This window comes from Ornithorhynchus anatinus, chromosome 7 (assembly GCF_004115215.2).
Source record: "Ornithorhynchus anatinus isolate Pmale09 chromosome 7, mOrnAna1.pri.v4, whole genome shotgun sequence".
NCBI classification, from domain to species: Eukaryota; Metazoa; Chordata; class Mammalia; order Monotremata; family Ornithorhynchidae; genus Ornithorhynchus; species Ornithorhynchus anatinus.
The window spans coordinates 70,030,896-70,101,140 of record NC_041734.1 but is presented as its reverse complement, the minus strand read 5'-3'; the positions used below and the strand labels follow the sequence as shown (position 1 = coordinate 70,101,140).

Below are 70,245 nucleotides of genomic sequence, written 5' to 3'. Positions count from 1 at the left end.
CAGAGAATTGAAGTGACTTGCCCAAGGTCACACAGCAGACAGGTGTCGGAGTCGGGATTAGAACCCAAGGCCTTCTGACTCCCAGGCTCGTGCTCTAGCCACTACGCAGTAGACCGCCTTGACATTAATTTCAGTCAGTGGTATTTTTTGAGTGCTCACTGTGGGCAGAGCCCTGCACCGAACTCTTGGGCAAGTACAATTCAGTCCGGTAAACACTCAGTGGGCCTCAAATTTAATCATGAAAAATACAGCCAACTATGTAATTGGTCCTTAGGGATCCTAGATTTGCCTTTATTAATCTGAAACTTTCCTATACCGAAATTGACTCAGATCTGTGTAGGAACCCACATATTTTGCTGCTTTCACCCAACAGCTTGTTATAGGGTTATCGAAATGAGTTGTCAGAGAATTATTGAAGTGAGTTGAATGTAAGGATGCATTTTCTTCAGTGAGCCACATAGAAAAACTCCACCTTGTTCTGATTGTCATAATGAAGCAAAGTAGTTTTTCTTAGGGCAAACAGAAAATTAAGTCATCCGTTCAGGTTCTCTGAAGGAAATGAACATATCCTTTCCCAGAGGCTGCTAGCATAGACTCTGGCATAATAGAGATGGCATTCATCACTAGAACTGCAGTAAAGTTGTTGGTCAAAATGAGGCTGAAAAGAAGCAAACCTTGCCCCCCACTCCCCCCACACACATACACACACCCTCCTCCCACCATTGCCTTGTCTGTCTCCATCTCACTCTGCCACCTGCTTATTTCACTCAGCACCCTGCTGGACTGTGATCTTTGTCTGTAATGATCTGCAACCGTCTGTCTAAAGGACAATACTGTGACTTCCTACTTCTCATTCCTCCTCCCCCAAAGTTTTTTGAAAATTTATCTTGCTGTAAATTCAGGTTTTCAAGTTCAGGAAGACATTTCAGATGAGATCGAAACAATTAGGCTTGTTTCTTGACAGGCCATTTTCTCTCATCCGATTGCAAATGGTGAAAGGCTTCTCCCCCTGCCCCCAATTTTGGTTTAAACACATTTATTGCGGTGGAAGCGGACTGTTATAATCCTAGATTAGAATGATAGCATTTTCATTGCTTTCAAAAGAAATGTTCTCCACCCAATCTGGGATTGATGCAAATTCTAGGAATTAGGAGGAAACGTTACCAAAGGGCACATGGTCTAGGAGTTTCTTGAAAGACAGGGTTCAAGGCAGAGCATGAGTAAGTGCGAATTCTAACCCAGGCCCAGGACTGCTAAAGGGACCGTGTACAAAGTTAACCCAGCCCCTGTTAGAAATCACGATGGAGGGGTGCGGACGAGGAATACCGGACATCATCTTTTCATCTTTCCTGCCCCCACCACCCTGATCCTGACTTATAGGTTTCCTCCTCTGAAAAGGAAAGTTAACCACCTGCCCATAGTGATAGTCATAAAATGTGGTGGGGCTGAACTGAAACTAATTCAGAGTACTATCTCTAGTAGATTGCTTTGTGACCTTTGGCAAGTCAGTGTTTCCTAATAGGTAAAATGGGAGTACTACAGACCCTCTGTGTTTGTTTTTTTTTTAAAAAAGAAAAGAGTAATTATGTCTAAAAGACAGGGGAAAACTGCATTTTCAAATCTCAAGGTTAACGGGTCCTGATCAAGATGATGAGGTTCGCACCTAGTCTGTTCAGAGATTGTAGGGAATGGGCAGTTCAGTCAATAAGTAGTATTTATTGAGCGCTTACTGTGTTCAGAGAGCACCGTACTAAACACTTGGGAGAGTGTAATCCAACAGATTTGGTAGATGTATCCGCTGCCCACAACGAGAGGGAGGTGGACGTTAATATGAGTAATTTATAATAAGTAACCAACTGTCATCAAGGTGGGCTGGTGCTTTAGAACGAGTTTTAGACTGTCAAGATGGAGACATGGGGGAACTCTGCCTAATCTCCTCGTTTGTCTGAGGAGAGAATCTGGGGCCAAAGGGTAAGACTAACTAATGAGGACTAATCTGTGTGTTTAACACAAAGTTATAGTTGGGGAGAAGTGAGTATTAGGGAAGCAGGGTGGCCTAGCGGATAGAACTCGGGTCTGGGAGTCAGAAGGACCTGGGTTCTAACCCCGGCTCTGCCACTCGTCTGCTGGGTGACCTTGGGCAAGTCACTTCACTTCTCTGGGGCTCAGTTCCCTCATCTGTGAAATGGGGATTAAGATCCGTGAGCCCTGTGTGGGACAGGAACTGTGTCCAACCCCATTAGCGTGTATGTACTCCAGCGCTTAGAACAGTGCTTGACACATAGTAAGCGCTTGACAGATACCACCATTACCATTGTTATTTTGTGGGAGTGAAGCAATTAGTAGTATTGAGCATTTCCAGTGTGCAGAACACTGTGCTAACTGCTTGAGAAAGTACCGTACAACAGAATTAGCAGGGACATTCCCCGCCCATAAGTTTACAGTCTATAGGGGGAGACCAACATTAATATAAATAAATAATTTGTGATATGTAATAGAAAGGTTTGTACAGAAGTGCTCTGGAGTTGGGGGTGGGGCAAATATCGAATGTCCAAGGGTCACAGAATCAAGTGCGGAGTCGTCACAGAAGGGAGAATGAGTGGGGAAAAGAGGGCTTAACTGGGGAAGGCCCCTTGGAGGAGATGTGACCTTAATAATGCTTTGAAGGTGAAGAGAGCGGTGGTCCGGCGTATACGGAAGGGGAGGGAGTTCCAGGCTAGGGGAGGGGCATGAGAAAGGGGTCGTTGGCGAGATAGACAAGATCGGGGCACTGCGAGTAATCCGCTGGTAGAGGAGTGGAGTGTGCGGGCTGGGCTGTAGTAGGGGAGGTCAGCGAGGTAAGGTAGCGTGGTGCGAGCTGGTCGCTTTAAAGCTGGTGGTAAGGAGTTTCGATGCGAGGTAGTTGGGCAGTTGGTAGCCAAGTGTTCTTTATTGCCACCACAGTTGACCTGAGATCGGGATAAATACGAATGCCACTGTGCCCCCACACAAAAGTGTAAACCAAGTCCATTCCTGATGAGCAGTTGAGGAATGCCCCGAGCTCAGCCGGGCTAGGACTGGTACCAAGACTTACTAATATTAAAAGCCTAATAACAAAAATTATGGTATTAAATGCTTACTATTTGCCAGGCACTGTACAAGCAAGTCAGGTTGGACGCAGTCCCTGGCCCATATTTTACAGACGAGGTAGCTGAGTCCCAGAGAAGTGAAGTGACTTGCCCAAGGTCACACAGCAGATAAGTGCTGGAGCTGGGATTAAAACCCATGACCTTCTGACTCCCAGGCCCATGCTGAATCCACTAGGCCGTGTGTTGTTCACCATGTCGAGTGGAAGTTGCTATTGTGCAACTAATAGACCGTGGCCGTTTGGACCCTAAGGAGTGGAAAGGTACACCCTGAACTGGGGCTTGGTTCCACCTAGTTCCGTATCTCCTTTTTAAAGTTGTTAAATATCAATCAATGGAATTGACTGAGTGCTTATTCACTAGTATCTATTGAGCACTTAAAATGTGCAGAGCACTGACTAAGGGCTTGGGAGAGTAAATTTCAACAGACTTGGTAGACATCTGCCCTGCCCACAGCGAGCTTAAAATTTAGAGGAGTCAGGAATTAATCGAAATAAATGATTTATAGGTATGTGTATAAGAGCTGTGGGGGTGAGGATGGGGTGACCACCAAGTGTCCCAGAGGTGCAGATCCAGAAGCAGAGGGAGCTGGGGGTGGAAGAAAGGGCTTCTCTTGAAGTTTTGTTCCTTGAGAGAAGAGGAGAAATTGATTCTGCAGCAAGGACAGCCACATTGGACGGTGCACCTTCTGTTTATCTTTGTGTTTAGGTCTGATCTGCATGTCTCCCGAACTCACAGGGGAAATCTTTAGCCCCTCTCGATGAATGAGGCCGACACTTAAGATTTGGAAGCGAATCAAGAACTAGAAGCCCCTTCGACAAAAGCACCCTTGAAGCTTCCAGCTTTGGTGGTGGGGGAGACTAGGACCTAGCTTAGTCGAACCGCGAAGCCCTCTCCCATTTACCAGTGACTCCAGAGACGGAAAATGTTAGGACTCTTCTTTGCGCTTTGTGTCCCGCAGAGCTGAAATCTCTGAATTAGGTTACGCTTATTTAAAATACCGATTGTGGGTATTTCGGGTGGGTTTTGAACGAAAAGAATGAAGCCCAACTCTCTGAATAACCTGTTAAACGGTCTCTCCTCCTGGGTTTTTTTAGGCGCACCGACAATACAAAACCTGTAGCTGACTGGAATCTGGCTCTATTACTCAGCTGCTAAAAGATGAGCTCTTATTGGCTGGCTTCTGGCACTAGCATTTGCCCTCCCGTTTCTGTAGAAACTGGGCTGGAAGTCAGTGCCGCGCGGAGGGAAAGGGTAAGTTCCTTTGGAATTCCATATTTAAAAACCTTTCCCTTAATTGGCTGAGGCTGAAGGTCAGTTTCCACTCAAGCGGGAAAGCCATTTAGTACATCAGAACCCTCGTTTATCTGTTCCGTTAAAATTCTCATTTCTGAGGAAACTGACATTTAGCCCTTCGGTGCAATAGGGGGAGTTTAAATATGGACATGCGTGTATGTGTGTGCATTAACCGACGCTGGCCTCACACTTCTCGAGGAATGGGGTTGGAAGAGTTCACCGCGAGAACCCTATACTTCCAATTATAAGTGTTTCCGGAGCTGTAAAAGAGGCTTGATCTTTCGGAGCCTCTCTTTAATCTTTTTTTATCGCGACAAGCCTAGTTTCCATTTAAACGTGGAATATGCAAAAACGGATATAGGGTCTGAGCAACTCGGCTAAATCAGTCGCTTCTTTCCCTCCTGATGCAAAAGAAGGGAAACCAGTGGTCTCGGTCGGGATCTTCTCCGGGACACGGCAGTCGATGTCCTTTAGCCAGCCACCCCTTATTTTCCTGCAGTGAGCGAGTCCCCCCTGCCAGCTGATGAGTCATCTCATGGCTATATCATCAGAGGACTGTGCACCGCAGCTGGAAAAAGTTAGCCCTGAAGCTGCTCTGGAAAGCGTGAGAAAAAGCAGAATCCTCTTCCCCGCTTCTCCACGTTAATGGATGTAAATGAACCCCACTGTCCACCCTGCCCAGATGTATGATCTGACGTCTCGTTTGCCCATTTGCTCCTGGATCGGTGCTTCCTTTCAAAAGTGTCAGGTTTCACTTTCCCCGCCTTGGACGCGAGTCTCTCTGGCTCTGAAGAATGAACTGGCAAAGGGTGTCTACTTTGCAATTCTTAGAAAAAGAGTAACGGGAAGCTCTCCCGCTGTGGTAGGATGAACCCTTTGCCTGGCCTAGTGGCCAGAGCGTGGGCTCGGGAGTCAGAGGTCGTGGGTTCTTATCCTGGCTCCGCCACTTGTCTGCCGTGCGACCTTGGCAAGTCACTTAGCTTCCCTGTGCCTCAGTCATCTCATCGGTAAAATGGGGATTGAGACTTTGAGCCCCGTGTGGGACGGGACTGTGTCCAACCTGAATACCTTGTATCTGTCCCAGGGCTTAGAACAGTGTTTGGCACATAGTAAGTGCTTAACAGATACCATTATTATTATTCTCTCCATGGGGCACAATTAAGATGACTGTAGCGTTTCTTTTGAAAACAAGGATGCTTGCTATCTCTTTCCATCTCGGCAAGAGGTCGTGGAGGGGAAGGGCCCTGTGGGGTGGGAAGGGGGCTAGGCTGGGATTGATTCCCTCCAGGATTCGGGAACGTCTGTATTCCAGACCCTGAGCGTGTCCTGAGCATGCTGAGACAGCCATCCCTGGAGCCAGCCTTCAGTGAGCGAGAGTGGATGGAAGGGGGTGGTTATTTCCAGGTAGGCCCAGCTGTTCCTTCGGGACAGTGTCAGTTTGTATTTTTTTTTAAATTGTATTTAAGTGCTTTCCTTTGTGCCGAGCCCTGAGTGAAGCACTGGGATAGATATACGATAATCAGGTTGGAAAGAGGCCCTGTCCCATATGGGGTTCACCATCTAAGTAGGAGGGAGCAGGATTTAATCCCCATTTTACAGAAAGGGAAAATGAAACGTAGTGAAGTGACCTGCCCAAGGTCACTCTGACTTCCAGGCCTGTGCTGTTTCCACTAGATCATACCACTTCAGTTAACAGGATAACAGTTAAACTGAGCAATACGTTGCCGTAGACAGGCCGACTTCTTTCCGACCGATCGGTGAAATTCTGGAACCTCTTTCACATGCTATGTAATCGTCATAGCAAAGGTCCGATATCGGTCCGTGGGTGGAGTATGACTCCTCTCTGATGAAAATAATTTAGTTGGCTCACTTGAATTCTCAGAAGATTATTGTCTTCTCTTTTGCCCCACCCTTCTAGTCTCCTCTACGTCTCTCGACCTCATCTTTCACTCAGGAGCATTAATGGAGCGTCAGCTAAGTGCCTGGGGAGCCTTGAGGAGAAATACATGAGTCCCAGCTCTTGAGGAGTTTATTATCTATTGTAGAGTTTGCTATCTATTGTAAATCCAAGGATACAAGAGAAGAGAAGCAACCAAACACAAACGTGTTTCTGAAATGCTGTTGAAGAGGGAGTTTTAACCTTCTCCTTGCTCACTAAATCTAGTATGTTCTCTTGTGTATAGTTCCCAGGGCAATAGCCAGCAGAACGGGGGAAACCTTATGATTGAAGAAATTGTTAGCGTCCTGAATTAGAGCCACCTTGTTATGTTCAGAAGTGGATTTCAGCAGCGGTCCAAAACGGGTGCCCTACTAGCCACCAGAGAAGCAGCGTGGAGTAGTGGATAGAACACGGGCCTGGGAGTCAGAAGGTCACGGGTTCTAAATCCCGACTCCACCACCCGTCTGCTCTTTGACCTTGGGAAAGTCACTTCACTTCTCGGGGCCTTAGCTATCTCTTCTTTATAATGGGGGTTTATTCATTCGTATTTATTGAGCGCTTACTGTGTGCACAGCACTGTACTAAGTGCTTGGGAAGTACAATTCAGCAACAAATAGAGACAGTCCCTGCCCACAACGGTCTCACGGTCTAGAAGGACATCAAAACAAGTAAACAGGCATCAGTAGCATCATTATAAATAAATAGAATTATAGATCTATACACATCGCGAATAAAAATAAATAGAATTATGATTCTAAATATGTACATTTATACACAACTGCTGTGGGGCAGGGAGGCAGGTAGAGCAAAGGAATCGAGTGGGGAGCGGTGGGGAGTGATGGGGAGGGGGAACTGAGGAAAAGGGGCTTAGTCTGGGAAGGCCTCCTGGAGGAGGTGAAGTTTCAGTAGGGCTTTGAAGGGGTTGAGAGACTGTGAGCCCCATATGGGGCAGGAACTGTGTCCATCTCGATTTGCTTGTATCTACCCCAGCACTTAGTACAGTGCCTAGCACATAGTAAGTGCTTAACAAATACCAATGTTGTTATTATGAGGACAAGTTAAGGCAATCTGATGGCTGTTTTCACAAACCAGCAATCATAAGGCAGGAAGACTATGATAGGGCTCACAGTTCGTGGTCAAGATAAGAAGTAGAGTGGCTTAGTGGATAGAGCACGGGTCTGAGAATCAGAGGACCTGGGTTCTGATCCCAGCTCTGCCACGTGTGTCCTTGCGTGACCTTGGGCAAGTCACTTAACTTCTCTGTGCCTCCAGTTTCCTCAGCTGTAAAGTGGCAATTCAATTCCTGTCCTCCCTCCTATTTGACTGCGAACCCCATGTGGGATCCATCTACAGTATTTATTGAGCACTTATTGTGTGCAGAGCACTGTACGGAGCATTTGGGAGGGTACAATACAATAGTTGGTAGACACGTTTCCCGCCCACAACGAGCTTACAGTCTACAGGGGGAGGTAGACATTAATATAAATACATTACGGATACGAACATATGTATCTGGCCTGATTAGCTTGTATTTACCCCAGCGCTTAGACCAGCGCTTGACTCATAGTGAGCACTTAGTGGATACCATTTTTTTTAAAAAAGGGGTTATTTTGTGTGTGCTGTTTGTAGAAAAATGAATGTTTACCGTCACAAAAAGGCTGGCAAAACCTCTCCCCGAACATAGGAGACAAGTTTCTACCAACACCTCTGGGAGAAAGTGTCTCTGGCTGCCAGCGATGCATGTCCAAGCGGATGCCTGTGGCAGATGAGTCAGGAAGAAGCCATCAGGAGGAGAATAGGAGCTCCTTGCTCTTGTTGTGGTTTCTCTTCTCCACCCAGAACACAGTCCATGGGCTGTACGGTATCGTCCAGCTGCCTAGCGAGGAAAAAAAAAAATACTGGCTCCAGACCCTGGCCAGAGGAATTTTGGACTTAAGGAAAGCAGGCAAGTTTCCTTTCTTCACTCTTTTAAATCCCTACTAAGTCTTCAACAGTAGATGGGCAAGCTGATGAAATGGAGCTAGTTAGCTCTTGCCGGTCCTCGTCTTGTAACTTAGAGATCCGAGACTGTTGAGCCCCATGTGGGACAGGGACTGTGTCCAATCGGATTTGCTGGTATCCACCCTGGTGCCTGGCACGCAGTAAGCGCTTAAATATCACAATTTTTATCATCTGCAGGTTCCAGGATAATAGGAATAATAATGATAATAGTTGTGCTGTTGGTTTAACGCCTACTCTGGGCCAAGTGCTATGCTAAGTGCTGGGGTAGATGCAGGATGGTCAGGTTGGATCCAGTCCCTGACCCCATGGCTCTCTCTTAGGCTGTATGAGCAAATATTTAATTTGCATTTTACAAACAGGGCCAGAGTAGTTAAGTGACTCGCCTGAGGTCACATGGCCGGAAGTTCCAGGCCGGAGGGAGGACCCGGGAAAGGGGTCGCCGGTGAGATGGATGAGGTGGAGGTACAGTGACCAAGCAGGTGCTATAAAAGAGCAAAGTGTGCGGGCTGGGCTGTAGTAGAAGAAGAGAGAATATAGGTGGGCCCGGGACCTTAACATTTCCCAAAAAAGCAGCTCTTGGTTCACATTTGGATAGGCAGAACGTCTGCCAGACTTTTATTTACTTTTAACAAGAAGTGCCGTCGTCATAAATGTAGTTCATCTCTTGAAAGCGTGACCTTTAAGCATCTCTGACCTAAAACGTTCCAGGACAAAAGAACTCTATATTTTTACTTATCAAGTACCTTCTTGGATAATCTAAGCGCCCAGAACGGTGCTCTGCATATAGTAAGCGCTCAATAAATACGATTGAATGAATAACCTTAATGAGCCCCTGTAGATGGTAAGCCCCTCAAAGGGTGAGATTGCATCTCTTATTTGTTCCCCAAGCACCTCGTGCAATGGTCTGGACACAGCATAAGCTCGATCGACGCTGTCGATGGCGATGTGTTATTGGATTCCGGCGTTCGAAGCCCTTCCAAATATCGCCCGTCCAGCACTCTCCGAAAGCCCTAATTTTTCAGGGGTCGTGTTGACTCGCAGGGGAGACAGCTTTTGAACCCCACAAACGATTTTGCAAGCAGGGTGTTCTGCCCTTCCGGCTGCACGTTTGCCTCTCGTGTCTAGAGTAAATCTTATTTGCATTGGCAAGCGACAGCGGCCTGGTCCAAGAGATAGCTGTTTTCAACTCTACCTTTAACCGAGTCGACGATAACCCCTCGCGGTAGACAATAGAATATCCACCCCTCGAGAATGTCGAACACTAGCTAGAGCTCTCTATAAGAAATGATGGTAAATACAGCACTCGGAAGACGTGAACGGTAATATCGAAACCGTCTGCTTTCCAGATAGAACCCACTATCGGCAACCCTTCCTGGTTGTCAGTGTGGAGTCCAGGCTGTACGAACAGCAGCGCTCATTCGTTCAATCCTATTTATTGAGCGTTTACTCTGTGCGGAGCACTGTGCTAAGCGCTTACCAGGTCGACCAGCGTGGCTGTAGATGTGAAATTGGCTGATGACCCTTTTTCACAGGCTGTACTAAGAACAAGGACTTGTAATTTGCCTGAACCAAGCTGAGAACCGAGTCGTTGGCGGGCATCCCTTCCTGGACCACATAGAGAGGCAGAAACCTGGTTGCTCTGGGCAACCTAACTCTTTGATGGCGTGCTGGGTGGATAACCCCCTTAAAGTGGCCCTGCTGTGCAAGTGAAAAGGAAAGGGCAAGAGCAAGAAAAGCATGATGGATCATTTGCCGCTCTCTCTTCTGTACCCATAGTTACTCCCCCCCCCCCGACTCACGCTGCCTGTTTTAGAATAAAGAGACAGCAGCCTGGCGTAGTGGAAAGAGCACGGGCCTGGGAGTCGGAGGACGTGGGTTTTAATCCTAGCTCTGCCACTCGTCCGCTGTGTGCACTTGGGCAAGTACTTCTCTGTGCCTCGGTTACTTCTGTAAAATGGAGATTAAACATCTTCCTTCTGATTTAAACCATGAGCCCTAAGTGAGACGGGAACTTTGTCCAGCCTGATTATCTTGTATCTATATCAGCACGGAGAACAGTGCTTGACACAGAGCAGGTACTTAACAAATGCCATAAAATAAAGGATTGGGGTGGGTGGGGGTGGGGGCGAATTTTATATCCTCACAAAGCCGGCACTTTTTTCTTGCTAGTCAGAGCAGCCCTTCCATCGCAAGAGTGTCTTTCCAAATGCAGTTTCACGCTTCCTGTTCTCCCCCCTATTTAGACTTTGAGGCCCGTGTGCGACAGGGACTGTGTCCGAACTGATTAATTTAGATCTGCTCCAGTATTTCTAACGGTACTTGATACATCATAAGAACTTAACAGATACCGTAATTATTAGTTTATGGGGAATGATAGTGAGCTTCCAGGCAACCTTTTGTCGAGAGAGTATGTAATTAAGAGAGATGAAGCTGTTCATGTCATATACAGGGAAAGTGTCTATTATATTGTACACTACCATGCGCTTAGTATAGTTCTCTGCACCCGATAAGCACTCAGTAAACACGATTGATTGATACACAAACCAGATTCTAAAGAGGCACCTAGTTCTCAAGCTAGAGTGATAGCAGATAAGATGTAAAAGAAAGTGCTTGTGAGACTGGAAAGGTCTTTTCGATATTCTTGAAACTTTTTTTTCGTTTTAAAGTTGTAATCCAGGTGCTCCGAGAAGGTCCGTCTCGTTTGCTGCCCATACTCAGGTCTCGAAAGGGCAATTGTTTTCTGTCCCCTTTACCAAAGCTCACTGGAACAATGAGTTTAGTGGACTATTCCCGCAGTTCTAATTGTCTTAATTTCTACCAGCGGCTTCTGTTGTTCGCAGCCGATAAGTTGTCGTTGGTTGGTTGGTTGTTTTTTCAGGCCTCAGTTCTTGGTTGAAATCCTAGGGGAGCTCTCTTTCTCCCTGGGCAGCTTCTGTTTTTTTCTTCCATCTCAGGGCCAAAGGCACAAACCAAAAGGATATGGGTGAGAGGATGTAGCAGGCACCAGCGAAGAGAAAAGAGCAGGCATATGTCTGGGTGTGATCGTAGAGCCAACCTGAAGGGAAGAAAGGGTTTTCTGTCATAAGAACATCTACACTTCCCTGGAAAGGAGTACCTTAATTTTTTTTTAAATGGATCCCATTCCAAGTTGCAGATGTATGTAATAACTAGCCCACTTGGGAGCTAGTGGATAAACTCTGAATTGTAAAACACCACACTTCTGACTGGGGAGAGAAAGGGGAACAAGGGGAGGAAGTGTGTGTACTTTTCCTAAACCTGAAGGCCAAATCATTTTCTGACAGAAGAGGCTCGCCTTCTCCACTCAGGAGCACTTTGTCTCAAACTCCTCTAGTATGTTCAGTGGTATTTATTGAGCACTTACTATGAGCAGAGCACTGTGCTAAGCGCTTGGGAGAGTACAGTTCAACAGGATTAGTGGATGTGTTCCCAGCCCATAACAAGCTTACAGCCTAGAGCGGGGGATGGTCACGAATATGCATACATAATAATATGAATTAAATGTTTCTCTTTGGGCCATTGTACTTTGACGTTCAAGGATGGAACCATAGTAGGAATTCACAGATATGCTGAGCGTTTCAAATGATTGAACACGAAGAACTCCATTTTCAGGTAGACCTGGTTATCAGATGAGGGAGGATATGGTTAGGATCAGAAAAAAAGTTCATATGACCAAATGTGACTGAGCATTAACCTGTCCAGACTAGTCACACCAAGTATTGCTCAATCCAGTGACTTGGGGTAATCATTGCTTTCCTGACAGAGGCTGATATTAGGTAGCCAGGGAAGGGCAAGACGTACCGCACGTCTGGGCCTTCTCCATGGAGCAGAGACCCTCTAGTCTCAGTGAACTCAACAGGGAACCCTCGAAGCCTCGGTGAACAGCTTCCCTCTTAGAAATGAAAGAGAAGCAGCGTGGTTTAGTGGACAGACCCTGGGCCTGGGAGTCAGAAGGACCTGGGTTCTAGTGCCGGTTCTGCTGCTTGTCTGCTGTGTGTGACACTTCACTTCTCTGGGCCTCAGTTACTTCATCTGTAAAATGGGAATTAAGACTTTGAGCCCCTTGTGGGGCAGGGACTGTGTCCAACCTGATGAGTTTGTATCTACCCCAGTGCTTTTAGAACGGTGCTTGGCAGAGAACATTGTAAGCACTTAACAAGTACCATGATTAATGTTGTTATTAGGAATAGGCAATCATTTCACTTTCAGCCCACTTGGAAATCATAATGTTTCCAGAACCACCAGACAACCCCAGAAGGTAACAAGTTCAAACACCGTTATCTTTAAAAATAGTTTTTTTAAAAAAGGGCCCAAGTCAGCAAAGTTCTGTACACGAAAAAAATCAAAGCCACCCGCTCCCACTGTGGACACTAATTCTGGTCAGCACTTCTAGTTTGACTCTGCTCCCAGCAACCAAAGGGACTGCCTTATTGTAACCTGCTTCTTGCCAGACTGCGAGTCTAGCACAGGCAGCTGGTGTTTCCCCACATTTCTCTAACTGTCCTGGCAAAAGTTCCCAAATAGAGCTCCATAGGAGGGTCTCCGTTCCCTAAAATTCCCTCCCTTTGGGCTCCCAACCAAGGGCGACAGAGCATCAGATGAGAGCTGACTTACTCTTCTTTGAGCAGGCCATCCCTCGGGACAGGGGTGTGGAGGGATGTGTAAAAGCAAGGGTCTGGCCACGGTCAGCCTCCAAACAAGTCCTGACCAGAAAACCCACACCTACAAGTAACATTCCAGCTCTTCGGCCCCGGGGCACTGCGGGGCAGCCTGACAGCACGAGGTAGAGTTGATTTGGGCAGCTGCTTCACCTTTTGAATATTTGTCAGGGAGCAAGAGTCCACTCTTTCCCAACTTTGGTGGGGGAGGCCCGGAGGGTGCGCATGGAAAGCTAGGTCTCGGTGGATCGTTTTCTCAAATTCCTTCTAGGGAATTCCTGGTCTCAACTGTACTTTGGAGCTTTTGGAGGTATTCCTCTACATAAATAATAATAATAATGATGGTATTTGTGAAGCGCTTACTATGCGCCAAGCACTGTTCTACGTGCCGGAGTAGATACAGGGTAATCAGATTGTTCCTCATGGGGCTCACGGTCTTAATCTCCATTTTACAAATGAGGTACCTGAGGCACAGAGAAGTTTAGTGGCTTGCCCAAGGTCACACAGAAGACAAGTGGTGGAGCTGAGATTAGAACCAACATCCCCTGATGCCCAAGCCCGTGCTCTTTCTACTAAGCCACGCTGCTTCTCATAGCCACAGTGCTATTGATCGGCTCAGGTTTAGCCATCTGCTTAACATCAAGGAGTTGACAGGAACGCCCTGGAGGTGACAGATGTTTTGGGGGAATGGGGAAGGAGAGCAGGGAAGCCCCCCTCCTTTGTACTGTCAGCGGGTCCCTAAATTTCCCTCCTTTTGGGCTTCCAACCAAAGGGTACAGCCCAGGGAGGGGTGTGCTATCGTTAAAACCCCAATTTATTGTTGGTCTTGACAGGCTTGTTGAGGGCAGGGAACGCGTCTGCCGACTCTGTTGTATTGTACTCTCCCAAGAACCTATTACAGTGTTGTGCACACGGTAAGCATTCAGTAAATCAATCAGTGGGATTTATTGAGCGCTTACTAGGTGCAGAGCATTGTACTAAGCACTTGGGAGAGTACAATACAAAAAAATTAGCAGGCTTGTTCCCTGCCTATGCTGAGTTTACAATCTAGAGGGGGAGATGTAACGAACTTACAGGCTTGAAGGGGAGACAATACCATTCATTGATCTTGTGCAGAGGGAACCTGTCCGCCAACTCTTTTATATTGTGTTCTCTGTCGTTCAGTGGTATTGAGCACTTACTGTTTGCAGAGCACTGTAGTAAGTGCTTGGGAGAGTACAAACCAAAACAAGCTTACAGTCTAGAGGGACGAGCTCCCAAGCGCTTACTACAGTGCTCTGCAGACAGTAAGCACTCGTGAATACCGTCGACTGATCTTGACTGGACTCAGAGTCCAGTAGGGAAGGTGTAGGCTTTATATCAGAGGGTAAAGGAGAAAATAGAGCTTTCTATTTCTTGTTATGCCAGTTTTCAAACTACCTGTGGTAACAGAGAAAAAAGGAGGGCGTGGGTAATGGAAACTCACCAGTAGTTTAAAAACCACCTTGGCTGGCAGCATTTATCAGGGCTAGGACATTTTTATGCCCTTGACAGAACTGCCTTCTCAGGCATGACCTCTCAGAGCTCCCTTCCTCACCCCATTCCAACCTCTTCAGCCCCAACTTTTCCGTTTTGCCTCTGAGCGGTCCGGACGTTAACAAGAATGCTGCGTGTGACCAGTCAGCCCATCTCAGTTGAGGCTTTGGGGTGACTGCTCTGAGAGGAGGGGGGGTAAGGAGAGGAGGCAGGGCAGCACCTTCTCTCCCCAAACCCCCACCCCTATCCCCTGGCTTCGAGACTGCCTATGGTAGGCCCAATCGGTGCCTTCTTTGGCCACATCCCTGATTTTTTTTTCCCCTCATCTCCCCCTCTCCAAAACTAAGCTGCGACCTCATTTGTCCATTTCTTCTAGAATACCTGTTTTAGTTATGCATTTTGGAGGGTGTGCTTTTTGGTTAACCATGTGCCAGGCAAGGTATGGTGCCCTGGGATAGATTCAAACTCATCAGGTAGGGCATAGTCCATATGCCTCATGGGCTTTCAGTCTTCATCCCCATTTTTCAGATGAGGTAATTAAGGCACAGAGAAGTGAAGTGACTTTCCCAAAGTCACACAGCATACAAGTGGGGAGCTGGGATTAGAATCCAGATCCTGCTGACTCCAGCCCCGTGCTGTATCTACTTGGCCGTGCTGTCGGAATTAGGGGACGTTCTTCCCACAACACGGAAAGATGCAGTGAATGTAGTGTCGGAAGAATGGTTTTGTGTGTGGGTCTAAGTGTGTACTACAGTGTGAGTTTTCAATAATGCAGAGTTCTTCAGGAACACAACTCTCACTTTGTGGAAGAAGTGACTGTAGCAGTGTCGACTGGGGTGTTCCGTCTCCATCTTTTTCGGCAAAACAGCTCCTGGTGGTCTCTGATCAGCAGTGAGATTACCAAAGTCTGGCAGCAAGAGGGAGGGTGAGGAAGAGGTGTAAAGAAATGGATAATGCATAGGTCAGTTGGAAGTTGGGCTCCCGAATAAGCAAAAGTTGCCAGGGTAGTCAGAGCCAAAACTAGAATTAGGAACCTGGATTCTAGTCCAGTTTACACCTCTGATCCCATTATGTAGCTGCAGACAACAATTTTTTTAAAAGTATAACTGTTTTGCTTTTACAAGACATTATTCTTTCTCATTGCAGCCTCATCTGTTACCCCTGCTTTTCCTCATTTTACAGAGAAGAAAAGGAAAGGTTGAGGTCCTGCAACTCTTTTTTATGATATTTGTTAAGTGCTTACTATGGCACAGTTCTAAGCACCAAGGTAGACACAAAGTAATCAGGTTGGACGCAGTCCAGATCCCACAGAGATACCATGGTTCTTAATCCCCGGTATAAAGATGAGATAACTGAGGCTCAGGGAAGTGACTTGCCCAAGGTCTCACAACAGACAAGCGGTGGAATAGGGATTAGAACCCAGGTCCTTCTGACTCCCAGGCCCGTGCTCTATTCCCTGGGCCACGTTACTTCTCCGACTTGTCCAAGTTCACAGAGTGTGGCGAATACAAAGTAAAGAAGTATAATACAGTTCTAGTCCGTTGCGGAGCGACCGTATCTGGATTCCCCAAGAGTGTTTGGCGTCCCCAGAGCTGTCCGTAAGACTGGAAAGTGCAATAATATCCAATGTGCTTTCTGTTTCTACACAGGATTTTCCCTTTGAAGAGAGGAGACGAGTAACTTGTTTTTGGAAGATAGGATGGGTGGAGAAGATGGTGTCGTGTCATCGTAGTGACTTCTGTGTAGAATAACAACTGGTAGGAGAAACTTCCTATTGAACTCTGTTGACAGGTAAGCTTGTGGCCGTCCCTGACAGGTGAGTGACTTTGCACTTTAGCTCCGTGGCAGACAGGCTTACCGAGACCACAAATCCAGCTATTTTGCATTTCCTGCCCTGCGTTCAGAATTGAATCATTTGGCTGCACGCTCAATTGCAAGCCCAACACCCTGTGTACTTGTATATTGGCCTCTATTTCCAATGGGGATTATCCAGCAGTAGCCGTTGGGTCGGTATTTTCAGAATGTGTGTTTGTCCTCCCCATCCCCTAGGGTCTATCCAGATTCTGGTCCAGTCGAAGGCAAACTGTCCCGGACTGAGGCGGAGGCTGTAATTCGGGGCCCAATCAACCCATCCATCATTCAGTTCTGAGATTGGTTTCAGCTGAAGCACCCACTGGGAGGCAGGTGGCAGCAATTCTGTCCTTCAGATGTAGTTAGGGAATGGCTTTGAGGAGCTGGCTAGAAAGAAGCCCACGCCAATGCAGTGTCAGGGTGGCCCCAGCCTCCGCCGAGTAGATAAAGCCTGGCTCTCTCGACTGTAAGCTTGTTGTGGGTAGTGAATGTGTCTGTTATATTGTTACTCTCCCAAGTGCTGAGAAAAGTGCTGTGCACATGGTAAGCCCTTTCCTCTCCATCCAAGTTGCTCCCTTGCTGGTACAATCTCTCATAATATCCCGACTGGATTACTGCATCAGCTTCCTTTCTGATCTCCCATCCTCCTGTCTCTCCCCGCTTCAATCTATACTTCACTCTGCTGCCCGGATTATCTTTCTACAGAAACGCTCTGGGCATGTCACTCCTCTCCTCAAAAATCTCCAGTAGTTGCCTATCAACGTTCGCATGAAGCAAAAACTCCACACTATTGGCTTCAGAGCTCTCCATCATCTTGCCTCACCTCCCTTCTCTCCTTCTGTAGCCTACCCTGCACACTCCACTCCTCTGCCGCTCACCTCCTCACTGTGCCTCCTTCTCGCCTGTCCCCCGTCAGTCCCCGGCCCGTGTTCTACCTCTGACCTGGAATGCCCTCCCTCCTCACATCTGGCAAACTAACTCTCTTCCCCTTTTCAAAGCCCTACTGAGGACTCACCTCCTTCAGGAGGCTTTCCCAGACTGAGCCCTCCCTTTTCCTCTGCGCCTCCTCCCCTCCCCATTCCCCCTTCTCCCTCCCTCTGCCCTACCTCCTTCCCCTCCCACAGCACTTGTGTATATTTGTACATATTTATTTCTCTTTTTTATTAATGATGTGTATATATCTGTGACTCTATTTTGATGGTATTGATGCCTACCTACTTGTTTTGTTTTGTCGGCTGTCTCCCCCTTCTAGACTGTGAGCCCATTGTTGGGTAGGGAATGTCTCTATCTGTTGTCGAATTGTACTTTCCAAGTGCTTAGTCCAGTGCTCTGCACACAGTAAATGCTCAATAAATACGATTGAATGAATGGACAGATACGATTGGCTGATTGGTGATGGCCGGAGGCTGTCTCTAGCCTCTCAGCCGTCTTCAGTCAGAACTTCATTCAGTATATTAATTGTGTGCAGAGCACTGTACTAAGTGTACTTGGGAGGGTACACTGCAACAATAAACAGACACATTCCCTGCCCACAACAAGCTTAAAGTTTAGAGGGGGAGACAGACATTAATATATATATATATATATAAAAGACAGATATTCATTCAATAGTATTTATTGAGCGCTTACTATGTGCAGAGCACTGTACTAAGCGCTTGGGATGAACAAGTCGGCAACAGATAGAGACAGTCCCTGTCATTTGACGGGCTTACGGTCTAATCGGGGGAGACGGACAGACAAGAACGATGGCACTAAACAGCGTCAAGGGGAAGAACATCTCGTAAAAACAATGGCGACTAAATAGAATCGAGGCGATGTACAATTCATTAACAAAATAAATAGGGTAACGAAAATATATACAGTTGAGCGGACAAGTACAGTGCTGTGGGGATGGGAAGGGAGAGGTGGAGGAGCAGAGGGAAAAGGGGAAAATGAGGCTTTAGCTGCGGAGACGTAAAGGGGGGATGGCAGAGGGAGTAGAGGGGGAAGAGGAGCTCAGTCTGGGAAGGCCTCTTGGAGGAGGTGATTTTTAAGTAAGGTTTTGAAGAGGGAAAGAGAATCAGTTTGGCGGAGGTGAGGAGGGAGGGCGTTCCGGGACCGCGGGAGGACGCGACCCAGGGGTCGACGGCGGGATAGGCGAGACCGAGGGACGGCGAGGAGGTGGGCGGCGGAGGAGCGGAGCGTGCGGGGTGGGCGGTAGAAAGAGAGAAGGGAGGAGAGGTAGGAAGGGGCAAGGTGATGGAGAGCCTCGAAGCCTAGAGTGAGGAGTTTTTGTTTGGAGCGGAGGTCGATAGGCAACCACTGGAGTTGTTTAAGAAGGGGAGTGACATGCCCAGATCGTTTCTGCAGGAAGATGAGCTGGGCAGCGGAGTGAAGAATAGACCGGAGCGGGGCGAGAGAGGAGGAAGGGAGGTCAGAGAGAAGGCTGACACAGTAGTCTAGCCGGGATATAACGATAGCCCGTAATAGTAAGGTAGCCGTTTGGGTGGAGAGGAAAGGGCGGATCTTGGCGATATTGTAGAGGTGAAACCGGCAGGTCTTGGTAACGGATAGGATGTGTGGGGTGAACGAGAGGGACGAGTCAAGGATGACACCGAGATTGCGGGCCTGCGGGACGGGAAGGATGGTCGTGCCATCCACGGTGATAGAGAAGTCTGGGAGCGGACCGGGTTTGGGAGGGAAGATGAGGAGCTCAGTCTCGCTCATGTTGAGTTTTAGGTGGCGGGCCGACATCCAAGTGGAGACGTCCCGGAGGCGGGAGGAGATGCGAGCCTGAAGGGAGGGGGAGAGGACAGGGGCGGAGATGTAGATCTGCGTGTCATCTGCGTAGAGATGGTAGTCAGAGCCGTGAGAGCGGATGAGTTCACCGAGGGAGTGAGTGTAAATGGAGAACAGAAGAGGGCCAAGAACTGACCCTTGAGGAACTCCAACAGTTAAAGGATGGGAGGGGGAGGAGGCTCCAGCGTAGGAGACCGAGAATGATCGGCCAGAGAGGTAAGAGGAGAACCGGGAGAGGACAGAGTCCGTGAAGCCAAGGTGAGATAAGGTATGGAGGAGGAGGGGATGGTCGACGGTGTCAAAGGCAGCAGAGAGGTCAAGGAGGATCAGAATGGAGTAGGAGCCATTGGATTTGGCAAGAAGGAGGTCATGGGTGACCTTAGAGAGAGCAGTCTCGGTAGAGCGGAGGGGACGGAAGCCAGATTGGAGGGGGTCTAGGAGAGAATGGGAGTTAAGGAATTCTAGGCATCGATTGTAGACGACTCGTTCTAGGATTTTGGAAAGGAAGGGTAGTAGGGAGATAGGACGATAACTGGAGGGGGTAGTGGGGAAGATATGTACATAAGTGCTGTGGGGCTGGGAGGAGAGGATGAATAAAGGGAGCAAGTCAGGACGACGCAGAAGGGAGTGGGAGAAGAGGAAAGGGAGCTTAGTCAAGGAAGGCCCCTGGAGGAGATGTTCCTTCAGTAAGGCTTTGAAAGGGGTGGGGGAGGTATTTGTCTGTTGGATTTTGAGGAGGACGGGTGTTCTGGGCCAGAGGGAGGATGTGGGAAAGGGGTGGCTCTAGGCTGGAACCAGACCCAGCCTGTAGTCTGGCTGGAGAGGCTGATCAGGAGGTGAATTCCCTCCCCACATCAGCTAGACTCTCAACTCGCGGGCTTTGTCTCATGTCCTTAAAGCTGTAATTTGGGCCTTGTTTTTCACTGGTTCCCACACTAGTCTAGTAAATGGTTCACATCATCGTTTCCTCACATATCCTGAAAGACTTTGTGAGCCTTCCTCTGTTTTCTGAGTGATTTATTTGGAAAGAGAACACAGGCTTAATATGCACTGTTTGGCTGGTCCCCTGGGAAAATACTGGCTTGCTGGTTTTTAATCGAAACAAGTTAAAATGAAATTAACTTTTTTCTTTCTTTTCCCCGTATAGGTCTGATAGGAAGGAGAAAAAGTACTCTTCTGCTGGAAGTAACGGTTCAGAGTAATAGGCGGGGTGAGGGGGTGAGGGAGGGGCCAATTACTCCGAAAAAAAACCAGTTAGGGCCCAATAATTAATCAGTCGATGGTATTTATTGATCATTAGCTATGTGCAGAGCACTGTACTAAATGCCTGGGAGAGTACAGTATAACAGAGTTGATATGTTCCCTGCTCACAAGGAGCTTAGAGTCTAGACGGGGAGACTGACATTAATATAAATAAATTGCACATTTGCGTAAGTGCTGTGTGGCGGAGGATGGAGTGAATAAAAGGTACAAATCCAAGGTTGCAGGGGGTTTTGGTGATTAGGTGCTTTAAAGCCAATGGTAAGGAATTTCTGTTGAATGCAGAGCTGGATGTACAACCACTGGAGGCTCTTGAGGAGAGGGGAAATGTGGACTTAACTGTTTCGTAGAAAAATGCTAACAAGTTATGTGACCCCCCAATATTTAACATGTCCAAAATAGAACTCCTCGTATTCCCACCCGAACCATGTCCTCCACCCACCATGACTTTGCCATCACTGTAGACAGTACCACTGTCCTTCCCGTCTCACAAGGCCTTAACCTCGGTGGTATCCTTAACTCATCTCTCTCATTCAACCCACATATTCAGTCTGTTACACCAAATATTGTTGGTTCAGCTTTCACGGCGTCACTAAAATCTGCCCTTTCCTCTCCATCCAAACTGCAACCATGGTAATCCAAGCACTTATCCTATCCCGCCTTACTGAATCAGCCTCCTTGCTGGTCTCCCCGCCTCCTGTCTCCCCTCACTCCAGTCCACACTTCACTCTGTTGCCCAGATCATTGTACTTCAACAGCCTTCAGTCCGTGGTTCTCCATTCCTCAAGAACCTTCCAATTGTCGTCCATCCACCTCTGTATCAAAGAGAAGCTCCTTACCGTAGGCTTTAGAGCACTCAATCACTTTGCCCCGTCACCTTGTCTTATCTTGTCTTACGCCGCCGAGTCCTCTAATGCCAACCTATTGACTGTACTTCAGTCTCGTCTGTCTCGTCACTGATCCCTTCCCACGTCCTGCCTCTGGTCTGGAACACCCTCCCTCTTCATATCTGACAGCAGATCATTCTCCTTACTTGGCATTTCCTCCAAGAGGCCTTCCTCAACTAAGCCCTCACTTCCTCCTATCCCACTCCCTTCTGTGTTGCTCTTGCACTTCAGCGCTCAGAACAGTGCTAGGCACATAGTGAGCGCTTCGTAAATACCATCGTTATTATCTGAATCCTTTATTCACCCCTTCCTGAGCCCCACAGCACTTCTGTACACATTATATATATATTAATGTCTGTCTCCCGTCGTAGACTGTAAGCTCATTATGGGCAGGGGAACCTGTCTACCAACTCTGTTATATTGTACTCTCCCAAGCACTTAGTAGAGTGCTTTGCACCCAGTAAGCATTCAATAGATGCAATCGATTGAAATGATCCAGGCAGCAGAGTGAAGTATGGACTGAAGTGGGGAGAGACAGGAGGTAGGGAGGTCAGCAAGGAGGCTGATGCAGTAATCAAGGTGGTGTAGGATAAGTGCTTGGATTAAGATTGGATGGAGGGGAAGGCGGATTTTAGCAGTGTTATGAAGATTGAACTGACAGGATTTGGTGAAGATTGAATATGTGGGTTGAGTGAGAGAGATGAGTTGTGGATGATGCTAGGGTTATGGGTTTCTGAGACCGGAAGGATGGTGGTGCTGTCTACAGTGATGGGAAAGTCAGGGAAAAGAAAAGATTTGGGTGGTAAATTGTAGACAATTTAAGGAGTTTGGAAAGGGGAGCAATGGTGGGACAGAGGAGGGAGAGAGTTGTGGGGTCAAGGGAGGGTTTTTTTTAGAATAGGAGGTATTTAAGCTGTTTGGAAACAGTGGGGAAGAAACTATTGGAGAGTGAGCAGTTGAAGATGATGGTCAGGGAGGGGAGAAGAGCAGGGGTAGGTATTTCGATAACGTGTGAAGGAGTGGGGTGGGAGACGGATTTTGAGAGGAGGCAGGGGATGGCCTCTTGAGATGCTGCTGGGAAAATGGGAGAGTAATAATAGGAAGTACGACACGTCTCTCCAGGCCGTGAGTCTGTAATTCAGATGTCTGTTACCTGCAGCCTGTAGGAGAGCTCTGAAGAAGTTCAAGGAGCATTTTAGTCCTTACCGTGTGAGTTGTTAAGGATTCTGGAAAAAGTGAAGGGTGACACCTTCCCTCTTCCCTGGGTCTTGGGTATTTTGGCACAGGTGAAAAACCACTTGATTTTAGTAAAAATAGAATTTACAAGAGCAGTATGTGAAGCAGCCCCTCATAGGAGGTCTACATGTGCCCTGGCTTGGCTGATTTGCTCTTTCTCTCCCTGGCATCACTTTATTTTATTTGTACTTTTTTAATGCTATTTAAGAGCGTACTCTGTGCCAGGCACTGTACGAAGTGCTGGGGTAAATACAAGCCAATTAAGCTGAACACAGTCCATGTCCCGTGTCCCACATGGGGCTCACAGTCTAAATCCCCATTTTACAGATGAGGGAATTGAGGCGCAGAGAAGCGAAGTGACTTGTGCAAGGTCACCCAGCAGACAAGTGGCGGAGGCAGGATTAGAACCCAGGTCCTGACTACCGGGCCAGTGCCTTCTCCATTAGGCTTCACTGAAAGCGAAGAGAATGAGGCTCATTGCCACCCTCTGGAAGCTTCGACTCTTCTTATGTGGAAGAATAGGGAAGGAGAGGAGAGAAAGTTCTCTCTTTGAGCTGTTACCTGGTCTACAGTTTAGACAGAAAGGGGGTACAGCCCAGGGACGGGTGCAATATCATTAAAAGCCCAGTTTTTTGTTGGTCTCCACTGGGTCCAAAGAGTCCATACTTTATTCATCTGGGAACCCCTTTGCTCTAGAACTTTCTGTATTTGCTCTGGAAACCATGCTTTAAAAACAGGCATAAACACACTCTAGTTCACTTCTACTGTGACCTCTGCTTTTTTCTGAGTGTTAGGTTTGCTGTGATGCAACCCTTGCTCCAGGGAAATCAGGAGCAAATGATTTGAGGACAAGGTAAGAGCCATTTTCCTTGACAGACTAAAGAAGGACCAGTATTGGTAAGTAGGCTTTTTTTGTTCTTTAATCGCCTGTGCGCTTATATCAGTATCCTTTAAGTCCTTGATTTTTCCCCATCCTCAGCCCCCTAGCACTTAGGTTCAGATCGTAGCTCGGTGGAACGAGCACGGGCTTGGGGGTCAGAGGTCATGGATTCGAATCCCGGCTCTGCCACTTGTCAGCTGTGTGACTGTGGGCAAGTCACTTAACTTCTCTGTGCCTCAGTTACCTCATCTGTAAAATGGGGATTGGGACGGTGAGCCTAACGTAGGACAACCTGATTACCGTCTATCTACCCTAGCGCTTAGAACAGTGCTCTGCACATAGTAAGCGCTTGACAAATACCAACATTATTATTATTATTATTTATATGGGTGTCTATCTCCCCCTCTAGACTGGAAACTCATTGTGGGCAGGGAATGTGTCTACCAGTTCTGCTGTACTTTACTCTCCCAAGTGCTTAGTACGGTGCTCTGCACACACTGTAAACTTGTTGTGAGCAGGGATTGTGTCTGTATTTTGTTATGTTGTGCTCTCTCAAGCGCTTATTACAGTACTTTATATACAATAATCACTCAATAAATATGATTGAATGAATGAGTGGAGGCTTCCTCCCCTCCTCCCCCCCCCCCCCCAACTGTGCCCCTTCCTTGTTGCCCCTTGGCTTGGGTCAGGAGCCCTCAACCCAGCTAGGCTGTAAGCTTGTTGTGGGCAGGGAATGTGTCTGTTTATTGTATAGTACTCTCCCAAGCACTTAGAACAGTGCTGTGCACGCAGTAAGCGCTCAAAAAGTACAACGGAATGAGCGAATGCGTTGCATACAGTAAGCACTGAAATACAATTTACTGACTGACAAGCACTGAATAAATACCATGGATTGGTTAATCAGATGTTTAATGATTGCTGAAATAGTGCAGTGCCAAATTGAATACATTTCTCTATCTAGTCTCCTATTCTGATTCAGAAGAAGATTAAGTTAAGGTAGGTTTTCCTCTTAAGATTTGTTCGCTAAAGGAGCTGATTCTTCTCACCAAGAAATGTTTCAGCTTAAGGAAAGGTTAAACAAACAAACAAAAAACCTGTTTCAGTCTCGCAAGTACTTGCAAAATCATTGGACTTGAGGGAATTGTATTTGCCATCCCAGATCCACATTGGGTTCTGCATTTCTTCACCCCTTTTGGCCAGCTTTTCCTTCCTCCCACTGCTCTCTGCACCTCCAGGCCAAGCGAACCCCAACAACAGTCTGTAGCAAGTGTGCAGACTTCCCCCAACAAACACTGTTTATTTTAAAATATAAGGCAAAAGAAGAGAAGAACAGGAAGGAGAAGCAGAGTGTGATGTATTTTGTTTAGAACCATCGTCTGGTTTGCATTAAGCCCTGGGCATGTGGAGTAGGTGTTAACCTTCGTGGGTCCTGTAGTTTAAAATATGACTGGGACATACCTGCTATTGGTGGTCCAGCAATGGCGGCCAGCCCCGCAAAGAAAGAGGCGAATCCCAAAGAACCTGGCAGCCTGGAAATTCCAACCATATCGACCTGTGTGTGGGACCGAGAATAAGACCTTACTGCTGCAAGTTATTTCCTTAGAAAACTTATCCAGCGGAGGATAAAACGTGCCCAGCTGTTATTAACACAGGACCCCTAAAACTTAAAAAACAAGAAACAAACCAAAAAAGTCACTGCTCAACCAAAAAAGTAGCAGGACCTTCCAGGGAAGTTTGGCTCTCTTCCCTCCTGGAGTTATGATGTCTGTATACTTCACCTCAGCAGATATGCTCCCAGCCAGAAAAATCAGTAATTTTAAGTTCCTTTAGAAAAGTAACTACAAATACAAAATACTAGAGTCCTTTTTCCCCCAGTTAGGATTCAGGAAGTGTGTAATTCCCCCTATTTTGGAAACCTGGGCATGAGCAACTCAGTGAAAATGTTGCTTTGATGGTTTCTCAAATCAGTAGATGTTTCTGTGAATAGAACAAACACCCCCTGACTCTCTGTTCTCGATTGCATCATCTAATCCCAGCCACTGATCTAGGCCACATGGAGTTCGCTGGTGGCAGGGTAGATTCCGGACAGTGGTCCCTTATCAAGCAGGGGAAGATGGGGAGGGGATGGGATTGATTTCCCTGGTAGAGAATGGGAGAATCTCTGCCTCAGACTGAAGGATTGGTGCCCCTTCCTGTTCTCTAGCTTACTCCCTCATCAGAACACCTATTCTCCTAAGAAAAATCCCTTCTGTCCCCCAAGGATGAGCCCAAAGGATTTTCCTGCAACTGGGAGCGAGAATCTGACTTTGACTCTCCAGTCAAAGTCTGGACTGGAGACTTTAGCGGAGCAGGGATCCGCTGCTCTTTGTTTCCCCCGCTCTCTGGGCTGCCTCCTTCACCCTCTGATCTTTTTTCTGGAACGGGCAGTTGGGCTCGGGGCTGGGATCTATTCTGTCTTCAAGGGGCTTTACGAGAGGAGTTTTTGAGTGAGATGTGTTGGGAGTTTGGCTCAATGATATTAATGAGTCCCTTTACTCACCAGCACAGGAAGGATCAACCCCAGATAGGCACCGGAGAAACTGGCAAAGAAGATGGTGTAGGTCATGAGGAGTGGGAACGTTGTGGCGAAAGGACAAAGCAGGTTAGTGATGCCGTTCAGGATGAGGTAAGCTATGTAATAATGATATTTCTTGGTCCAGTTCTGGTCAGCAACCCAGCCGGAGAGAACTTGGGCGACCGCTTCCAGGATACCTAAAGAGAAATGGAAAAGTTCTCGTGAAAGTCCAAATTGATTTTTCCTCACCCTTCTAAAGAATGGGAGTGAACCCAGTGTGAGTTCGGAAACAGTTTGAGGACAGATTTCGTGTTGGCGATATCCCCTGCCTGCAGCATCTGTCCAAGAACCACGTACATCTCAGGGGAACTTCCTTCTACAGGTTAGGATGTAAATAATAAAGCGTTCTCGGTAATGATGAAGATCGGCGCTCTTTCATTCTTGAGTGGCCAGAGGGAGAGCTGGGGCCCGTGACAGACAGACACTGCGCTTGCCTGGCAAGAACTTTTAGTGGCTCAGAGCAAAGTGGTCCTGATGGCGAGGCGGAGACCCAGAGGAAAAAGGAATGGCAGACATGACGCTGATGGCTTACTAGTGATCTGGATGTCGTTTGGAGTCCTGGAGCGCAAGTCACCCTTGTGCTCCTCCGGCGGGGTTGGTAGCCACTAGTCACCCCTGCTCGGGGAAGTCCTCTGGCCCGTTAAGAAGTTTGGCCGGAGCAGATCTTAAGGTTATGAAGAAACCACGACGAACGTGGCCTGAGACTTGGTGTGGGGACCGATCTCGCACTGTCATGTCTTGTTTTGAAATGCTAGAGCATTTACCCCACCAGTTGAACGCTCTCAAGTCTTCCCTCTGATCTTTCAATTTGCCTGGTAGAGATGGTCTTCTCCAGTTTGAGTATGAATTCTGACCTTTGGCCCCTGGAACCCCAGAGTGTAGATAGGGAGGAATCAGGTGGAGTTTGTAATGACTTAAAGGGAAATGCTTCAAGTAAGCAGCCAGGGGAAAAGCAAGATATTGCCTAATGACTAATTCTTCCTCTTCCCCACCCCCAGTCGAGCCCAAAGCAACTCTGCAAAGTCCTACAGGAAGTCATTTTTTAGAACCTCTTTAGCTGATGCAATTTGCATTTTCCTTGCCATTTAGGTATTCTAGAGGGAGTGATAGTACTATTAGTGCATTGAGAAGCAGCGTGGCTCAGTGGAAAGAGCCCGGGCTTGGGAGTCAGAGGTCACGGGTTCTAATCCCGGCTCCGCCACTTATCAGCTGCGTGATTTTGGGCAAGTCCCTTCACTTCTCTGTGCTTCAGTTATGTCATCTCTAGAATGGAGATTAAGACTGTGAGCCCCACGTGGGACAACCAGTTACCTTGTATCAACCCCAGAGTTTAGTACAGTGCTTGGCACATAGTATGTGCTTAACAAATACCATTATTATTAACAGTACTTGTAGTAACTGTACTAAGTGCTGGAAAAGAGTGTACAGGTGGGAAGTACATTGCATAGTGGAGAGGGCACGGGCCTGAGAGGTGGTCATGGGTTCTAATCCCTACTCCACTACTTGTCTGCTCTGTGACCTTGAGCAAGTCACTTCACTTCTCGGGGCCTCAGTTACCTCATCTGTGAAATGGGGATTGAGACTGCGCACCCCACATGGGACAGGGACTATGTCCAACCCAATTTGCTTGTATCCACCCCAGTGCTTAGTACAGTGCCTGGCACATAGTAAGCACTTAAAAAATACAATAATAATAAACATGGACAGTAATAACGGTGCTAAGTGTTTACCATGTCCCAGGCCCTGTACTGACTACTGGGTTAGATACAAGATAATCAGGTCCCTTACGGGGCTCAGAGTCTCAGTAGGAGGGAGCACAGGTATTGAATCCCCATCTTGCAAATGACGGAACTGAGGCACAGAGAAGTTAAGTGACTTGCCCAAGGTCACACAGCAGGTAAGGATTAGAAGCCAGGTCCTCTGACTACCGGGCCTGGGCTCTTTGTACTAGGCCACGCAGCTTCATGGGCCCTGACTCTCGAAGCGCCCGGTACAGTGCTGTGCACACAGTAAGCGCTCAATAAATACGATTGAACGAAGGACTCGCGATCTACCGCTCCCTATGTCACCGGGTTTAAAGACCTGCAGGTAATTTTGAGTTACCCATTCACAGATTCCCACAAAAGCCTCAACGGTAAGTGAATAGGTCCATGGTTTCACTTCTTTCATGCCCACCCTGGCTTTGAGGCATGTGTGCCAACTTATTTTCATGGCTGAAAGAAATATTTAGAAAGCAGCAGCTTGAAATCACGACTGCAAATTTAGTAGAAAAAGGGAGGCAAGGGAAAGGAAGCGGCTGCCACGGATATGAAGGGAAAATCTTAGCTCTGTATAATATCTTACTATAGTTAGGACCAAGTGCTTACCTAGGTGTTGATGGTTAAAACATGTGCTTGGAATTAGGATCCTTTGAGGGCAAACTCGGTTATCTATATTAGTATCTGTCTCCTCCTCTAGATTGCAAGCGTGTGGGCAGGAAATGCGTCTATGTTGTTATATTGAACTCTCCCAAGTGCTTAGTACAGTGCCCTGCACCCGGTAAGTGCTCAATAAATACAATTGACTATCTTTTCCACTGTCCCTTCTTTCAGATGTTTGCCGTATTTCCCCCTTGCCCTTCTTTCCCTTGAAATGTTGAGCGTAGGATCCCTAATGAAATGACAGAGTTTGGGTTTGTGTAAAAACTTTTTCTGTTAACAGCAGCAGTTGAAAAAAGAGACTGACTCCGAATTTAGGGTTACTCACCGGATGTTGAAATGAGGTAGGAGGCATCCATCGGGTCAATGCCAAGTGTTTTGGCTCTGGCTACAAGGTGGAAGGTGGGGATGAAGTATGCTAACTGGACAAATACGAAAGACCAGGTGAAAATGCAGAAGGAAGGGTCCTTAAGAATCGAGAAATCAATGAGCCACTGCGTATGGCGGCACAGAGCTGTCTTTCGGTCACGAGTTTCCTCTTCTGTCGGCGGGAGTTCCCGGTGCTGGTTCGACCCCTCGTTGAAGACTTCTTTTTCCCAAGGGGGTTCAGAACCTATCGAGTTCTCTGTGCCGGATCGCCCAAGATTGTTCACGGCCCCATCTTGGACAGGAGGCTCCGATCTAGCGAGGTGAGCGGGTGTCTCACTGGGGCCGATTGCATCCAGGCCGCTCGCAGGAGCCGGACTTCGCGACGGCCGTCGTCGGTCTTCCCCTTTAGCGGCAGAGGGCTTTTCGCTTTTGAGATTAATAGGTCGCAAGAGCATGCTAGAGGGCACCAAATGCAGAGTAATCCCTCCCAATATCAGAAGGGTACCTGGATAAATGAGATATGTGATCTTAGTGTAAAAAAAACCCCCAAACCCCCCTCACAGCATCAAGTCGCTGCCCTTTCCCGTTCCTTTTGCACTCACACTTTGGGTGATGTGTGCTGGGCAGATTTTTCTCACTAAAATTCCACACATTTGGTGCAGATTTAGATTTCTGCTTTTGGGGTCATGAGTCAGGATAAGATCTCTAAGCAGAGAAAGAAAGCCTGGGGCTTGTCTCCATGAGTTGTGCTAGCAAGGGAGAGTGCGGGAGCCCTCATTTCATCAGGGGTAAGAACGTCTCCGGGAGAATGGAGCAGGTTTGTTTTGGGGGAAAACAGAGGAAGGGGTTCCACCCCCTAAGCATTAGACAAGTCCTTAATCCAGAACTTAAAAGACAAAAAAATCAAACCGGGGGGCAACTTGAAATCATTAGTTAACCACACACCCACAAGACTGGTGTTATCTGAAAATGGCTTGTATATGAAAATATCAATAACAGTAATAATTGTGATATTTCTTAAGCACTTACTGTTTACCAAGCACTGTACTAAGCCCCGGGGTAGATACAAGATAATCAGTTTCCCAGTGGGGTTCAAAGTCTAAGTAGGGAGGAGCGCAGGTATTGAATTCATTCAATAGTATTTATTGAGCGCTTACTATGTGCAGAGCACTGTACTAAGCGCTTGGAATGTACAAATCGGTAACAGAGACAGTCCCTGCCCTTTGACGCGCTCACGGTCTAATCGGCTATTGAATCCCCTTTTGCAGATGAGGAAACTGAGGCACAGAGATGTTAAGTGATTTGCCCATGGTCACACAGCAGGTAAATGGGTGAGCCGAGACTAGAACCCAGATCCTCTGACTCCCGGGCAGTTTTCACTAGGCCCCGCCACTACAGGGCAGAATGCGAAATTGGCTCATGGCTTCTGAATTCTATTGGAAAACATTTCGCGGTAGGTTTGGGAGAGGTTGAAGTGCCTTGGAAGAAAATCAGAGTTCCTTTGCTTTGGAAAGCTGTCTGGTTTCTTGATTTCAACTACCCTCACTGGGACTGTGAAGCTTGTTTGCCAGCGTTTGGGCCGGGGTTTTCCAGGGGATCGAGTACCAGTCTGAGGCAGTGCCATCCAGTCTCAGAGACCTGGCTGCTTTTGACCCAGTTGCCCTTGGAGGAAGAGTCAAGTGACGTGAAAGCCGAGGTTTGTGGCTAGTTGAGGTTTTTCAAGGCTGTGCAGTCTGAGGAGGGTGGCCTATGAGAAGAGCGGTTTAAATCTAACTGCGTTTGCTAGATTTACAAGGTCCCAATTTGGCGTGCGCGCCAAGAGCTCACCTCCTCCAGGAGGACTTCCCAGACTGAGCCCCCCTTTCCCTCTGCTCCTCCCCCCCTCCCCATTCCCCTTACTCCCGCCCTCTGCTCTTCCTCCTTCCCCTCAGCACTGCATATTTGTATATATTATTTATTACTCTATTCGTGACTCAGTGGAAAGAGCCCGGGCTTGGGAATCGGAGGTCATGGGTTCGAATCCCGACTCTGCCCCTTGTCAGCTGCGTGACTGTGGGCAGGTCACTTCACTTCTCTGGGCCTCAGTTCCCTCATCTGTCAAATGGGGACGAAGACTGTGAGCCTCACGTGGGACAACCTCATTCCCCTGTATCTACCCCAGCGCTTAGAACAGTGCTCTGCACGTAGTAAGCGCTTAACAAATACCAACATTATTGCATTATTATTACTACACGCCTGGCATCGTTTTCTTCCTTTAATCTCTTTCCAGTGAGTGTAATGACGGAAGCATCTCGATTTTTGGTTGTAATCTTTATTTCTTTTTACACCTTTTATAAATTTTTAAAAAATTGGTCGGTGGTATTTTGAGAGGAAGGTGTTTTCTTAGGTGTAGGGTTTCCCAGATCCCCATAATTCTTGTGTGACCGAATCCTAACTGATGATCAGTCCATGGTATTTAGTATTTACACTGGGAGGTGAGAGAAGAGGCAGATGCAGTAGCCAAGGAGGGATAGGATGAGTGCTCGAATCAGCATGGTAGCAGCTGGGATGGAGGGGAAAAAGCGGATTTTAGCAATGTCGAGAAGGCAGAACTAACAGGGTTTGGTGACAGATCAAATATGTGGGTGGATTGAGAGAGGTGAGTCGAGGACAAAGCCTAGGTTATGGGCTTGTGCGATAGGAGGGAGGTGTCTACGGTGAAGGGAGAAACGGAGAGGACAGGGTTTGTGGGTGGGAAGATAAAGAGTTCGGTTTGGGACATGTTTAATTTGAGGTGTCGCAAGAACGTCCAGGTAGATGTGTCCTGGAGGCAGGAGGAGATATGAGATTGCAGGGAAGGAGAGAGGTCAGGACTGGAGATGTAGATTTGGGAATTAGGGAAGGCCTCCTGGAGATGTGATTTGGGAGAGCAGCCGTCCGTGAGACGTTAAGGGGAAAGAAGTTCCAGAAGGGAAGGTGTGAGTAAAACGTCAGTGGAAAGAAACTAGAATGAGACAAAGTGAGCAGGTTGGCTTGAGAGGAATGCAGTTTATAAATGGGGGCGTACTGAGTGAAGATAGCGGGGAGAGCTCCGATTGCCTTGAAGTCAGTTTTCGGGCCTGGGAGTCGGAAGGACTCGGGTTCTAATACCGGCTCCGCCACTTGTCTGCTGTGTGACCTTGGGCAGGTCACTCAACTTTCCTGGGCCACATTTACCTCATCTGTGAAAGGGGATTAGGACTCTGAGCTTCATGGGGGACATGGACTGTGTCCGGTCTGATTAGCTTGATCTACCCCAGCACTAATACAGTCCCAGATAATAATAATAATAATAATGTTGGTATTCGTTAAGCGCTTACTATGTTCTAAGCACTGAGGGATACAAGATGATCAGGTTGTCCCATGTGGGGCTCACAGTTTTAATCCCCATTTTACAGATGAGGTAACTGAGGCACAGAGAAGCGAAGTGACTTGCCCAAAGTCACACAGCCGGTAAGCGGCAGAGCCGGGATTAGAACCCATGACCTCTGACTCCCAAGCCCGGGCCCTTTCCACTGAGCCACGCTGCTTCGCCAGATACGGAGTAAATGCTTAACAGATATCATTTTAAAACAATTTTCAGGAGATTCTGCTTGATGCAGAGAGTAATGGACGACTATTTGAGCTTTCTGAGGAGCGGGGAGATGAGAAAATGATGTTGTAGAAAAATGACCAGTGAAAGATTGCTAACGAATTTTGCTGATGGCACCTGGCAAACGTTGCTTGTGGTTAGAAACTTGACGTATTATGTTCTTATTTAGGGAGGAGGAAATTTCTCTTGTTTGTTTTCCTTTAGAACGTGCTTTTAAGGATCTTCCTGCTTCGGGAAAAGACTTCTAGAAAGGAGATTGCAGGAACTGAGTAAAGATGTGCGCTCAACAGAGCTAAGGGCCACTGGTTTGGAAAACCCCAGGGGCTACTCACCTTTCCAGTCGTAAATGTCTATCAGAATTTGAGTGAAAGGTGCCATCAGAAAGGTCAGCCCCATCCCCGATCGGGCGATAGCAGTAGAAAGAGCCAAGCGTTTCCTGAAATACCTGGCCGTCATCACAGATGCAGTCTGGTACAAGCAAGAAAATCCCAGTCCTAAAAGATAAGCAGATACTGTGAACCGAGAAAAAGTGGTGACCTTCAGTTAATCAGTAGAATTCAGTGAGAACCTACTGTTGTAGAACACGCTACTAAGCACCTAGGAGTGTACAATAGATATAGAAGATCTGATCTCTGCTCACAAGGTACTTACGATCTTACGTGATAGTTTGTAGGTCAGTCAGTGGTATTTGCCAAATGCTATGTGCAGAACAGTGTACTAAGCGCTTGGGAGAATACAATACAAACGAATTAGCAGATGGGTTCCCTGCCCGTAGTGAGTTTACAGTACAGAGGGACAGGAAGCAGATAGGAAGACCTGCTTAAATAGCAGGTTATGTAAATTGATATGTAAAAAAAAAAAAAGTGCTGTGGGAGTTTGTGAGTGCTGAAGTGCCGAGGCGGTGCCAGGCTGCTAGTTGAGAGGATGTGAGCTGGGGAGAAAAGGAGTTATTCGGGGAGAGCTTTCTAGAGGAGATGGGATTTCAGAAGGCCTTTGACTTCAGAAGCAGAAGGGCCTAAAGGATAGAGCCCAGGCCTGGGAGTCGGAAGGACCTGGGTTCCAATCCCGACTCCTCCACTTGTCTGCTGTGTGACCTTGAGCAAGTCGCTTCACATCTCTCTGCCTCCTCTGTAAAATGGGGATTGAAACTGTGAGACTCCTGTGGGACAGGGACTGTATCCAACCTAATTAGCTTGTATCTACCCCAGTGATTATACAGATGAGAAAACTGAGGCACAGAGGAGTTAAGCGATTTGCCCAAGGTCACAGGGCTGGCCAGTCCAAACTGCAGAGCTGGGCATAGACTGGAAAATGGAGATGCCAGAGGCAGAAAGGCCAGGGAGGGGTCTGAGAGTTGGGGAGTATGTATGTAGGCAGATAATAACGGTGGTATTTGTTAAGCAGTTACTATGTGCCAGGCACTGTGTTAAGCTGTGGAGTGGATTCAAGCAGATTGGGTTGGACACAGTCCCTGTCCCACAAGGGACTCTCAGTCTCAAGCCCCATTTTACAGATGATGTAAATGAGGCACAGAGAAGTGAAGTGACTAGCTCAAGGTCACACAGCAGATAAGTGGCAGAGCTGGGGTTAGAACCCATGACCTTGTGATTCCCAGCCTCGTCCTCTCTCCGCTACGCCACGCTGCCCATGCTTCTGGAGAGACATTTAAGCTCAAAGGAGATGGGAAGCTATTGTCTTTTCCAAGTCTCTGCACACATTAAGTGGTCGATAAATACACTTGATTAAAGGGAACCCTGATTGGCTGTCTAATTACTTAGCAATGTTGGCAGAGCCAAACTCACCTAGTAGAAGTCCCATAGACACACAGAGGAAGGAGATGCTCATGGCCACGCTGCTCATGAGACATCCTCCGCTAACAAGGAGTGCTCCCAGAATGGACGTCTGCTTATCCCCCAGTTTCTCACAGGCGATGGCCACCAATGGACCTTGGAGAGGGAGATGGAGAGAGAGAGAGAGAAACACCATGAAGTAGCAAATAAAAATAGATTGTCCCAAAAACCAAGAGACGAAACCTCATTTATGGCATGATTTGGGGAAGGCCGTCCCGGTCACCTCCATCCCAGAATCCCAAATTTGACAGGTGAACTAGGGAAGGGAGATGTGAAGGTCCTCCCCTTTCAGAGGACTCTGGACCTGCCTTCGGCCTCTTCCCCGCACTCAAGCTTGCGATGGGCAGGAATCGTGGCTACCAGCTGTGTTGTACTCTCCCAACTGCTTCTCTGCCCACAGTAAGTGTTCAATAAATACCATCGATGGATTCTGCAGGAAAAGCCCGAGCCAGATGACCTAGTAATCAGTTGTGCTCAGCAGAAAAACTATGAGCGGCTGGAGACAGCAGTCCCTACCCAGCTTTTTTCTCTGTGTTGCCAGAGGAGTCTCCTTATTGGATTTTCCCTAGAGTTTTTTATACCAGCAGTTTGTAATGGGGAGAGAGTTTTGCCTCTGTTCTGTAGTAGCCGGGCCACCCTGAATTGGAGCCTCGGGGTGGGGCGGACCTGGGTGCTGTGAAGGAATGAAGCTGCCTGGCAGGTGATGGACTTCCCCTGCAATGCCAAGTGCTTAGGCTGTGGGGTTTGTCCCAGGTGGACCTTCATTCTGCACATGTAGTCTAGCGGCCTGACTTAGAGGAAATAGCATAGACCTGGGAGTCAGGACCTGGGCTCTAATCCCCATTCTACCAATTATCTGCTGTGTGACCCTGAGCAAGTCACTTCGCTGAGCCTCAGTTTCCTTATCTGTAAAATGGGGTTTCAATATTCATTCATTCAATAGTATTTATTGAGCGCTTACTATGTGCAGAGCACTGTACTAAGCGTTTGGAATGTACAATTCGGCAACAGATAGAGACAATCCCTGCCCACTGACGGGCTTAAAGTCTAATCGATGCCTCTTCCCTCCTACTTAGACTGAGCCCCAAGTGGACTGTGTCCATCCCGATTAACTCGTATCAACCCCACTGCTTAGAAGAGTGTTTGACGTATAGTAAGCGCTTCATAAATATAATAATAATAATAATGATGACAGTCTAGGTCCCGTTTTTGTCTTTGTCACCCCCACCCTTGAGGTGGTTGGACTTGCTCTCTCTGACTTGCAGTCTCTCAGTGATCCGATCCCTTTCTCAGGTCACAGAGAGGTCTAAGCCGGCAGATTGCGTTTGTCCGTATTCCTGGACCACCTAAGAAGAACACTTAGGCGAGTGCTGAGGTGGGAATGATGCCTTCTGGTGCAGTAGCCCAAATCTTTCTTTTCCTCTAATGGTATTTGTTAAGTGCATACTAAGTTCCAGATGCTGTACTGAATCCTGGGGAAACGAGATAATCAAGTTGGACACAGTCCATGTCCCTCGTGGGACTCACGGCCCTCATCCCCATTTTAAAGATGAGGTACCCGAAGCTCAGAGAAGTGAAGCGATTTGCTCAAGATGACACAGCAGGCAAGTGGTAGAGCCAGGATTAGAACCCCGGCCCTCTGACTTCCAGACATGCTCTTTCCACTAGGCCATTCTACTTCTCATGCTGCAGTTTCCTGGACTGTAGCCCAGCTTTGTCAGAAGCCCTGTCTCCTGCCTGCTGGTTTTTTGAGGGGGGTTGGGCCTGGCACCATATGGCACCCAGAAATGCTGACATCACTACCCTCTGAGAATAGGTGCCTCCCTCACTGCCTTCCCCTGGCTTTGGAAATAGTAATAATAATAATAATGGCATTTGTTAAGTACTTGCTATGTGCCAGGTCTCTGTACTAACCACCGGGGAGGATACGAGCAGGTCAGGTTAGACACGGTCCACGTCCCACTTGGGGCTCATAGCCCTCATCCCCATTTTATAGATGAGGTAACTGAGGCACAGAGAAGTAAACTGACTTGCCAAGGTCATACAGCAGACAACTGGTGGAGCCGGGATTAGAACCCATGACCTTCTGATTCCCAGGCCCATGCTCTATCCGCTATGTCACTCTGGATACCAGGGTTTTATCTTGTCCTCTAGGCTGTAAGCTTGTTGTGGGCAGGGATTATGTTGGTATATTGTGTTGTACGCTCCCAAATGGCTTAGTATTGTGCTCTGAACATAGTAAGCATTCAGTAAATATGATCAATTGATTGAACAAGTCCGCATTTTTCCAAGGGGGACGTCCTGGCTGTGCCGTCCTTGTGCCAGAATTGAATTGACATCAATTGGAGACTAAAACCCACAGGTGGTAAGGGCATCCCTGTGGGCAGGAAATTCCTGTTCAGGAGCTTCTGTGTTTTGTTGAATTCCGAGGACCTGGATTCTAATCCTAGCTCTGCCACTTGTCTGCTGTGTGACCTTGGGCAAGTCACTTCACTTCTCTGTGCCTGTTACCTCATCTGTAAAATTGCGTTTAGGACTGTGAGCCCCATATGGTCCGGGGACTTTGTCCAATCTGATTAGCTTGAATCTTATAAGAGTGCTTGACACATAGTAAGCGCTTAAAGAAATACCATCATTATTATCATTATTATTCAAAGGGGCCCCGTTAAGAACGCCTCCCCTGCTCCCTAAGGTCGGCTGCTTCAGCCTCTTCCTCTCAGGGGGCCCTCGGCTCTTCACTCCAGCTTTGCCGATACCTGCTGCCAGGCGAAGCGCAGACATGATGGATCCAATCCAGCTGACTTGCTCAGAGGAGCCATCAAATTCTCTTTGAAAAACCACGAAGAAGATGGCAAACGTTTTCAGGGTTCCCAGCACGCACACGTTCACCTGAATTCCGGCAAAGAGAAGACACGGGTCTCGTCAGAGGGGCTGAGCTAATCCAGATCGAGTTGCTTCTGCCAGAGGTTATGGCCTTCCTTTTCCTCCTGTATTTACCCATTTGAAGCCTTCCCGGACTCTGGCCTGCAAATGAAATGGTGGATTTGATCCAGGGCTTGCAGACGGAAATTGTATAAATGACCTCGCTGACTTTTCTTTGCTGGATCAAACGGTCAAGAAGCAAAGTGCGTGGAAGCGTCAGGTTGGATACGAGCTTCACAAGTTCACTCTATTTCAGTGTGAGAACAAATTCAAAAAAATTGCCAGTCCCTTCTCCCCCGTAGAGCTACCCTGGAAGTGAAATGAAGCAACGTGGTGGAAGTGAGACTCAAGTCGGAACTTACTGTGTACAAGTGGCGTTTCACAGAACGGCTTGCAAATAGAGCACCCTATAATACTTTCATAGGGACAGACGTACGGTCCCTAAAAATAAAAATAATTGTGGTATTTGTGAAGCACGTACTATGTGGCGAGCACTGTATTAAATGCTGGGTTTAGTTGGCTAGAGCCCAGTATTCCGTCTTGGGCGGTGGCATCAGGATGCTGAGAGTGTCCGTCAGGTCCGTCCTCTGGGATGTACCCGGTTTGGAAACACGTCCTCACCCAGCAGGGGGTTAGCAAGGAGTTGTGCAGTTAAAAAATGTCTGTAGGTCCAAGAGGACATTGGAGACATTCATGGGTGAGTAAAAATAAATAAATTGTGGTATTTAAGTGCCTACTATATGCCAGACACTGTTCTAAGCGCTGGGGTAGATACAAGATAATTGGTTGCACGCAGTCCCTGTCCCACACAGGGCTCACAGTCTTAACCCTCAATTAGACTGTAAGCCCGTCAAAGGGCAGGGACCGTCTCTATCTGTTGCCGATTTGTACATTCCAAGCGCTTAGTACAGTGCTCTGCACATAGTAAGCGCTCAATAAATACTATTGAATGAATGAATGAACCCTCATTTTACAGATGAGGGAACCGAGGCACGAAGAAGTGAAGTGACATGCCCAAGGTCACTCAGCAGACAAGTGGCAGAGCAGGGATTAGAACCTAGGTTCTTCTGACTCCCAGACCCGGGCTTTATCTACTAGGCTGTGCTGCGTCTAACTGGTTACCAGAGAGGAAATTGGAGACGTTAGTTTGATACATCCCATAGGATCGATCTAGCGGCCCCTCTCGGCTTAAATGCGTTGTCCTCGCATCCTGGTATTGAGGGATTCAGTGAATCTTGTTAGTCCGATCTCTGCACTTCTCGTTTCCATCACTTCAAGAGTCTGTTCCTTTGGCTCAGCAGCCCTGGCCTCAAATCAGTGTTCTAAATCTCGTAGTTCGGCCCAACTGCTTGCCGGCCAAGTATCTCAAATGTAATATTTTCCCCCTCCTTCACAGGTCCCTAGTGTAGGCCGTGGTGGCCGTGGAATTGGGAATTGAATCACTTAGAGAATGTGCTGAGTCTGCAGGAGCTGAGGTTAAAACGGATGCAGACAGGGTCTAAGTGGGATGAATTAGAACTAAGGAGAGGAGGAAGAGGAATGTAGGCTACTTCCAGGAGAGAGGCTTCAGAGGTTAAGCATTTGACTTAAAAGAAGGAAGAGAGATGCCGTCTTGTGCCTCCCTGCAGGTCCTTTTTGTGATTAAAAAGGAAAAATAGTCCCTCACTGTTATCATTCTCAATAGGGCACTTAGCGTGTGAAGAGCATGGTACTGAGCATTTGGGAGAACATAATACGACAGAGTTGATAGTCACTTTCCCTACCCACAACAAGCTTTACAGTCTAGAGAGACGCCATCTGTCTTAGGCCTCCGAGTCGTGTCCGACCCGTAGCGACGCCGAGGACGTATCACTTCCAGAAAGCCCCGCCTCCATCTGCGATGGTTCTGGTAGTGGATCCAGAGAGTTTTCTTGGTAAAACTTGGTAAAAATAGGGAAGTGGTTTACCATTGCCTTCTTCCACGCAGCAAACTAGGGTCTCCGCCCTCGACTCTCCCCTGACGCTGCTGCCCAGCACAGGTGAGTTTGTAGCAGATTGCCTTCCACTCGCTAGCCACTGCCCAAGCTAGGGGTGGAATAGATAGGCCTCTGCTTGACTCTCCCTCCTGTAGTCGAGACTGGTAGAGTACTGGAAACTCCCCAGGTGCGACCCTGAGAGGGGGAGAGAGATGCCATTAGGGAGCCCAATTTGCCAATCGCTTGTTCCCTCGTTCCCAAGCCAGACCCAGTTTTAGTGTAATTTTAAGTTTGGGTTTGGGTGGCCTGGAGCCCTCCTCCCGAGGTGAGGTCACTTTCAGTCATGGCCTGGTTCCTCAGTTCCAGGCACCTGCCCGGCTCCTTTAGCCCCTTTCCTCTTCCCATCCATCCTAGGCCGCCCCAATCTTGCTCAACCAGCCAAAGCCCTGGAAGTTTTCCTGGAACTGGGGTGAGCTGGGATCACTGCCCGCAGGAACAGAGGACCTCGAAACAGATGAATCACAACCCGAACCCCAAAACGGCCCTGGGAATCCTGGAAACTCGATGCTGTTCAGCATAATTGCCTTCCAAAGCGCTTTCCCCTCCACCCCACCCGCGTGCGGTGGAGTAGCCGTCCTCCCCCTCTAGACCGTAAACTCGTCGCAGGTAGGGAACGTGCTACCGACTCTGTTATGTTGTACTCTCCCAAGCCCTTAGAGTGCTCTGCACACAGTACTAGTTCAATAAATCGTGGCTCAGTGGAAAGAGCATGGGCTTTGGAGTCAGAGATCATGAGTTCAAATCCCAGCTCTGCCACTTGTCAGCTGTGTGACTGTGGGCAAGTCACTTAACTTCTCTGTGCCTCAGTTACCTCATCTGTAAAATGGGGATTAAGACTGGGAGCCCCACGTGGGACAACCTGATTCCCTTGTGTCTACCCCAGCGCTTAGAACAGTGCTCTGCACATAGTAAGCGCTTAATAAATGCCAACATTATTATTATTATTATTAAATGATTGATTGTCAGCAGGTGCTAGGAAGTCCCACTGCCATCCTTCCAACATGGGCAGGAGCTAAAACCCCAAACATAGACCAGGAGTTTGCTTCTCTTCTACCCAATTCCTTGATCTGTCCCTCTCTTGGGATTTCCATCTCTGCTTCTTCCCATCTTCAAGCTATTGTTCTTGTTCATTACCCTCCTCCCCTCTTCGTTTCCATTCATTATCACCCTATCCCACTTTCCATCAGGTTTCTTCCACGTTGACTAGACTTCCCCCCCTAACTAAAAAACCCTCCCGAAATCCCATCTCCCGGAGGCAATCCCTGATTAATTTCCCTCTTTAGGTTGCTTCATCCTAACTAGCCACAAGTATAAGTTCACCCACAGCACTTGTCAGCATTTATGCAAGTCTCTACTTCCCTTTTTGTGCACTCGTTTGTTCACGTATCTTTCTATTTTCTAATCAGTTGCTCTTTTTTTTCCCCTCGCAACTGATCTCTTTCCACCTGCCTCTGACATTAGACTCTAGACTTTGTTGTGGAGAGGGTCAGTGTAATAATAATAATAGTAAATGTGGTATTTAAGTGCTTACTATGCTCCGAGCACTGTACTAAGGGCTGGAGTCGATACGAGCAGATCGGGTTGGACGCACTCCCTCTCCCACATGGGGTTCAGAGCCACAATCCCCATTTTACAGGTGAGGTAAGTGAGGCACAGAGAAGTGAAGCGACCAAGTCTGTTGTATTGCGGCTCTCTCAAACACTTAGTACAGTAGTGTGCGCACAGTAAGCTCTCAGTAAATACCTTTGGCTGATTGATTCGATTGTGATCTTTAAGAGAGCAGGGCTCATGTCTTTACTATCCTCTTCCAAGTGCCCAGGAGAGTGTTGTGCACACAGTAGGCATTCAGTAAGAACCCTTGATTAATCTCACTCTTCAAAAAGTTTCTCTTCCGTTTCACATCAGAGTCCCTCACATATGATGGCTCGGGCTTTGGAGTCAGAGGTCATGAGTTCGAATCCCAGCTCTACCACTTGTCAGCTGTGTGACTTTGGGCAAGTCACTTAACTTCTCTGTGCCTCAGTGACCTCATCTGTAAAATGGGGATTAAGACTGTGAGCCCCACTTGGGACAACCTGATTCCCCTGTGTCTCCCCCAGCGCTTAGAGCAGTGCTCTGCACATAGTAAGCGCTTAACAAATACCAACATTATTATGTGATTAAATCCCATTATTTCTACTTCCTCTGTAACTTTACCCTTAACTTCCACTTAACAGTCTGTGGGATCTGTAATCACCAAAGAATCTGGTGATTTCTGTCAGGCCACATTGAAAACCTTCAGCTCCATTCTCTTTGATGTCTCTGCGGGGTTTGTCAACTTTTGCTTTCTGCCTTTCTCTCTAACTATTCTTTCAATATCTTCACACTTCCTCACAGACGGAACTCTTTTGTGCTTACTTTTTCTGCTTGCTTTCCTTCTTTTCTCTTGGCCCCTGCTGGCATCTGTACACCAGGTCTACCTCTTAATCCTAACCTTGCTGTCTTAATAGTATTCATTTAGCACTTAACTATGTGCAGCGCACTGTACTAAGTTCCTGGTTCCTTCCTTGATCCCTTGTCTTTTATTGGAGGCTCCCAGCAGGGTGTCCCCAGGCACTTGAAACTCAACATAGCTTAGAGGGAGTTGGTCATTTTTCCTAGTCCAGATACCTGAAAAACCCTTTCCTCTCCAATCAGTTATATTTATCGGTGCTTACTCTGTGCTGAGCATTGTATAAAATGCTTGGGAGAGTATAATGTAACAGTATAACGGAGCTGCAAGCATATTCCCTGCCCACAGTGAGCTTACATTCAACTCAGAGAAGCAGCATGGCGTAATGGAGAGAGCACGGGCCTGTCAATCAGAAGGTTATGGGTTCTAATCTAGGCTCTGCCACTTCTCTGCTCTGGGACCTCAGACAAGTCATTTCACTTCTCTGGGCCTCAATTACCTCATCTGTAAAATGGGGATTGAGACTGTGAGCCCCACATGGGACGGGGATTGTGTCCAACTCGATTTCCTTGTCCACCCCAGAGCTTAAATACATAGTAAGCACATAGTAATAAGCGCTTAATAAATACCATCGTTATTATTAACTACCACAATTTGTCTGTTAACCTTTGAGACCCAAACCACCCTTCATCAACTAACAGTAAACCAAAAATCTCACCTCTCACCCCTAGCCAGTACCACTTTGATGTGTGTGTATTTTAGGTAGAAGTTTGTCTGATTCTCTTGTTTCTCCCCCTCCCCCCACCTCCACTAGAATAATCAGGGTTTTTAATTTTCAAGATTTAGATTTCAGGTGGAGATTTATTTTTTAAGCTAAATCCTGTAGAACTTGAATCATAGTCCCTCATGCCCTGTCCCCATTTGATCTGGAAAACATAGCTTGATGTTCAGATCTAGAAAGCTGAAGCTGCTGTGTTCATGAGTAACTAAGGCCTGACTTAATAATGTTCATCAGTCATTGGTATTTATGGAGCACTTACTGTGTGCAGAGCATTATATTAAGCGCTTGGGAGAGTACTGTTTAGCAGAGTTGGTAGACGTGTTTCCTGTCCACGATGAGCTTGCAGTCTAGTGTTATTAAGCGTTTACTAATTTGCCTAATTCTCCCCTCACCTCTCTGGCTGTTTCCTTTGTTTCTTTTTTTCTGTTGGTTGTTCCTCAGCCTCTCACACTCTAGCAGGGGTGGCCTTCCAGTTTCTGAATTCCCTTCTCTCTGCACTCTACACTCGTTCCTTTGGGAATTCATCCACTCCCCTGGCTTCAACTCCGGTGGCTTCGTCAGTGCAGACTGAAAGCTCATTGTGGGCAGGAAACATGTCTGTTAACTCTATTGTGTTGTACTCCTACAAGGGCTTAGTACAGTGCTCTGCGCATACTAAGCGCTCAGTAAATACTATAGATTGATGACTCCCAAGTCTGTGTCACTAGCCCAAACTCTTACCTCATCTGCTGTTTTACATTTCCTCTGGTCTGCCCGAAACTGCCATATAGATGACCTCCAGCAATGTGGCTAAAACTGATCTCCCCGTTGGGCAAATGGAGCTCAATATGTTTTAAACTGAACTTTTCATCTTCCCCCCATAAATAGTAATAATAATAATTATAGTATTTAAGTGCTTACTATCTGCCAAGCACCGTTCCTGTCCTCCGTTGAACTTTCCCATCCCAGTTGATAGCATCATCCTCCGTATCTCTGAAGGCCACACCCAAGGCGTTATCGTAGGCTCTTCTCTGACTCGCATAATCCATCTGTCTAAGCCACACTGATTTTAATTTCACAATTCAAGGTAAATCACTCCCTAGAAGCAGCATGGCCTAGTGGATAGAGCACAGTCCTGGGAGCCAGTAGAACCTGGGTTCTAATCCCAGCTTCGCCACTTGTCTGCCGTGTGATCTTGGGCAAGCTTCTTCACTTCCTCCGTGCTTCAGTTACCTCATCTCTAAAATGGGGATTGAGACTCCGAGCCCCATGTGGGACAGGGATCGTGTCCAGTCTGATTGCCAGGGACTGTACTGAGTGCTGGGGTCACATAGTAAGCACTGCCATAAAACAGTGACATCAAGTGAATACACCAGTGTCATGGAACTACAGGATCGTTTCACGCATGGTGGCAGAAATGCCAAGGAACTGTAGGGCTGGGAGGTTAGTCCATGCCCCTTCCCCCATACTAGGACTGGAAAACGATTCTTAGCCCATTGTAAATTGGGCTTAAGTTCAGAACAGCTCGGTATAAAAAGGTAGATCTTCCCTGATTGTCGCTATGGGAGCCTGGGACCTGCAGCTTCCTATAGGTGTGAGGAATGTGCCATGAGGTCGCAACTACTGTACTTCATGGGACCCTTTTGGCCTTTCCTAGGCCCAGTCTTGGCCCACAAAGAGCTCTGTCCTGTAGCCCAACCCAAATTAGCAGGGCAGCCAAAAATCATTACGTTTGAACAAAGGGTATGAAGTGCAAATGATCTACAAAGGGATGTAGATCAGACTTGAATTTTGTAACCAGTTTTCCACCCCAGTGGATTGCCAATGTGTGTGTGCTAACTGGCCAAGGTTCAAATGGAACATTAAAAGGGAATGCTTCGGGCTCTCTTGTTTTCAGAAACCTCCTCAGGGGCTGCCCGTCGTACAGCCTCTGTTCTGGTTCTTTTCAAGGGCATGATGATAATTATGATATTTGTTAAGCGCTTACTATGTGCCAAGCGGTGTTCTAAGCACTGGGATAGATACGGGGCAATCGGGTTGGGCACAGTCCCTGTCCCACATGGGGCTCACCGTCTTAATTTCCATGTTACAGACGAGGGACCTGAGGCACAGAGCTGTTAAGTGACTTGCCCAAAGTTACTCAGCAGATAGGGGATGGAGCTGTGATTAGAACCCGTGACCTCCGACTCCCTCGGCGTCCGTGAGCTGCATTTACGGCCTGGGGTTGGGGGGTGGGGGACACGGATTTTGTGTGTCTCTTAGTTACCAGAAAGAAATGCAGGACAACCATCCATCCCCATCCTCCATCAAGTGGTTCCGTGTAAGGACGGAGCTTCCTCTTCTTGCTCTGCATGGCCGTCGGCCCGACTTTTCTCCGAGTTAGGAGAAACCTGTAACAGAGTGCCCGGCGACCCCCAAGTTAGTGCAACAGGCCTCATTCGTCGCTGGGTAGATTTGAAGCAGCGAGGCCCAGTGGAACGAACACGAGCCTGGAAGGCAGAGAACCTTAGCGTCTTCCCTCGCCTCGTATTCAGTCGGGCCTGAACCTCATCCCCCCCCCAAGTCTACCCCTCAGGGACAAAACTAATGGGAAAAATAGAACACAAAACCTCAGGTTCATCTTACCTGCGGCGTGATCTGCAGAGGAAGAAGAAACCTGGAAAAGGGAGTTGAAACCGAAAAGTAAATCTTCCTGCGTCCCGGGCTCGAACTCTCGTTTTCACTCTTTGCTCCGTTCGGGGTGCTGGGAAATCAGCCGCGTGAGTGAACGTCGGTTACGAGAGCCAAAACACAAGGGTGACTGAGCCTCCGCTAAGGCCAGGATCTTTTGGACTTTACTTCCCGAGAGGAGGAGCCAAAGGACCATTGGGTCCACTGTCGATCCCACCTCCTGACCACCGCTCTCCTGAAGTTGTCACTTCGTTTCAGCCTCGCTCATCTACTAGAACCTTGGTGAAAGTGGGAAACAGCCTGATGGACCAATCACACGTGGGGATGGGGGCTGCTACCCTGGACTCCAAATAGTGTGATATCTTTTGTTTCCTGGCATTTTTCCATGGACAGTGTCTGGCTTGTTCTGGCTCCAAACCAGCCACGTGAGAGCACCACACAGCTACAAATGGCAAATTTTTAGCTTGGTTCTTGCTCTTTGGACCAAGCTGTGTTACAGTCCTTCTAGGTGTTTGTCGATGTTTTTTGTTCCAGTGGATTTAAAGCTTCCAGTTGCATTGTTCACTGTTCCTAGAGATCCTGGCAGCCTTAACCGTGAACAATCCCGTGACTGGGGCTTGGGCTCTGCAACTCTCAGCCAAGCTAATAATAATTATTATTAATTGTGGTATTTAAGCACTTATTATGTGTCAGGTACTGTTCTGAGCGCTAGGGATACGGTCTTTGTCCCACCTGGGGATTACAGTCTTAATCCCTATTTTACAGATGAAGTAACTGAGGTACAGAGAAGTTAAGGGACTTGCCCAAAGTCACACAGCTGATATGTGCAGAGCCGGGATTAGAACCCATGACCTCTGACTCCCAAGCCCGGGTTCTTTCCGCTAACCCATGCTGCTTCTCTTAAGCACTTACTATATGTCAGACACTGTTCTAAGTGCTGAGGTAGGTACAGGTTAATTAGGTCGGACACAGTCCCCGTCCTGCATGGGACTCAATCTAAGTAGGCGGAGAATAGGCATCTAATGCCCGTTTTATCATTGAGGAAACTGAGGCACAGAGAAGTTGTGACTTGCCCAAGGACACAAAGCAATTGTAGAGCGCGGATTAGAACCCAGATCCTCTGACTCCTAGGTCAGGGCTCCTTCCACTGGGCCACGCTACTTCTCTATTACAAAGAGAGGTTGATTTGCTGCCATCTGATTAGCATGCTTCTCCTAGGCCCACTGAATGTAAGTTCCCTGTGGGCAGGGGATATGACTTGTGCCTTAGTTGTACTTTCCCATGTGCTTAGCGTGCCTCAACGAATACCTTCCCGGCATCTAATAAAGACACCATTATTATTATTGTTAGTATTATATGCCATATTATTCTGAATCATTTAATACTACGGTATTTAAACACTATGCGTCAAGCACTTTTGTAAATGCTGGAATAGATATAAGTTAATCGGGTCAGACACAGATCCTAGTCAACATGGGGCTCACAGTCTAAATAGGAGGGAGAACAAGTATTTAATCCCCGTTTGACAGATGAGGAAACTGAGTCATTCATTCATTAATAGTATTTATTGAGCGCTTACTATGTGCAGAACACCATTCTAAGCATTTGGAATGTACACATGGGTAACAGAGACAGTCCCTGCCCTTTGACGGGCTTACAGTCAAATCGGGGGAGACGGACAGACAAGAACGATGGCAATCCATAAAATCAAGGGGATGAGCATCTCATTAAAACAATAGCAAATAAATAGAATCAAAGTGACATCTCATTCCCAGAGAAATTAAGTCGGTTTGCCCAAGGTCACACAGTAGGCAACTGGCAGGGGTGGGATTAGAACCCGGGTTCTCTACCAGCCTCATGCTCTTTCCACTAGGTCATACTGCTCCTCTGTAATAGGGCAAGTGATGTGATGAAGGGTGATGTGGTGAAAGGTGTATCTCTAAGTCGATGTGTAGGTTGTCTCAGAGGAGTGACAAAAAGACTAGGTCTGTGTTGTCCTACTTAATAATGTTTAGTATTTAAGTGCTTACTATGTGCAGAACACCGTTCTAAGCGCTGGGGTCGATACAGGGTGACGAGGTTGTCCCGCGTGAGGCTCACAGTTAATCCCCATTTAACAGATGAGGTAACTGAGGCCCAGAGACGTGAAGCGACTTGCCCACGGTCACACGGCTGCCAAATGGCAGAGTCGGGATTCGGACCCACGATCCCTGACTCCCAAGCCTGGGCTCTTTCCACCGAGCCACACGTTATCTCGATGAGAGCCGGGCAAAGAAATGCAGCCCGGCGTTAGAGCACAACCAGATCTACTTGCCGGACACTTCGGCGGTTTTGTTTAATTGGTATCTTAGTGCTGGCCGAGCTGGGAAGCAAGGGAATGTGATTTATTTTGTCAGTGAATACTAAGTGGAGCTTCTCTTGCAACTGCATACAGAAGTGAGGCCAAGCATGGTGGAGGAAGCTGAAATGATTTGCCTGCTAGTTAGGTCGAATGGTTGTAGCGGCCAAATTTCACACTGCCGTTGTATCGTTAACCAAGAGAGATGCTGAAAGCTCCAAGTGATTTCCACCGTCTTCTAACCTAGGCACGATAAAAGCCTACAGTAGAGAAGCAGCATGGCTCAGTGGCGAGACCCCGGGTTTGGGAGTCCGGTCATGGGTTTGAATCCCGGCTCTGCCACTTGGTAGCTGTGTGACTGTGGGCAAGTCACTTCACTTCTCTGGGCCTGTTACCTCATCTGTAAAATGGGGATTAACTGTGAGCCCCACGTGGGACAACCTGATTACCCTGTATCTCCCCCCGCGCTTGGAACAGTGCTCTGCACATAGTAAGCGCTTAAATACCAACATTATTATTATTACTAGTAATTTGACGGGAGAGGTCGACATCCTGGAATGGGATGGTTAAGGAGTGAAAGGATGGCCAGACTGATGAATGTCTTTCCTGGTTTGAAGATTTTTTTTTTTTTTAAGATGGCATTTGTAAAGCACTTATGATCAAGTCAGTGTTCTAAGCACTGGGGTAGAAACAAGCTAATCAGGTGAAACATAGTCCCCGTCCCCCCATGGGGCTCACAGTCCTAACCCCCATTTTACAGCTGAGGGAACTGAGGCCCAGAGAAGCTAAGTGACTTGCCCAAGATCACACAGCAGACAAGTGACAGAGCCAGGACTACAACTTAGGTCCTTCTGAAGAATCTGATTGCTTCTTTGTCCTAGGATCACTGAAGGAGATAATGAGCCTCAGGGCCTTTTTAGCTACCGTAGGGAGTGAGGCCCAAGCAAGAGAAGGGGGGAAGGGAAGTAACCCCACTCACCTGGTGGAGCTGGGAGTTGAACCCAGGTCCCCTGACTCCCAGGCCTATTTACTTTCTACTGGACCGTGCTGCTTTTTCCCTTTTGGACAATTGATGCCTTTATAAGCAGTGATTGGCCCTTTTCCAATTATTTCTCTTGATTAATGTTACAAGAGCAGTGTGAAATTTGGCCACTGTAACCATTCCAGCAATGGCACCTTAACTAGCAGGAAAATCATTTCAGCTTCCTCTGTCAGCTGTGTGACTTTGGGCAAATCACTTGACTTCTCGGTGCCACGGTTACCCCATTACCTAAATGGGGATTGAGACTGGGAGCCTCACGTGGAACAACCTGATTACTCTGTATCTACCCCAGCGCTTAGAACAGTGGTAGGTACATATTAAGCATCTAACAAATACCCCCTAAAAAAAAAATGCTTGGCCTCATTCTGTATGCAGTTGGAAAAGGGCCAATGATGATTGGCATCATTAGAGCTATCGAAGACTAAAATCCTGTGCAAGGAGATTAAAAGGACATCCTAACAGCTACCTGGAGTAAGGCGGGGAGCCAGATTGTGAGTTTGTGTGAAATCTGCCCACAGTTGGATAGTTAGGACATTTGGGTACTCCTGAAATTTACTACTATGGACATTTAAAAAAGGGAGGTAATTTGGAAGAAAAATCTGTGGTATTTATTGAACGCTTATGAATACAGTACAACGGAATTGATAGGTAAGGTCTTGGCTGATCAGGAGTTTACAGATTACAAGGGAAAGCTGACGTTAAAATAACCTCCAGATGGAGAGTGATGAGGCGCAGCGTGGCTTAGTGGAAAGAGCCCGGGCTTGGGAGTCAGAGGTCGTGGTTCTAATCCCGGCTCTGCCACTTGTCAGCTCTGTGCCTTTGGGCAAGTCACTTCACTTCTCTTAGAGAAGCAGCGTGGCGCGGTGGAAAGAGCACGGGCTTTGGAGTCAGGGCTCATGAGTTTGAATCCCAGCTCTGCCACTTGTCAGCTGTGTGACTGTGGGCAAGTCACTTTACTTCTCTGTGCCTCAGTTCCCTCATCTGTAAAAAATGGGGATTAAGACTGTGAGCCCCACGTGGGACAACCTGATTCCCCTGTGTCTACCCCAGCGCTTAGAACAGTGCTCTGCACATAGTAAGCGCTTAACAAATACCAACATTCTCTGTGCCTTAGTTCCCTCGTCTGTAAAATGGGGATTAAGAATGTGCCCCACATGGGACAACCTGATTACCTTGTATTGACCCCAGCGCTTAGAACAGTGCTTGGCTTATAATGATGATGATGTTGGTATTTGTTAAGCGCTTACTATGTGCCAAGCACTGTTATAGTAAGCGCTTAACAAATACCATAATTATTATTATTATTATTATTATGGGGGAAATGGGAGAGTGTGAGGATCAACAAATCAATCATATTTATTGAGTGCTTACTATTCATGTGTTCATAGTTGGGTTTATTGAGCAATACTGTGTGCAAAGCACTGTACTATGTGCTTGGGAGAGTACAATATATCAATAAACTGACACATTCCCTCCCCACGACAAGTTACAGTCTATGTACATGTACACAGGGGCTGTGGGCTTGTGGATGGGGTGAATTTCAAGTGTTTAAAGAGTACCTATCCAAGTGTGTAAGTGATGCAGGGACGGGAGTGAATGGGGGAAATGAGGCAGGCCTCTCGGAGATGTGATTTTGGAAGGACTTTGAAGGTGGGGAGAGTGGTGGTCGGTCAGATATAATAATAATAGTTATTTTTATTGTGGTACTTGTTAAGCACTGCCTAGGTGGCAAGCACCGTTCTAAGCACTAGAGCAGATACAAGTTAATCAGGTTGGACACAGTCTCCGCCTCACATGGGGCTCACAGTCTAAGTACGAGGAAGTAGGATTTAATCCCCAACTTACAGATGCGGTAATTGAGGCACTGAGAAGTTAAGCCTGCCTAAAGTTAAACAGCAGATATGTGGCAGAGCCGGGTTTAGAACCCAGGTCCTTCCTCTGACTCCCAGGCCCGTAATCTTCCCACTAGGCCATGTTGCTTCTTTTGAGGGGCCGAGCCAGAGAGACACGGGCAAGAGGCCGGTGGCAAGATAGATGAAAATGAGGTGAAGCGAGAAGGTTGGCGTTAGAGGGGTAATCTGGGCGGCCTGGGTAATAGTAGGTCAGTGAGGTAAGACGGAAGAGGGAGAGCCGCTGTTCAGACTGAAGAATAAAATGCTGCAGCAAGGAGATTGAACCCAAAAGGCGGCACACCACGTGATGCTAGGGTGACCAGATGTCCGGTTTCAGAGTCGTGGCCCTTTGCCTCAGCTGAACTGGTCCATTCTGGACAGGGCCCTGCCGTTTCTGCCCAGTGGGCAGCAGTGGCTTGCTCCCTTTATTCATCTCCCCTCCCAGCCCCACAGTCCTTATGTACTTATCTGTCATTTATTTATTTATAATAACGTCTGGCTTCCCCTGTAGACTATAAGCTTATTGTGGGAAGGGAATGCATCTGTTTATTGTTACACGGTACTCTCCCAAGTGCTTAGTACAGTGCTTTGCACACCGTTAAACCCTCGATAAGTACAACTGAATGAAAGAATGAATCACCATTCTCTCCATCATTTTCATTCTGTCAATCTCTCCAAACCTTCCACTCCCTCCTGAAACTCCCAGTACCCTCCTCCTCGTAATAAAAAACAGTGGTATTTATTGAGCGCTCACTGTACACAGCACATTGTACTAAGGGCTTGGGAGAGAACAATGCAAAGAGTCGGTAGTCATGTTCCCTGTTCACAGTGAAGTTTACAGTCTAGAAGACAGTGATATTTTTTAAAACACTGTCCGTCTCCAACCACCGTACTGAGTCCTGAGGTAGATTTATTATAATTAAATTTCAGACCCTGTCCCGCATGGGGTCACTGTCCAAGGGGGAGGAAGAACAGGTCTTTCTCCCTCTCTAGACCGTAAACTCCTTTTGGGCAGGGAATGTGTTTACCAACACTGTTGTATCCTCTCAAGCACTTAGTACAGTGCTCTGCACACGCACACGGAAAGTGTTCGGTAAATACCACTGACGTATCGATTTCCGGATGAGGAAACTGAAGCCGAGAGAAATGAATCGACTTGCGCGAGGCCAGGCAGCCGACAGGTGGTGGATTCTGGATTTGAATTCTCCATCCTGTGCTCTTTCCACTCTGCCGGGCTGCTTCTCCCCTCACCTTCTTGATGATCTTGCCAATTACTTGGTTGGTCAAATTGAAACCATCAGGCCTGAACTTCCCAAAGTCTTGCCTTCACCTCCTCACCTCTCTGCTACCCTCTCCTCGACCTTCTCTTTCTTCCCAGCTGTTTCTTGAGGCACACTTCTACCTGCTCTTTCATTCGATCGTAATTATTGAGTGCTTACCGTGTGCAGCGCACTGTACTAAGCACTTGGAAAGTACCCTCTCACACTCATTCTCACTCCAATCTCACACCCCATTCCTGCACCTCTGGCTCTCTGCTCACCCTCTAAAAGGAGTTGATCCCACTCTACATTCCTCCCTTGCTATTTTCTCTCTCTCACTTGTTTCTACCTATTTTCTACCTGTCACTAACAGAAGGCTCTTTCCCTTCTGCCTTCAGCCCTGCTTAAGTCCTCCCCTACCCCCATATTAAAAAAGCGTGGCCAGGTGGAGAGCACAAGGCTGATAGCCAGGTGACCTGAGTTCTAGTCCTGACACTGCTGCTTGCCTTCTGTGACCTTGGGCCAGTCATTTCACTTCTGTGACTCAGTTTCCTCATCTGTAAAATGAGGACAAAATACTCATTCTCCCTCCTAGCCTGAATCCCTTGGGGGATGACAAGGACTGCGTGTGATTGGGTAATCTTGTCTAGTCCAGTGTTTGGTACATGGCAAGTGCTTAATAGATACCATTTATTAATATTACCTTGTTCATGACTCTCCCTCCACTGCCTCACTTATCCTGGAACTCTTCAGTTTTCACACCCCATGATAGCCCCAAATCTGCTAAAATCCTGCGGCATCCATTGAGCTTTTTCTGATTAATTTTCAACCCTCGAGTCATTTCAGCCTAAAAACCATGACTAGCATGTATTTATTGGGAAGGGACTGTCATATCAAACTCTGCAAGCGCTTAGAACAGTGTTCTGCACACAGTAAGTGCTCAGTGAATATTGATTGATCTTCTCTCTCTCTGTATATGTATCAGTCAATCCCCTTATGTTCAAATGAACATTCACTTATTTATCCTGGTTTCACTCTTTATGAATATTTTTGTCTCTCTTCTATTAGTGCATGGGGACGTATCTCGTTAGAAGCAGCGTGGCTCAGGGGAAAGAGCACGGGCTTTGGAGTCAGAGGTCATGAGTTTGAATCCCAGCTCTGCCACTTGTCAGCTGTGTGACTGTGGGCAAGTCACTTGACTTCTCTGGGCCTCAGTTACCTCATCTGTAAAATGGGGATTAAGACTGTGAGCCCCATGTGGGACAACCTGATTCCCCTATGTCTACCCCAGCACTTAGAACAGTGCTCTGCCCATAGTAAGTGCTTAACAAATACCAGCATTATTATTATTGTGTTGTAGCCTCCCAAAAATCCAGTGGGTGTCCACTAAATTGTACATTCCAAGCACTTAGAACAGTGCCCTGCACATAGTAAGCACTCAATAAATACTATTGAACGAATGAAATGCCTATAACTCTTTTTTTTCCTGTCCTCTCCACCCCACTATGTGAAACCCTACTAAACACTCTGTAGGATGTGAGGAAGAAATAGTCCCTGTTCTCAGAGTCCTCACTTAACAACGGGCAAGCAAATGTTTGTCACCTTTACCCTCCAGGCTAATTTTTCTGTAGGAGAACTACCACCTGGCTGGGTTGGGACAAGCCCAGAGGTAGGATTTAATAATAATAATGATGTTAAATGCTTACTATGTGCCAAGCGCTGTTCTGAATGCTGGGGGAGATACAAGGTAACCAGGTTGTCCCACGTGGGGCTCACAGGAAGACGGTGAAGGGGCAGTGACATCATGTTTGGAGCTAAGTTTTCCCTGAAGCACAATGCACCTCTTGAAACGATCCCACACTCGGTAGAAATGAATCGCCCAAAGCCAGCTAGATTTTTTTTTTCCAAATTCAGATTTATTGAACATCCCAAGCATCCAAACGCTTGTCTTTCTGACTGCTTCAAGCCCCTCGCCCACCGACATCTAGTACAACACGATGCCCCCGGATATCCCAAAGCAATCAGCCTTTCAGTAAATGAGGAAGCCACAGATACTGGGTTCCGGGATGGCCCGTGGGCAAGGGCTATTTTTACATTTTTACCAGCTCAACCGACTCAAAGAAGCGACATGGAAAGCTCGGACTGGATCCCCAGATGCGGTTGGGGCGGGAGCTTGAGAAGTCAAGATGCCATTTTGTGCACAGCCATCGTGATGCCGTCATGCTTCTGGATCATGATGTTCCTGCGAGGCAAAGCAGAAGAGGTAGAAGGATGCTTTACCCAGGTAGTGCCAGCCGCTTTAAGATTTGAAGATAAGGGCTAAGACGGGCCTCCAAACACTGTCCCCTACACTGTAGTTTTCCCTGATTTTCCTTGGGGAGAAATAGCTGGAATCCCCTTTTGAGGAAGCTTAAACAAACCGAGGTACAAGAGAACAGCTCTGGCAGGTACTGTTAAGGAGCAATCTCTTTTTAGTTTTAAATCTGCCCCTGTCCCTCACTGTGGTAGTCAGTGCCCGAGGAGTGCCTTGGATTCATCCTCTTCCCACCAGACCGATTCGCCCGTCCAACAGTGCTACGCAGTCAGGATGCTTTAAACTACTTCGTGGTGTTTTTCGCATCTTTACAGCCGCCCCAGAGGAAGGCTCATTTTACAGAGGTGGAAACGGGTTCAGAGATGAAGGTCCAGATGCATGAAATGTAGACCCGTGAACTCTTGTGGTCCGAAGCTGAGCTTACAGTAGTCCTGAGACCAGATACTCTCTACACTGAAAGGTGGGCAATTATTTTCTGCAGTCACAATATTTATGAAGTGCTAACTGCATACAGGACATGGTACTAAGTACTGGGAAATAATATACAGATGGGAATTAGCGGCAAGGAGACTTTAGCCACAGGGATATCCTGGCTGCAGCCTAAAGGGGAGAAACCGCCACCCGATTCCACGCTACCGTGTTCAGGTACTAACAGGAGGCGGTGGACTAAGTCAGGGGAGGGGACCCTACCACCTTTAAGGACTAGTTGCCCCTCTTCTCCCTCTGACATAATTCTTCCTGGTTCACCACCACTCTAGAAGAATCTGTGCAAGTTAGAGGTGTAATACCGTGCTAGGCTATGCCCCAGTGTCGAATGATGATGAGGTATAGTCTCATTTCCTGAATATGCAGTTGAGCTAGAATGAACCAGAGTTCTTGAGGGGGAAGGAAAGACCAGGCTCACAAATGAGAACTACAAGGCAGCCATGCCAGTTGACCCATTAGCCCTGGGAGTTTCCAGCCCAAAGGAATGAGGGATTTTAAGGCTGGACGACACATACTCACCCACTGTCGGATTCTAGACACACCACCGGGATATCAGTGGGGTCAGTGGTTAGTTTGGCCGCTTGTTGAGCTAGGACAGATATGACCCCGGCATGTTCATCTGACAGCGTTCCACAACCTGAAAGACCCGTAAAAACTTCATCAGTCACAAATACCGGAGTAGCCACTGGCATACTGCACTACATTTCAATCAGCTTCTGTAGATGATAGAAAACAAAGATGGCCAATGAATCCTGTGATAAATTTGAAAGCTCTGCCCTAAACTTGCATGGTCTAGTATGCAAATAGAACATCTTATTAATAAGTGTCAAATTAGATTCCAACCCCACAGATGAAATTTGAGCTCTGTTCTGTACCAAATCTGCTCTCTAGAGGCGAGAGCTGTAAACCAAGCAAAGCCAAAGTACTAAAAGATTCAGAAGTTCACGGCAATTCAAAAAGCATCTGGAAAAAGAGGTAGGAAAAAATATCAAACCAGTTAAGAGCTTTGATGCAGCTGTCGATAAATTCAGTTCTCTTTGGTGTCGTGGGAGGATGCTATATTTTTTAAGGCATTTGCTAAGCACTCGCTATGTGAGTAAATCATGTCTTACGTGGGCCAACGGTCTTAATCCCTATTTTCAGATGAGGTAACAGACACAGAGAAGTTAAGGCACTTGCCTAACCCCACCCTCTGAGAACTCAACATTCCAAGGGATGGGAACTAATGAGAAAAATAAGACTAAATCCCCGAAACTTGATGTCTCCTACCTGTAAATTATTTATCTGTCCATCTCCCCGGCTAGATTGTAAACTCCATTTTTTTTAATGGTATGGGGTAAGCAAATTACTGTGTGTCAGCCACCGTATTAAGTCCTGGGGTAGATACAAGCTAATCAGGTTGGACACAGTCCATGTCCTATATGGACAATTTAATCCCCGTTTTATAGATAAGGTAACTGAAGCACAGGGAAGTGACTTGCCCAAAGTCACACAGCAAAAAGTGGTAGAGCTGGGATGAAAACCCAGGTGCTCCGACTCCCAGGCTTCTTCCACTAGGCCTCGCAGCTTCCCAAGTCTATCTGGGTGTAAGGTGAGGCTTAAATGTCCACTGAAAGAGTAACACTCCTTTCTACCGGGTACATCTGTGACGATAAGTTTCCTGTAGTCCTGATGAGTTTGCCATTTGCGGGGCCTGCACCTATTTTCAACCCTGCCTTTTGATATTGCGATCCCCAGAACTGAAGGACAGCAATCTCTCTCCTGATCGCTTTGTTGGCTTCTAAAGTTCCCCAACAGTCCAATGATACGTTATTGTTTCGGACTGCTTTTCCCCCAGTTTCTGCAAGAGTAGTGGGGAACTCTTCCAATCCCGACTAAGTCATCCTGAGTACTCTGCTCAAAGAGAGCACAGGAAGTCTATCAAACAATGATATTTACGGAGCGCTTACTATGTGCAGAGCAGTGTACTAAGTGCTTGAGAGTACAATATAACAAAATTGGTAGACACAGTCCCTGCCCACAAGAAGGCCATGGAACTCCCAAACCTAATGTGTTCCGGGACCACAGACTACTGCCCTTCTCCCTACTAGCTGATTCCGTTTTCTACTACTTTGTCTATACCTGCATTGTTGGCTATTCATCCCCTGAACAGAATTTGGTGATAGAATTAAGTTCTGTGTTGTCAATTAAAATCCTTGCCCTGGAAAACATTGAATGTTTTTTCCTAAACCCAGTCATCTGTGCCTTGAAGCCTACCCTGGTGGGGAGAAGGGATGTCTTCAATAAGATGGTGCCGGTTGGGGGGAGGAAGAGAGCGAACGAGAGACTGTTTGCGCACTCTCCCCCTCCACCCTGTGCAAGTGCAGACGTTTCTCGGTAGGAATGAGCGATTCCCTTCATTAATTCTCTAGGCTCAACCCTGAAGGGTCTATCAATAAATCTGTGTTTTTATTAAAGCTTCGTTTCAGTCTGGGTATCATGGCTCAGCTGCGGACTCCCGACACAAGCAGTCATGGACATCTTGTTTTGAAATCCGTCTCCAGTTTGGCACAGGGGACGGCCTACTAATTGGGTCTGAAACCCAGCCGGGGTAATAGACACGTCACTGAGCAGATTATGGGGATTTGTCGATGCTAAACTGCCTGTGCTCTACAGTCCGGTGAGATCGGTCCTACTCAGGGATGCAGGCTGCAAAACGCTTTCTTGATGGCATAGAACAAGTTACTAGAAGTCAAGTTAAGGATACTAGATGGTTCATCCCTAACACTATGATAGATGTCTGGAAAGGCGATCAATCGGTAGTATTTATTGAGTGCCTGCGTGGAAGCAGTGTGTCCTGGTGGAAAGAACACGGGCCTGGGCCTGCCACTTGGGTCTGCTGTGTGACCTTGGGCAAGTCACTTAGCTTCACTGTACCTCAGTCCCCTCATCTGCAAAATGGGGATTCCCCCTTCTACGTAGCCTGTGAGCCCCGTACGGGAACTGATCAACTTGAATCTACTCCAGCACTTAGTACGGTATTTGACACATAAGAGGCACTTGACCCCAGTTATTATTACAGTGGGCCGAGCACTGTACTTTATGTCTGGGAGAGTACAGGGCAACCCCCACGCTGTTCCTTCAAGCCTGGATGGACCACTGGGCTGACCCAGTAACACTGCCAGCTCCTTAGACCAGACCACACAATGCATAGCCTAATCACAGGCTCAGACACTTAAGCCAAGTTTCTTTCCACAAGTAACTTTCCATCAGTCCTGGCCTCCAATCTAGAGTTGGACATTCACTCAGTCATTCACCCATTCAATCGTATTTACTGTGCGCTGACTGGGTGCAGAGCACTGTTCTGAGCACTTGTGAGAGTTCAGTATAACAATAGACACAATCCCTGCCCACAACAAGCTTTCAGTCCTCCCTCGACTAGGAGATCGCCAGTGTGACGGCACGTACCCAACAGAGAAGAGGCAGAAATAAAAGACCGCTACAACAGCAGCAAATCAAATTGCTGCATCAAATGCCATCACTTTGCAAGTTCAGAACACTCAGGTTTGACCAAGCAAGATATATTCTAAATGCTTTACTTACAGCCCAGATTTAGCCCCTGGGAGTCTGTGCACAAGACTCCAACAATTGAGGGATTCTTCATCCTATTATAGATAAAATAATAAGAGGCCAAAAATGAGATTAGCATGGAAAGAACAACTTGAGAAGTAAAAGAGGCTGAAATCAGGGTTCTGAAACCCCTTCATGGGTTTTCTCCCGTGAGCTCATGCTTTAGAGTCCTCCATAGGCCTGGATTTATTGAGCACACAGTAAGCGCTCAATAAGTATGACTGAATGAACGAATTTGGCTCCTGAGGGCCAGGAAGTGGACAAATAACCCAGGTTTGGACCCAAGCGAGTGGCCCACATCCCTTTTAGTTGAACTTTAATAGCCCCAACTCTTGGCTGCTCGGTTGGGTGGATAGTGATATCCTTGTAGAGCCTCAGCTGCCAGCCACCCAGCAGACTGCAATTCCCATGGTGCTGCCTTGCTGGGAGCCTTCTGGGCACGTTCAAGGACACCGCTGCCCGTGGACAAAGTTGGCAAAGGAGAGTCAGGTTAGGCCAGTGCTGGCCTCAACTTTCCCGGCTTAGCAAAGTGTGGGCAAGCCAGGAGAGTGGCAGTCTGGGATACCACGGAGGCACGTGGCGTTACACCGCCGTTTTTGTGCTACCCTGGGGCACCCCTCAACTAGCCACCAGCTCCAGATGTATTCTGGCACCACGGAACTCGGAGAAAGGCAACATCGGGGATTGAGCCTGTGAGCCCCAAATGGGAAAAGGGACTGTGTCCAATCCGATTTACTTGTATCCACCCCAGTGCTTAGTATGGTTCCTGGCAAATAAATGGATAGGGAATGCCACTTTATTGTTGTACTGTACTTTCCCAAGCGCTTAGTACAATGCTCTGCACAGTAAGTGCTTAATAAATACGACCGAATGAATAAAAACGCTTAACAAATACCATAATTATTATTACTTTTAAAAGCAGACTGACGAATGTCCGGTCTTTTTGGAAATCGGGCAGGGGTGAGACTAGCTGGAAATGGAGGGCTGGACACCTTCAGGCTTGGTGCAAGAATTTCAGCCCATCTTGTCTCTTCCTAGTACATTTACCTACTATACATCAAAGATGAGTTCCTGTTTTGTTGTGCAGGAGTTGTGGGGAGGGGAGGGTGTTGGGGTGTGATTTCATGCATCCGTCCCAGTTTGCAGCCAAGGGGTGTTTTTAATGGTACTTGTTAAGCGCTTAGTTGACCATTTTTCTCTCCTGGGATTGATAATCCATAATAAAGGAACTAGTAGCCAAGAAAGGCAGACTCGCTATGAAGAGCCTGGGAAAAAGTCATGAAAAGTGATGATTTAATAACTGCCACAAAAATACCTATCAATTCTGTGGTGTTTCCAGTGTCACTGTACAGGTCCGAAAGCTGGACAGTGAAAAAACAGGATAGAAAGAACATCGATTCTTTTGAAATGTGGTGTTGGAGAAGGCTTCTGTGATACCATGGACTGCCCGAAAAACAAATAAATGGATTTTGGAGCAGATTAAACCAAAGTGGTTTTTGGAAGGCCAAATAACTCAATTTAGATTAGCATATTTTGGATCATAATCAGGAGGACTAATTCCCTGGAGAAGACACTAATGCTAGGAAAAATCCAGGGAAAACGAGGAAGAGGCACAGCAGAAGCTAGATGGACAGAGACCACAAAAACGATAACGGAAGAACCCTTAGAAAGGCTGTGGATTATAGCAGAGGACAGGATGTGCTAGGGAAGGTATATCCTTGGAGTCATTAAGAATTGATGGCACTTAATAATAACGATGTGCCAAGCACTGTTTTAAGTGCTGAGGTAGATATAATTCAATCAGTTGGGACACAAAGTGGGAGGGAGAAAAGATAAAATGATAATATTAGTAATGGTATTTGTTAAGCAACAATAATGATATTTGTTAATAATGATAATAATTGTGGCATTTGTTAAGCATTACGCTATGCCAGGCATTGCACTAAGCACCAGCGTGGATACAAGCAAATCGGATGGGACACAGTCCCTCGTCCCACGTGAGACTCACAGTCTCAATTCCCATTTGACAGATGAGGGAACTGAGGCCCAGAGAAGTGAAGTGCCTAGCCAAAGGTCACACAGCAGACAAGGGGCGGAGCCGGGATTAGAACCCATGACCTCTTCATCCGAGGCCCCGGGCTCCATTCAATCTCGGCTCCGCCCCTTGTCTGCTGTGTGACCTTGGGCAAGTCCCTTAACTTCTCTGTGCCTCAGTGACCTCATCTGTAAAAATGGGAGTTAAGACCGTGAGCCCCACATGCGACAACCTGATTACCTTGTATCTACCCCAGCGCTTAGTACAGTTCTTGGCACATAGAAAGCGCTTAACAAATACCATCATTATTATTCACTCAATCGTATTTATTAAGCGCTCACTGTGTGCAGAGCACTATACTATGTGCTTGGAAAGTACAATTCAGCAACAAAGAGGGACAACCCCTGCCCCCAACGGGCTTGCAGTCTAGAATGGGGGAGGCAGGCATCAGAAGCATCGATAGAAATAAATAAAATTATAGATCTATACTCATCAAAACAAGTAAACAGGCATTAATACAAATAAATAGAATTATAGATATGTACATATATACAAGAAGCCACGTGGCTTAGTAGCAAGAGCCTGGGCTTGGGAGCCAGAGGTCATGGGCTCTAATCCCGACTCTGCCACTTGTTTGCTGTGTGACCATGGGCAAGTCACTTCACTTCTCTGTGCCTCAGTTACCTCATCTGTAAAATTCATTCAGTCATATATATTGAGCGCTTACTGTATGCACAGCACTGTACTAAGCGATGGGGAGAGTACAATTCAGGAATAAGGAGAGACAATCCCTGCCCACAACGGGCTCACAGTCTAGAAGGGGGGGAGACAGACATCAGAGCAAGTCAATAGGCATCAGTAGCATCAATATAAATATAAGAATTCAACTGTATTTACTGAGCTCTTGTTGTGGGCAGAGCACTGTACCAAGCGCTTGACAAGGACAATTCTGCAACAAAGAGAAACAATCCCCGCCCACAACGGGCTCACAGTCTAGAATGGGGAGGCAGACAGCAAAGCAAGTCCACAGGCATCAGTAGCATGGATAGAAATAAATGGAATTGGAGATAAATCCACTAGGCCCTGCTGCTTCTGAGGTCTCGAATCCCTAGGCAGCGTCCTCTACTTGGGCGGTTGAGGGAAGATGCTTTCCCCTTTGGTCGCCTCCAGGCCCGTGGCCCCCGGGCATCAGATAATAATAATAATAATGATGGTATTTGTTAAGGGCTATGTGCAAAGCACTGTTCTAAGTGCTGGAGGGGAGGGCATACAAGGAGATCACGTATTCCCTTGTGGGGCTCACAGTCTTCATCCCCATTTTCCAGCTGAGGTCACTGAAGCCCAGAGAAGTGAAGTGACTTGCCCACAGTCACACAGCTGCCAAGGGGCAGAGTCGGGATTCGAACCCATGACCTCTGACTCCTAAACCCGTGCTCTTTCCAGAGCCACGCTGCTTCTGTAAAAATAATGGTACTTAAGCGCTTACATTTTGCAAAGCGCTGGGGTGGGGGGTGGGTACAAGGTGATCAGGTTGTCCCCCATGGGGCTGACAGTCTTCATCCCCATTTTCCAGATGAGGAATCTGAGGCCCAGAGAAGTGACTTGACTTGCCCACAGTCACACAACTGCCAAGGGGCAGAGTCGGCATTCGAACCCATGACCTCTGACTCCCACGCCGGGGCTCTTGCCACTGAGCCACGCTGCTTCTCCAAAAATAGTGGTACTTAAGCGCTTACATTTTGCAAAGCGCCGGGGGGAGGAGGAAGGATACAAGGTGATCAAGTTGTCCCCCATGGGGCTGACAGTCTTCCTCCCCATTTTCCAGATGAGATCACCGAGGCCCAGAAGAAGCGAGGTGACTGGCCCACAGTCACAGAGCCAAGAGGCGGGGTAGGGATTCGAACCCACGACCTCTGCCTCCCAAGCCGGGGCTCTGGCCACTGAGCCACACAGTTCGAATCCCGGCTCTGCCCCTTGCCAGCTGGGAGACTGCGGGCAAGCCCCTTCACTTCTCTGGGCCTCAGTTCCCTCATCTGGAAAATGGGGATGAAGGCGGTGAGCCTCACGTGGGACAAGCTGATGACCCTGTCTCTTCCCCCAGCGCTTGGAACAGTGCTCTGCACAGAGTAAGCGCTTAACAAATACCAACATTATTACAACTGTCTTCGCAGAGGGCGGGCGGGCTGCTTCCGCTTCCTCCTCCTCCTCCTCCTCCTGTGTCTGCCCCCGCTCCCCACACCATCCCCTCAGACAAGACAGGACCGGCCCGGCCCGGCCCAGGACGCGCCGTCCTCGCGCCCTCCTCGCGCCCTCCTCGCGCCCTCCTCGCGCCCTCCTCGCGCCACCCACGTGTCCTCCAGGTGCTGCTCCAGCGCCGCCTCCATGGCTCCGGCCCGCGCGCCCCCTTCGGCCTCACCTCACCCGCCCCGCCCGCGCCCCCGCTCCACTCTCACGTGACACCTCCCCCCCCCTCCCCGCCCGCGCCGCCGCTCCACTCTCACGTGACACCTCCCTCCTTCCCCGCCCGCGCCCCCGCTCCACTCTCACGTGACCGAGGCGCTCCCCCCCTCCCGTGGGTCGGCGCCGGCGGCCGCGAAGGGACAAAAGCCTCCAAAGTCGCCGGTCTTTCCGGCCATCCCCCAGAGAGGCCGCTGACGTCACTCGGCGAGGCCCGGGCCGCCTCTTTGGCCACTTCCTCCTCTGCTCTATTTTATTTACGCCTCGTAGCCCTCCCCCGTCTAACCTTTATTAATAATAATAATAATAATGTTGGTATTTGTTAAGCGCTTACTATGTGCAAAGCACTGTTCTAAGCGCTGGGGGAGACCAGGTGATCAGCGTGGCTCAGTGGAAAGAGCCTGGGCTTGGGAGTCAGAGGTCATTCAATTCATTCATTCATTCAATAGTATTAATTGAGCGCTTACTATGTGCAGAGCACTGTACTAAGCGCTTGGGATGAACAAGTGGGCAACAGATAGAGACGGTCCCTGCCGTTTGACGGGCTTACGGTCTAATCGGGGGAGACGGACAGACAAGAACAATGGCAGTAAACAGCGTCAAGGGGAAGAACATCTCGTAAAAACAATGGCAACTAAATAGGTCATGGATTCGAATCCCGGCTCTGCCACTGTGGGCAAGTCACTTCCCTTCTCTGTGCCTCAGTGACCTCATCTGTCAAATGAGGATTAACTGTGAGCCTCCCGTGGGACAACCTGATTCCCCTGTATCTCCCCCAGCTTTTAGAACAGTGCTCTGCACATAGTAAGCACTTAACAAATACCAACATTATTATTGTACCACGTGGGGCTCATAGTTTTAATCCCCATTTTACCGATGAGGTCACTGAGGCCTAGAGAAGTGAAGTGACTTGCCCACAGTCACACAGCTGGCAAGCGGTGGAGCTGGGATTAGAACCCATGACCTCTGACTCCCAAGCTCGGGCTCTTTCCACTGAGCCACAATGCTTTTCATTAATAATAATAATGGTATTTGCCAGTGTAACCGTTAATAATGGTATTTGTTAAGCGCTTACTATGTGCAGAGCACCATCCTAAGCGCTGGGGGGATAGAAGGTGATCAGGTTGTCCCACGTGGGGCTCACAGTCTTCATCCCCATTTTACAGATGAGGGAATTGAGGCCCGGAGAATAATAATAATACTATTGGTATTTGTTAAGTGCTTACTATGTGCAGAGTACTGTTCATTCAATAGTATTTATAGAGTGCTTACTATGTGCAGAGCACTGTACTAAGCGCTTGGAATGGACAATTGGGCAACAGATAGAGACAATCCCTGCCCAATGATGGGCTCGCAGTCTAATCGGGGGAGACAGACAAAAACAAGAAAACTTAATCACGATAAATAGAATCAAGAACAGCGCTTACTGTTCTAAGCACTGAGGTAGATTCAGGGTAATCAGGTTGTCCCACGTGAGGCTCACAGTCTTCATCCCCCTTTTACAGATGAGGTAACTGAGGCACAGAGAAGATAAGCGACTTGCCTGCTGTCACACAGCTGACAAGCGCTTGGTACAGTGTTCTGCACACAGTAAGCACTCAATTGGATTGATTGACTGAAAACAGTAAGCCTTTCAAGCATTCCTTGGGGCGGCCCAGCAAAAGACAGTGTCTTGGTGATCATGGTGAGGTTGGGAATGTGGTTGACTCCTCTCTGCCAAAGAGGAGAACTAAGAGAAATCATAATTGTTGTGTTGATTTTTAAATGTAATTGTTTTTTGAATACTATATAGTCTTTGCATATTTCCATGCCAGACACATCTATTTGCCTTTATGTCTGTATCGTATTTGAATGTCGCCTATTTGTTGGTCCTCTCCTACTTTGGTGGTTCCAGAAGTTCAGCTTTGAGGTATTACATAATAATATGGTATTTAATAAAAGCTGACTTGGTGCCAAGCACTGTACTAAGCACTAGGGTAGATACAAGATAATCCGGTCCCATAAGGGGCTCACAATCTAAGAAAGAGGCAAAACAGGCATTGAATCTCCATTTTGCAGATCAGGGAACCGAGGTCCAGAGAACTCAGCGGAAAGAACCCGGGCTTGGGAGTCAGAGGTTATGGGTTCGAATCCTGACTCTGCCACTTGTCAGCTGTGTGACTATGGGCAAGTCACTTCACTTCTCTGTGCCTCAGTTACCTCATCTGTAAAATAGGGGTTAACTGTGAGCCTCACGTGGGACAACCTGATGACCCTGTATCTCCCCCAGCGCTTAGAACAGTGCTCTGCACATAGTAAGCGCTTAACAAATACCAACTTTATTATTATCATTATTAACTTAAGTGACTTGCCCAAGATCACACAGCAGGATCTTGGTGGCAGAGCCAGGATTAGAACCCAGATTTTATGAACAAACTCACGTAACCAAAAGGTTGGCGTTTACAGTGTCTTTACCCTACACAACCTCATCACTTGAATTTAGAAGAAACCGAGCATAGTGAAATGACAAACTTACCGTATTTAGTATTTCCACTGTACCTAGAGCTATAATCATCACATTTCAGTCTCTTCATTGTATTTAGTCTTCCATTCGTGGAACTTAGAAAATGATTTATTATAATTGGTATTCTATTCACTGTTCAGTATTCTGTTGGTAGGATTTAATAATTGCATGTGTGTTACTCATTATATGTAGTCTTCTACTAAATATGTTTACTATCTTAGTCATTGTAATTAATATCCCATTTCATGTGTTAAGCATATTATTGTATTTAGTATTCTTTTCACTGTGTTAAGTACTCTACTGATTACATTTGGTGCTTCATTAATTGAATTTAATATTCGATTCATTGTATTCGGCTTTCTCTTTACAGTAATTAGTATTCTATTAATTGGATTCCATTTATTGTATCCATTTGAGAAAATTCTATCTGGTCCCACGTCAGGTCGTTACCACATCCGTGTTATGGGAAAACCGGTCCCCGGTGGCTGGGAACTCCGGGAATGTTCCCGTCATAGCGAAGAACCCAAACCCCGTGGATTCATTCATTCAATAGTATTTACTGAGCGCTTACTAGGTGCAGAGCACTGTACTAAGCACTTGGAATGTACAATTAGGCAACAGATAGAGACTGGCACAAGAATGACTTTTATTGCTATAATGTTGGTATTTAAGTGCTCACTATGTGCCAGACACTGAACTAAGCACTGGGGTAGATACAAACAAGTCAAGTTGGACTGTCCTCTGTGGGACTCACAGTCCCATCCCCATTTTACAGATGAGGGAACTGAGGCACAGAGAAGTGAAGTGATTTGCCCAGAGTCATCCAGCAGACAACTGATAGAGTCAGAATTAGAACCCGTGACCTTCTGACTCCCATTGCTATGTTCCCCCCCACCCCCCCATTTCTTTGGGGGCACTCCAAAGGGAATTTTTCCACCTGACCACCAACAGGTAAGGAGACTCATTCACTCAATCGTATTTATCAAGCGCTTACTCTGTGCAGAACACTGGACTAAGAACTTAGAATGTACAAGTAGGCAACAGGTAGAGACAATCCCTGCCCAATGACGGGCTCATTGTCTAAATGGGGGAGACATAGCAAAGCGAAACAAAACAAGACTCAATGCAGGTTGAATAATACCGTTGGTTTTTTTTTTTTTTTTAATGAATGGTATGTGTTAAGTGCTTTCTGTCTGCCAGACACTGTACTCAGTGCTGGGATAGATACAATGTAATCAGGTTAAACACAATCCCTGTCTCACGTGGGACTCCCAATCTTAATCCCCATTTTACAGATGAGGTAACTGAGGCATAGAGAAGCGAAGTGACTGTCCCAAGGTCACCCAGCCGTCAAGTGGCAGAGGCGGAATGAGAGGCTAGGTCCTTCTGATTTCCACTAGACCATGCTGCTTCTCTGATCTATTTATAACCTGAAGGGTGTTTGGGTAGTTCCTCTTCCTTATTCTCTGTCCCCTCGTGGAATCCCTACCGCCCGTTGTCAACCGGTTTCAACTAGAGGCTTGCGATCCCCGGCCTCCTAACTCAGTGCCTTCTCTTCTTGAGGTGATCAGAATCTTTTCCACGTCAGCTGATCTTTAGCAGCAGCTTGTGCCCATTTAGCAGGCCTGACCGTTTCTCTTACCCCTAACCTTTTCATCTTAGCTGCATCCCTGGCTGTTCACCTTACATTCTTCTTTACATTTCTACCTTACATTCTTACATTCTCTTCTAGAGAAGCAGCGTGGCTCAGTGGAAAGAGCTCGGGATTGGGAGTCAGCGGTCATGGGTTCGAATCCCGGCTCTGCCACTTGTCAGCTGTGTGACTGTGGGCAAGTCGCTTCACTTCTCTGTGCCTCAGTTACCTCATCTGGAAAATGGGGATTAAGCTTGTGAGCCTCACGTGGGACAACCTAATTACCCTGTATACCCCAGCGCTTAGAACAGTGCTCTGCATATAGTAAGCGCTTAATAAATACCAACATTATTATTACAGCGCTACCGGGGTCACTCAGGCACCTAGAGTCGCCCGTCTTTGAACCTAACTCCCCTTTTCCACCAGGGTCGTGTCACCTCCGGTAACCGTCCAAAGCCCACCCGCCAGCCAGCCGGCCTTGTGCAGCAGGTGAAGCTGGGACAAAGATCCAAACTTTATGGGATTCCTATTGTTTAGTACAGTGCTCTGGACACAGTAAGTGCTCAGTAATGACAATAATAAGTGCTTACAGTGTGTCAAGTACTCTTCTAAATGCTGGGGTAGATACAGTTGATCCCATTGGACCCCAGGGCTTTATACAGTGTCTAGCCCATAGTAAGCACTTAATAAATGCCATACCCCTCTCAGGGACGCACCTGGAGAGTTTCCAGTACTCTACCAGTCTCAACTATTGGAGGGAGAGGCAAGCAGAGGCCTACTCATTCCATTCCTAGCTGGGACAGCGGCTAGCGAGCGGAAGGCAATCTGCTACGAGTCAAAACTCACCTGTGCTGGGCAACAGCGGCATGGGAGAGAACCGAGGGTGGAGACTCAAGTTTACTGCACGGAAAGAGGCCACGGTAAACCACTTCCATATTTTTACCAAGAAAACTCTATGGATCCACCACCAGAACGACCGCAGATGGAGGTGGGGCGTTCTGGGTGAGACACGTCCATGGCGTCGCTATGGGTGGGAGGCAACTCGATAGCATAAGACAAGACAACAAATACCATAAAAAAGGGCAGACGCTGTACTCAATTAAGTAGCATCGAACTATTTCTAGACTGCAGACTCGTTGTGGGCATAGAATGTGTTTATTATTGTATCGTATTCTCCCAAGCGCATAGTGCAGTGCCGCACACACACTAAGTGCTCAATGAATGCGATTGGGTGGATGAATGAATGAGTGAGTGAATGAATGAACTCAGACCTCAGTCCAAGATGATTATTAATAATAATAATAATAATGCCCGGTATTTGTTAAGCGCTTACTCTGTGCCAAGCACCGTTCTAAGCGCTGGATTAGATAGAAGGTAATCAGGTTGTCCCACGTGGGGCTCACGGTTTTAATCTCCATTTTACAGATGAAGAAACTGAGGCTCAGAGAAGTTAAGTAGCTTGCCCAAGGTCACGCAGCTGACAAGTGGCGGAGCTGGGATTAGAACCCATGTCCTCGGACTCCCAGGTCCGTGCTCTCACCACTAAGCCACACTGATTCTCTTTACTCAGGAGATTACAGTACGGTAGAATTGGTGGACGTGACCCCCTGCCCACAAGCAGCCAAAGTTCATGCTGCGGTCAGAGCACTGTTTCCGTGGCCTCAATTAGACCCTGGAAACCTGGGCCCTGGCCAGGGGCCTTAAAGATGCCGGAGGCTTTCTTTCACTCCTGGGGACAAATGAGGCATTTTTTAGGTGAGCTCTACCCTCATTCCCTCCTGCGTGGTCTCAGGAATGTGGGATGACAGATGGGAGCTAACTCCTCATAGATAAAAAAAAAAACACACAAAAACCAGATCAACCCCAGCAGAGAACTTGTCTGACTGGAAGGGAACATTCTAAGCTGTTGATAAAATACCCTCTTCTTAATTAGGGTGTCTGGAGCGCCTGTCAGCTCAGCCTTAATGCCCAGATTTATTAGCCTTGGAAAGGGGTAAATGAAATAAGTGCTAGGGAATGAAAGGAAAATTCATTACCTGTATTAGAATTGATCTGAGGCTTCACCGTAGGCCCGGGAGACCTGTCTCACCATTCCAACGCCTTGAAAAATGAACCGTAAAGTTTTCCCCCTCAAACTCAGAACCTGCTCAGTTCTCTTCCCTCCCCCACCACAACCCCCCCCCCAAAACACCCAAATCTCCTCCCCCAAACCCCCAAAATCCTCCTAGAGGCTTCTCAGCACAGACCCCAGGGACCCCATGTTACTTTACAGACTGTAAGCTCATTATGAGCCTAGAATGCGTCTGCTAATTCCACTGTATTGTACTCTCCCAAGTGCTCAGCATAGTGTTCTGCACATAATAATAATAATGTTGGCATTTATTAAGCACTTACTATGTGCAGAGCACTGTTCTAAGCGCTGGAGTAGACACAGGGGAATCAGGTTGTCCCACGTGGGGCTCACAGTCTTAATCCCCATTTTTTTACAGATGAGGTAACTGAGGCACAGAGAAGTGAAGTGACTTGCCCACAGTCACACAGCTGACAAGTGGCAGATCCGGGATTCAAAACTCATGACTTCTGACTCCCAAGCCCGGGCTCTTTCCACTGAGCCACGCTGCTTCTAGTAAGCACTCAGTAAATATCACTACTTGATTATTCATTCATTCATTCATTCAATCGCATTTATTGCATAGTGGATAGAGCCAAGGAGTCAGACTTCATGGATTCTAATCCCAGTTCCGTCACTTGTCTGCTGTCTTTGGGCCAGTCATTTCACTTCTCTGGGCCTCAGTTACCTCATCTGTAAAATGGGGATTGAGACCGTGAGTCCCATGTGAGACAGGGTCTGTGTCCAACCTGATTTGCTTGTATCCACCACAGAGCTTAGTACAGTGCCTAGCATTATAGTAAGCACTTAACTAATGCCACATTCTTCTTCTTATTATTATTATTGAGGGGTTACTGTGTACAGAGCACTGTACTAAATGCTTGGGAGACTTCAATGTCACATTCCCTGCCCACAACAAGCTTACAGTCTAAAGGGATGAGGTTGATTGACAGTCTGCCAGATGGTTCTTTGACCATTCATTTATTCATTCATGTATTTATTGAGCGCTTACTATGTGCAGAGCACTGTACTAAGCACTTGGAATGTACAAATTGGTAACAGAGACAATTCCTGCCCTTTGATGGGCTTACAGTGTAATCGGGGGAGACAGACAGACAAGAACAATGGCAATAAATGGAATCAAGGGGGCTCCTGTAGGGTGGGCTTCATTCATTCATTCATTCATATTTATTGAGCACTTACTGTACTAAGCTCTTGGAAAGTACAATTCAGCAACAGAGACAATCCCTGCCCACAATGGGCTCACAATCTAGAATGTGGGAGACAGACATCAAAACAGTTAAACAGACATCGATGGCATCAATAGCGACAATGTAAATAAATAGAATTATAGATCTATACACATAATGTTGGTATTTGTTAAACGCTTACTATGTGCCGAGCACTGTTCTAAGCCCCGGGGGAGACACAGGGGAATCAGGTTGTCCCACGTGGGGCTCACAGT

General features: G+C 47.4%; 2 protein-coding genes, 1 long non-coding RNA gene and 2 other non-coding genes across 7 annotated transcripts; 2 read left to right on the top strand and 3 right to left on the bottom strand.

The window, feature by feature from the left end:
* Positions 1 to 10,984: 10,984 nt before the first annotated feature.
* Positions 10,985 to 45,345, bottom strand: SLC16A4 (solute carrier family 16 member 4). 3 transcript variants are annotated; one of them, XM_029069013.2, is made up of 10 exons: positions 45,058 to 45,343; positions 44,699 to 44,822; positions 37,061 to 37,193; positions 34,257 to 34,400; positions 32,787 to 32,948; positions 28,804 to 29,349; positions 25,984 to 26,195; positions 24,903 to 24,996; positions 15,353 to 15,459; positions 10,985 to 11,416 (listed from the first exon to the last, which is right to left on the bottom strand). In XM_029069013.2, exons 2-10 carry the CDS (start codon positions 44,783 to 44,785, stop codon positions 11,312 to 11,314), a joined length of 1,590 nt encoding a protein of 529 aa, XP_028924846.1. In that variant the 5' UTR covers positions 44,786 to 44,822; positions 45,058 to 45,343; the 3' UTR covers positions 10,985 to 11,311. The 3 variants fall into 3 exon arrangements, with proteins under 3 accessions (XP_028924846.1, XP_028924848.1, XP_028924845.1); XM_029069015.2 differs by lacking the exon at positions 15,353 to 15,459 and having other exon boundaries at positions 45,058 to 45,333; XM_029069012.2 differs by lacking the exons at positions 10,985 to 11,416; positions 15,353 to 15,459 and adding an exon at positions 24,337 to 24,736 and having other exon boundaries at positions 45,058 to 45,345.
* Positions 29,080 to 37,699, top strand: LOC114813225. The gene is made up of 2 exons (XR_003760899.1): positions 29,080 to 29,164; positions 36,962 to 37,699. It is a non-coding gene; the product is annotated as an uncharacterized LOC114813225 (long non-coding RNA).
* On the bottom strand, positions 39,249 to 39,386 carry LOC114813376. The gene has a single exon (XR_003761098.1). It is a non-coding gene; the product is annotated as a small nucleolar RNA SNORA7 (small nucleolar RNA).
* An 8,182-nt stretch (positions 45,346 to 53,527) lies between the features above and the next one.
* LAMTOR5 (late endosomal/lysosomal adaptor, MAPK and MTOR activator 5) lies at positions 53,528 to 62,518 on the bottom strand. Its single transcript, XM_029069016.1, has 4 exons — positions 62,427 to 62,518; positions 58,016 to 58,077; positions 54,953 to 55,070; positions 53,528 to 53,875 (listed from the first exon to the last, which is right to left on the bottom strand). The coding sequence occupies exons 1-4, from the start codon at positions 62,459 to 62,461 to the stop codon at positions 53,815 to 53,817; spliced, it is 276 nt and encodes a 91-aa protein (XP_028924849.1). The 5' UTR covers positions 62,462 to 62,518; the 3' UTR covers positions 53,528 to 53,814.
* A 4,850-nt stretch (positions 62,519 to 67,368) lies between these two features.
* Positions 67,369 to 67,506, top strand: LOC114813537. Its single transcript, XR_003761254.1, has one exon. It is a non-coding gene; the product is annotated as a small nucleolar RNA SNORA7 (small nucleolar RNA).
* The last annotated feature ends 2,739 nt before the right edge of the window (positions 67,507 to 70,245 follow it).

Bases quoted from the DNA above. Each gene is read 5' to 3' on its own strand.
- SLC16A4 (XM_029069012.2), bottom strand. From the start codon at position 44,785: ATGCAGAGCAAGAAGAGGAAGCTCCGTCCTTACACGGAACCACTTGAT. The intron at 34,401-37,060 runs GTATCGGCAAAG...TCCCTCTCCAAG, and splicing joins TGCGCTTCGCCTGGCAGCAG to GTCCATTGGTGGCCATCGCC. The intron at 32,949-34,256 runs GTGAGTTTGGCT...CTTATCTTTTAG, and splicing joins GTCTATGGGACTTCTACTAG to GACTGGGATTTTCTTGCTTG.
- LAMTOR5 (XM_029069016.1), bottom strand. From the start codon at position 62,461: ATGGAGGCGGCGCTGGAGCAGCACCTGGAGGACAC. The intron at 55,071-58,015 runs GTAAGTAAAGCA...CGGGTCTTTCAG, and splicing joins CCAGGGGCTAAATCTGGGCT to GTTGTGGAACGCTGTCAGAT. The intron at 53,876-54,952 runs GTGAGTATGTGT...TTTGCCTCGCAG, and splicing joins TGTCTAGAATCCGACAGTGG to GAACATCATGATCCAGAAGC.